Raw genomic sequence first — 72,089 nt, 5'->3', positions numbered from 1 at the left:
TAGTTAATAGGAAATCATATTTACTTCCATGAGTCACTTCATACTTAAATTACTTAATACATAATTAAAAAACTAATAGATACCTAAAAATATGTAATCAAATTAACAGAGACAAAGCAAGCAAAGCATTCATTTATATACAGGTTTTTTTGGAGGGGTATAGTAATTCATGAATTTAGATATAGTTTCTGATAACTGCAACTTAAATATTAAATTTTACAATTAAGAAATTTAATTTTCATTTTCCTTTCAAGGAAATAACCCTCAGCATGTAATGCATATCATGGAGTTTATGGCCTGTGAGCTTTACAAGAGAAGTGGGCTTCAGTAAATAATTATAAAATGCTTTTGAGTCATTTCCATTCCCTAAGAAATACTGCATAATCTAAATAAGAAATGCTGAATTTTAATGGACATAATATTTTAATTTGGTAGTTACACAAAACTGTATTCTGGCAGTTTATAAATTATATGAACATGTGCAAATTCAACTGACATGCATTATTCAAGAATGAATAATTGTCCAGAAAGATGAGCAGAGAAAACAGAATGAAATATAATCTCTCTCTCTCTCTCGCTCTCTTTCTCATTTCAAGATAGCATAGTAAATAAAGAAAAAGAGGTAAAAGATTACGTTGTTATTTCCACTAACGATCCAGTAAACAGTAAAAAATAAGCTATGATAGTATTGGGGGAAAATAGTTCAAATCTTTGTTTCTGTTCAAAGTAGTCTTACATGATTTAAGTAATTCAGTTGAAGAACTGCTAAATTAAGATAAATATCCGGATTAATTTTTAACTAAGTATTTTAAAACAAAATCAAATCACGTTGATTGCATATAGGTGTTTTCTGGGAGGGGGAGGAGGTTAAGACACTTGTACTGCAGTGTATTGGACACTCCCATGTGGTCTGATCTACAAAGGATCTTTTTACATAAAGAGCTTATTGATAATCAAAATTCTTGATCTCCTTTTGTGAATCCCAAGATAGCAGAGTAATGCTATAGTTCTGCATCTTTTGATTGCTAAGGACTGGAGACAGTCAGAGGGGATGCACTTTATGCTATCTTCTCTATCTTGATTCTGTAATGCTGTGTAGAATTTTGGTGGGAAGAGTCTTGTTCTGTTTGAAATCTGAATCGAAATGAGATTCCCTATTGGTGCAGCGTCATGACCCTTCCTGTCTAACCATTCAACATTCCCTAGGCATCTTTAATAAGGAGCATTGCCAACTATTTCATGCCTAATTGTGTGTGCATTTCAAAGACACTGTAGCCTTTTGTCCCCTCACTTTCACTTCTTTAATCACAAACCCTTTGAGAACCAAAGAAGTTGATAAGAAAGGTATTTAGAGTAATCAAAAATCTACTTTTATCCAAGTACTCAGCTATCCTCTCAGAAAAATTGATAGCAAAAAACAAGATCAATTTTTATATTCTTTTTCAGATTCTTTTCCACTATAGGTTATTATGAGATATTCAATATAGTTTCCTGTGCTATACAGTAGGTCCTTGTTTATCTATTTTATAGATAGTAGTGTGTTTATGTTAATCCCAAACTCCTAGTTTATCCCCCCACTCTGCTATCCTCTTTGGTAACCATAAGTTGTTTTCTATATCTGTGAGTTTATTTCTGTTTTGTAAAGAAGTTAATTTGTATCATTTTAAAATTCCACATATAAGTGATATCATATGATATTTATATTTCTCTGACTGACTTACTTCACTTAGTATGATAATCTCTAGGTCCATCCATGTTCTGCAAATGGCATTATTTCATTCATTTTTATGGTTGAGTAATATTCCATTGTATAGCTATATACCATATCTTCTTTACCCATTCATCTGTCGATAGACATTTAGTTGCTTCTGTGTCTTGCCTATTGTAAATAATGCTGCAGTGAACATTGGGGTGCATGTAAAAAAAATCATTTTTAAAAAATAGTGAGCAATGGTATATATTTAAGTGTCTCCAGTCCTGTTTGGCATATTTTGTATATATAGGTTTCATCCTGCCCCCAATTATAGACTCACATTTCTTCCCAATAATAAGTGATTTGTAATGCATCAGCATACAAATATCCTGGCAATTTGTGAGCAATCCACCTCATGGAGCAACCAAATAATTCCATTCGCTTCCATTCCTGGGAAGACAGGAATGATGTGTGCAGGTCATTGCTCTCAGTTACCCCAAGCCTAAGTCAGTAGCAGGCAAGGGAGATATTTCCATCATGTAGTGACTGGACAGTTGGCTGAAGTTGGGTTTCTTGTCCAGTGCAGCTCCTGGACATTAGAATTGTGCTTCTTCTAAGATCTTTGTTCCCACCTCCTTGGCCTTGGAGTTTCTAAAAGCAGATCCACAATAAGACCATGCTTAGAGGCATTTGGCCTTTGGTTTCTACAGGGCTCTAACTTTTCCCAACTTCCCAATTTCCCAAAGAATTTTCACCCACACCCTTTTGCTCTCTCATAAATAAATACACAAATTGTCTTTCTGCCTCTTCTTCTCTCATAATAGGACTATCAGACTCTTGGAGAGGAACATAGCCATCTGTTAGAACAGACCCTTAAATCCATTAGCAAGTAAAAAAAAAAATTATTTAGCCTTCCTTAAGAATAGAGGGAACTTTGTCTTAAGAAACCCAATGTTCATGCTTGGCTCAACTCCCAACAGGGAAAAGGGGATGCTTCACTTTGTCCTGGGAAGCAGGACCCCCGAAGAAGAGATTGAATGGCTTCGTCTAATGTAATGAAAAGGAAACTTTAATTTGCATATCAAAAACACAAATTTAAGCTTTATATGTTGTTACAAATTAAAGAAGAAAATCTTAATTCACTCAATTTCCTTTTAAATTGTTATTTCATTGTATTTTCCTTTTTTTTTCTTCTTTTCCCTTCCTGTTCCACGTTTACATAGAGTATGTGCCGTAAAGCAGTTCAGAAAAATTATTAAGATCCCAGGTCAAAGGAGAAAATAAAATTAAAGAAAAGCATCTACTGGTTTCCTCTTTCCTCCAAAAAGATGGAAGACTTTTAGAGTTTTTCAAAGGCTGCTATAAAATGTCGAAATACTCACCAAGGCGAGTAGGCAGTAAACTATAGCTGAAAGAATACCTGAATGGAAATATTATACTATTTTAATGACTTGGTCAAGTTTTTCATTTTTTTTAGTTCTCAGCTTCTTCATCTGAAAATGAAATAAGTCTACTAGATCTTACAATTATAGCAATCTATGAACCTACCCCATCCCCAGCTTTTTCTTACCCTTAGGCATTATAACAGTTTGATGATGTATAAAAATCACTCCTATTTATTGACTCCAGACAACTAAAATGTTGTACTAACAACATTCAAACCTGCTACCTTTACCCAGCCAACTACACACGTGCTTGCACTTAGACAGAATTCTTTAATGTCAGATAATCCCATACCAGGTATTTCACAGTAATGCTAAAACAAGGAATAACATATATATAGAGAGAGAAATGTACTTGCCTTCATTTATGCATAGGGTACAGTGGTCGCCCCTGGCCTCCTGCTTTCTTCTTTTTTCCCTATCAAGTCTGCTGTTTTCTTATTTGTTCTTATAAAGATATGGATGATTGTAGATGTGGATGATTGTAAATATGCAGGATATTAGTATAGCAGTGGTATGTACATTTTAAAAGAGAACAAAGATGGAACTCTAACCTCGACATTTCAACTATCAGTTATGGATGAAGGAGATTGTGGGGTCATCACTCTGGCACCTCTGAAATCATTCAGTGATGATTGATTCTGCTGACAGGAAATTCAATGTGTTGAATGAGACTCTTGGACAAAACAAGAACAGAATGGTGTCCAAAGGTGGCACAAGTCCACGGGAAATATAAGCTGAAAGAATATACTTGTATAAAACATGGAGGAAAAATCAATCTGTCGAGATATTCATTATGGGGTTATTTGCTAAACAGTCAAAACATGAAAACAACAAATATAGCAACCACAGAAAAGTAGTTTAAATCATTAGCTATTCAGGTAAGAGAATTCAGTCCTTAAAAGTGATGGTTATAAAAACCAAAGAGTAACATGAGAAAATGTTTTTATATTAAAAAAGTAGTTTTCAAAATCTGATATATACTACCTAAAAAGCCATCTCTAGAATGGTACAGCAGGAATATTTGTCTGTTTCATTTTGGGCACCCCTATATCCCAGGCATCTTAAACAGTATCTGGCACATAGTAGGTGCTCAATAAATATGTGTTGTGTGACTTTATTGATGAATCATTTAAAGTAAATATTGGAAGATAATACACAAATTAATGCAACAATGGATTTATATTGGGTTGTGGAATTATGAGTACATATTTTTCCTGATTTTCTGAACTTTTTCCTCTCTTCTCCCACCTTGCTCTCCATATATATTCTATTGATATGCAGTAATACATGTTTCTCAGTCTCCTTCTACCTCAGTACATATCAATTTATGTTTACAATCTGGGCAAAAGAGATAATTTTATGAAGAGGGAAATTAGAAATTTAACAAAAGACAGATTGCATTTTTTTTGAAAAACAAAAATCAAGACATAATGTGGTATGTACTTTGTATAGCTATAGTCCTGTCTACACCCAGGGACAGTACATAGCACAGAAATGACTTCTCTCTGTTTCAGTCATGAGCTAGTTTTTCCATTGTACATTTATTCCACAGTTAATAAAACAGCAATTCTACTTGCTTTTAATGTTCTGCCAATGAACATACTGCTAAGAACAATAAGTATAAAATAAATTCTCCTAGTTTTTCAGAGAGAATTCGTCTTTTACTATGAAGTTTGGCCAAGTCAGGCAAATTAAATCTAGACAATAAACCTTCAATTAGACATGTTATAGCACAGACTTATGTGTAGAATCTCTGAGCAGATTGCAGTTACAGAAATCAACAGATATGTAACAATATGCATTAGCCTCTGATTTTAGTTGAGTTTTAGTAGCATGTGAAGCCTGGGACAAACTGCACTGTATTCAAACTCAAAGTTGCAACCCGGTACATAGCTTGATGCATATCATTGCAGATGCTTCTTTTCTGTTTCAAAGTTATTTTTCCATTCATTCACTCAATTTACTTCCTTAAGAAATGCATTTGCTAGCCGTATGATCTTAGATGAGTTGCTAAACTCTTTTGGCTTCAGTTTCCTCATATGTAAAGTGCAGGTAATATTTGTCACTGTCTTATAGTTGCTGGAATTGTGTTAACACGTGCAATGTTTAAAAAGTCCTGGCATGTGATAAGACCTCAACAAGTGTTAGCTCCTTTTACTGTGCCCTAGGCACTCTGCTAGGTATTGAAGGTATGGTGATGAAAAAGGATGGGCTTAGTTCTGGTTCATGGCAGTTTGTAATCTAGTGGGTATGTTTATTGCAAGACAATTTTCTATGGACCTCTAGAGTTTCTGCATGGCTTGTGAGAAGAAGCACTGACATTCTTTTGTCCTGATTATCTTTTCAGGGATGTTTATATGGAGAACAAACTTGGAAGATACAGTGTCTCCCCCTAGAGCAGAGAGCTGTTCATTTGTTATCCATCATAAAAAGAAAAAAAAAAAAAAAAAAAGTAATGCCTCTCTTTGGGACAAAGTGTGGGCAGGCTTGCTTGCAGCCAGTTCTGAACGACTGACATTTCCTAAATCTGAGATTCCTTTTCTGCAACCCATTTCATGTGCATGTGTCACCTAGATCTTGTCATTCCTCCTTGTAGGAATTGGGGACTCAGGCAATCAGTGCAAATGCTGATATTTTAGATACAGCCATGCTGAGAATAATAAATATCTTTTGTTCCTGATGCAGGACTTGTTTGCCTTCTATTAGCATCCAAGTTAACTTGTTAACTTGCAAGTTGGATAAAATCTCAGGTTCTTCACAATTCCTAACAATTATTAGGTGAATTATGAGAAGTGTAAAACATATCTGTATAAACACAAAAATGCACATATACATATATTCTCGTGTATGTAGAAAAATTGAAGATGGCTAAATGTTATAGGAACATTGTACAGTAGGATGGAGTTGGTAGTTAATTTATTGAATTGACACTAAAAACCCTAGAATTAGAAGCAAACACGAGAATCATGTAATCAAAACTACTAGCTAATACTGAAAGGTTATGCTGATCTTGCCTACTACTTTTTCTCTAGTGCATAATAGAATAACCGGCACATAATATGTGCTCATTGGATATATCGTTTAATAAATGAATAGGTAACTTATGAATACATTTATTAATAAATGTGTTCTTTTTACTGCTTGCCAATTTCCATAATAGGGTAGGTACTTCTGCATGGGAAATCCAGTCCATTGCTGAACATCTTTCTTTGGAAGTTCTTCCTTACTGTATTAGTCAAGTTTCCTTACTATATTATGTTGTGAAAATATAAAAATCACAAAATATTAGTGAATGGTATTATGTAATACAAAGTTTATTTCTCTTCTCATACCATCATTCAATATAGATTAGGAAGCTCACCTTCCTAGTGGCTTTCTCTTTCGAGTAATGTGTCAGGAATTGGGGCTCTTCTGTAACATTGTTCCATCCAGGGATATAATGAAAATGGCAGTGTTGTCTCTGGCATACTTAATTTGAACTAAAATTTGATTTCTTAAACTAAATTCATTGATTCCAGTTCCTCCCTTGGAGCAAAACACAACAAAAACAACAACAGCAACAACAAAAGTTTGTTCTTTTCCACATGATATGATAGACATTCAAATACTTATTTCCCCTTGGTCTCTACTTTTTCTAGCCTAAATTATCATCATTTCTGTAATCATGTCTCACATGAAATCATTCTCAGCTACCTTACTATTTTGATTATTTTCCTATGGACATCCCTTAGGTTGTCGATAACATTTAAAGCATATCATTGAGTACTGAATCCATCTGAATATATTCAGATATCGTCAGACAAACAGATTAGAAAGAGCCTAATATCCCATGATTTAAACTCTAGAAAGGCCAGTGCCTCTAGTCTTTCACATTATTTCATGAAATTATGGGACACCAGGAAGGATAATATTTTTCAGTATTAGTGGATGCTGGCCTACCTCATTCCACTTTACCTGGTCACCTCTCCTCCCTTTAGGGCACTAGACTTCAGGCAGGCATTGCCTCAAGGAGGAGTAGCAGCTATGGAAACCGGCCAACAAAGCTATCAACTTCTTGACTTCTAAGCTTTGAAAAAAGTCACCCAGGAATACTAGAAGATCAAGTTTTTCCTGACTTCGATAAGAACTCTCTGGGCTAGAAGAAACAGGGAAATGTTGTAGAAGAAGCTAGAACATTAGACACTGGTGAAGGCGTAGGAGAGCAGGTTTCGGGTGCCCTGTCCACTCTCCTCCCACCCTCACCTTCAAAGTCAGCTCCAGAAAAGGGGGGAGGAGCACCAGAAGTCAGGCATAAGTGGAACTGGAAAAGGGAGAATACCCAGGCCCTTGCCCTCTCTCCGGCGTGCTGAGAGAGGCAGCAGCCTTCCAGGAGTGTCGCCATAGCAGGGGAAACGAGTAGCGATGGCTAAGTGGGTGTCAGGACTGAGAAGCCCAGGCAGCCGTGGGCTCCCCTGCCTGGCACAGTGCCGCAGATGCACTGCTCTCCTGCCCCTCATCCCACCCCACTCCCAATAGCCTAATATCATTTCGGGCAGGAGTAGAAGCGGAAAATCTAAAATGTCCAGTTTAATCTGAAATCATTGAATGTATCCAGGAAAAGTTGAAAAAATCCTGAAGTGAATGAATTTACTTGTATCTGACTACGATTACCTTTTCTGCCTTTAGGAGGACTAAAGGCAGAGTTATAGTAGGAAATATGTTATGTCTTAACAACATACAGGCAACACTTTTGCATTTCTAAGGCCCCAACTTAAAAATGTTTTGACAACTAGAGATGGTTTGTTGTGAATGGACAAGGTACTGGATTTGGATTTAGAAGATCTAGGTTTAGGTCACCTTCTCTATGTATTTGGCCCAGGAGAATTTCTCTCTTAGCAACAGTTTTATAGTGAAAAAACATGTACATATTCTAACTTTCTCATAGGCAGAATGAGGATATGAAATGACGTAAATGCCTGGAACATGATTTTGTAATATATAAACTGCCATAGAGAAACACTCCAGTTTGGTGCTTCTCATATTTAACACGCATAAAAATCACCTGGAAGATCTTATCACAGTGCGGTTTCAGATTCAGCAGGTTTGGGCTGACGCCTGAGGTTTTCTCCTTCTAACAAGCTCCCAGATGATAATGATCCTGCTGGACCATAGACTACACTTTGAGGAGCAACGCTGTAGTTAATGACTAGGTTTTGCACATTTCCTGAGCTGGAAGTAGCAATTAATATTCAATATTGCATCTCACATTGCCCAAGAATAGCTTTATCTCTCCCATCTGTTCATATCAAGTTCCTCATATTTGTAGCGTATCTGAAGTTGATTATGTCATGACCTGATTATCAAATGCTCTGAAATTACTTTTAGATTTTTTAAAATATTTGTTATTATCCATAAAGAACATGGTGTGCTTCCAGAGAAAGTATAAACAAACAGTTCAGTCCTTGAGAATTTATGAGATTTAATCCTACAAAGTTGGCAGAAGATATGCCAATATTTCAGTTATTCAGTTTTAAGAAAGAATAAAATTTATGTTTGGATACTGTAAGTAAGAGAACTGGACAAGTATTAAGGCAGCAGAGGTACTGTTTTATTTTCGTTGGTTTGTGTGCGTCCCTATCTCCTCAAGATTCCAGGTTGGTATATACAGGGACAGGTTATCACTCGTGCTTTTGTCCCTCTGGTGAAGCCCACTGCTATCTAGAGCACAGAATATCATTGTAGACATTAGAGATGAATGTTGTCTGTTCAGCTATAAGAAAAAGTTGTAGACAAGAGACTGTGGCTTCCTATGATAGAATGGATAAAATTATTCAGAACTGCCAAAATTACATGTCAACTTTCTTCAATACTCCTTTGAGACAGATTGCCTGGGTGATCGCTTAACCACTTGATGCTTTGATTTCCTAATCTATTGTGAGGATTAATGAATTATTATGTGTAAAGTGCTTAAGACATGCCAGACACATAGCAGGCACTACATAAAGGTTAACTATGATTATTACTGGTGTTATTATTAGTATTATTGCTAATATTACTGTTACTTAATTTCCTTATCTTGGTTTCTGCTATAATTAGATAATTTCAGGAAGTCTATCCCTAACTATACTGCCAGGATGGAGTTGATTTTGCAGTCTCTCTGGACACTAACATATGAAGGATATGCTACTATAATTTATAGTTACTGGAGTTGATATATATCTCCTGAAATCTCAGTGGATTTTGTATTTTTCAGTTGTACTACAGTTTTGCTGTACTAAAGAGACTGCTTATGTTAAAATCCTTAGAAAATGAAAAAAAGAAGTATTTTCAAAAGTATTACTCATCATACCCAACATTTTGACATTATTCTAAAGAAAATATGAAAATTAGGCTAAAAATAATGAAAGATATATTTTCTGTCTAATAGTCACATAAAAAGTCCTTAGCATTTGTGTTCTTCCTATATGGTGTTTAAAGAGACCAAAGCAAGGCCACTTATATATCGACAATCCACAACATTCTCTGATCACAGCAACAGTCATTCAATTCAAATAACCTAAGCAGGGTTACACTGTACCCACTTTTCGTGCTGTGCGAACCACCAAAGAAATATCTAACTCTGCCTCTTCCCTCATGGAATTTGTCTTTCGAATATTTTCATGAGGGAGGCAGTTATGATAATTGAAATGATCAGAGCAAACTAAAGAACAACAATAATAATTGCATATAATCAAGTCACCGAATATAAGGTGCAAGCAACACAAATTATAATAGTATAAAGGAATTTTCAAATGTTAAGATATGCTTCCTACAATAAGTGCTGCTTATAGTGTGCCTTGGAAGTAGGTGGGATTTTGAATATATTCCAGGCATCCATAGCCACAGGGACAATAATGTGAAGACAACCTCTCCAGTGACCTATCTATACAGTAAGAACGAAGTGGGCAGCTGGGATGCAACTAAATTACTTTTAGGACTTGAAGATGTGTGCATATCTTTGGACGCACGGAACAAACACAAGGCGTGACAATCTGGCAAAAAAACAAGCAACAAAACAGAGGAGTGATTTTTTTGTTTCATAAAAGCTATTGGCCTTCAAGGTGGTCCAAAAAGTTTTCCTTAAATACAAAGCCTCTTTTGTGCTTATTAAGCAAAAATTACCTATAAAAATTGTGATTTGCCCTCAATGTTCCAGGTTTACACCTCTTGTCCAAGGGAGAGTGCAGCCTACAGTGTCCCTTTGTGCCCAGTGTTTGTGGGAAGTGGTGGGACACAGCGTTTCCTCTCTGCCTTCTCTCTCCTGAATGATAGCAACATGGGACTTTGGCTTCATTTACCCTAAAATACTTAAATAAAATTAGAAAACAAATGTATTAAAAATGAGAAACAAATTCAAACCAGATTATGCTGGCTGCTGTGATTTATTAGTCCATTTGGTCTTTGTCTGTGGGTTATTAGCCCAGTGGGTTAGAACACAGTGCTAATGATGCCAAGATCAAGGCTTTAGTCCCTCCTGGCCTATTTAGCTTTGTTCCATTCCAAGGACAGAACTGCACCCATACCAGGCCAGACTTCATGTGAATATATTCCACTTGTCAGAGGCTGACAGAGAGAATGTAGTTAGATTAGCCCAGATCAGCCATTACTACCAGGAAAGCTAGCAAAGCAACAACCAACCAACTCAAAGTACACATTGAACTAATGGTTTGTCATTATCTTCCATGAGAACAAATGATCCTATTTCTTGGTGAAATACATACTCTGTGCTGATTTGTTGATGCAGGCTAAAAGTGTCTTGGTATCTCTTCATCTCATCTCACTGTTTCCCAACTTGGATTCCTTTATTATTAAATCTCTACAAAATATATAAATAAGGAGTACTATAAAATCTTACAATTCTGGCCAAAATTACTAGAGGAGAAAAAATTCAACAAACTCTACAGAGAGAGCATGCTGACTGTTTCGGGAATATATTCTAATAGTAAACAGAGGTACTAAGAGAGAGTTGCGATGAACCTCCAATGAGTGAGAAATTGGTGAAGCAGGTGATGCTATTTGCTGTATGTCTCTGCTGGGTCCACTGGAGATACTTAAAGTCTCACTTTTTATTAAACAAACCAAACTAGGAGGATTAAGAATAGCCTCCTTATTAAATTGTAAATAGATGAAACTTCATCCTCGGAGTCTTTACATGAGATCTTCAACTTGTAATGAGCACCATGTGCTCTGACCTAAACACATCATAAGAGAAGTAAATAAGACAGAGAAGTGGCACGTTACTAGATGTTGAAAATCATCAGGAAAAAAAATAGCGTCTTGAATCAGAGTACAAATAATATCTCTGTAAAAAACCCTGCCTAAGAAATTCTTGCATGAATGTTTTTAAAACATTCTGCAGGGAGAACATGCTGATTCTTATAAGCTTACCCATTAAATCTCACCAGGCTGAAGAGAATAGAATAATGCAAAACACAACAGGCATGTGCCATGCACAGCTCTCACGTGTCGTATGCCCTAGATTGTCCTTGAATTCACAGGACTGGATGTTTGGCTTGTGCGTTTTTAGAACAGAACTCTTAAAAAGACGCCCAAATTATGTTTTTTTTTTAAGTATTTAGTTATTCTATGATAGGTCTTGTTCCATATACAGTATGAAGTTTGTCTGTTTCACAACTTGCTGAGGGAGGTTTGTGATAGGGAAATAAACTAACATTTTGAAGTTCAGCATGGCTCAGGTTCTCCCCTATGAGCTTTACGTATATTATTTATTAATCCTCACAGAAGCCTTATAAATATAACTATCTCCACTTAGACATGAGAACACTGAAGTTCAGAGTTTTGTCTGGAGCTAAGGTTTGTGCTCTTTTCATTCTTCATGCGAGTATCTGAAGGACCCTTTTGACTCTGATTTTACTAGTCAGCCCACAGCACAGCCAGCCCCTGCCCTCTTGGTAAAGAGCTCGACCACCTGGTAACTTCCCTCATCACTGTCCTCTACATGGCTTGCTGTCCTGTCCACCTGCCTACTCTGGCCACTCTACCCTATTCCATTCAAAGTCTCTGTTGCCTGAAACTAAGGCCACATTTCTGGTAATATCAAAAGCTATTCAAATTTTTTTCTCCAGTTTTATTGAAATATAATTGACATAAAACTGTATAAGTTTTGAGAAAAAGGAACCCTCCTACACTGTTGGTGGGAATGTAAATTAGTGCAGCCACTGTGGAGAACATGATGGATGTTCCTTAAAAAAATAAAAATAGATTCTGCAATCCCACTCCTGGGCATATATCCAGAGAAAACGCTAATCTGAAAGGATACACGCACACCAGTGTTCATAGCCGCACTATTTGCAATAGCCAAGATGTGGTAGCAACCTAAGTGTCTATCGAAAGATGAATAGATAAAAAATGATGTGGTATATATACACAATGGAATATTATGCAGCCATAAAAAAGAAGGAAATAATGCCATTTGCAGCCACATGGATAGACCTAGAGATAGTCATATTAAGCGAAGTCAGACAGAGAAAGACAAATATCATATGATATCACTCATATGTGAAAAATAGACTCAAAGACATAAGAAACAAACTTATGTTTACCAAAGGGGAGCGGGGGAGGAATAAATTAGGAGTTTGGGATTAAAATATACACACTACTATATATAAAATTAGATAACCAACAAAAAGGACCTACTGTATAGCACAGGGAACCATACTCAATGTTTTGTAATGAATGTAAAAAAGGAATATATATATATATATATATATATATATATATAAAACTGAATCACTTTACTGTACACCTGAAACTAACACAGCATTGTAAATGAACTATACTTCAATTTAAAAAATGATTAAAAAACTGTATAAGTTTAAAGTGTACACTGTAATGATATGACTTACGTAGAGCATGAAATGATGACCACGGTAGGTTTAGTGAACATCCATGATCTCATATAGGTACAGCATTAAAGAAATTGAAAAAAAATGCTTTCTTTGTGATGAGGCCTCTTAGGATTTCCTATCTTAACAACTTTCATAGATAATGTACAGCAGTGTCAATCATCTTTATCATGCTGTACATTACATTGCTAGTACTTAATTATCTTATAACTGGAAGTTTGTACCTTTTGACCACCTTCATCTAATCCCACCTACCACAACCCCTGCCTCTGGTAACCACAAATCTGATGCTATTCAATTTTTAATAGATTATGAAAGGAACCAAATAGAAGAGAAAAAATGAAACATAAAAGTACTTTTGAGAAAAAAACTTCTCAATTCTACCCAAAGAGAAAATTTTGAAGCTACTTCTGTAATCCCTAGCAATCAGTTTTTCCACTGAACTTGAGAACTTTCAGGAGCTCCCTATCCACTTCTTTCCAAACTAGTTCTTAAAGCCAGAAACTCAGGCTCAGCAGGAAATTTTAATTAAATTGACCCACTAGACAAATAATTGATCTAAGAAATTTTTATGAGGCTTATCAATTCCTTGGTGAAACTATCTTTTTAACTCTTTCACACAAACACATGAAGTTAAATATATACATAGGCCATTTCGTTAGACTTAGTGCTCATTAATTATGATATAATATATGGTATAATAATAATTTTTTCAAAAATACAAGTGTTTTGGAATCAGACCTGGGGTCAAATCCTGGCTCAGCCACTCACCAGCTAAGTGATCTTTAAAATATTTAATTTCTCTGACCTTTAGCTTTTTCATATCTAAAATGGTAATACCAACTACTTCATGGGATTATTGTGAAAATTAAATGAGTGAGAGAAAAGGAATCAGTGTAGATGCCTGGTCCATTGCAGATGCTCATAAAATGTGAGTTTCCTTTATCATCATCTTGCCCATGAAAACAGAAAAATCGTAAACACCTGATCCATATAAACCTCCTTCATTATTCTTCATCCTCTCATAAGACACATGTTTTAAATCACCTAACAAGTCTATAACCTACATTTTGGGTGGTGAAACATCTACCTTTACACAAAGCCTATCCCTACAACTGTGACCATGTTGAACCCAAAAGGAAATTATCCTTTAATAAAGCATAAAATCATTACTTCATTGAATAAGTATGATATAGTAGTGAGTATGAATAAAACATATGTACTTTATCCCTTCATGGATCATAATGAGGAGACAGGAAAAAAAGGTTAAGAAAAAACCTATATTTCAAAATAGGATGAATACTAGGAAGGGGGTGTGAGCAAGATGTTATTGAGAGAGTAGTGGGGGCAGAATGGGGGTGTACTTTAAATTTGAAAGTGTCTTTGAGGAAGCATGTTTAAGCTGAGTCCTAAGATAGTAAGTAGGCCAAGTAGGGGGAAGAATTTTCCAAGTAAATAGTGCATGCAAAGACTGAGGAAGAGGGTTCATTGGACTGAAGCAAGTGGATGGATGACATGTGCTGGAACAAATTTGCAGAGTGGCCAGGAGAAAATGGATAGGAGGCTGTGGAGGTAAGCTGGCAGAGGCAGAGAGAGAAGAGAAACAGAGAGAAAGAGAGAAAGAGAAAGAGAGGGGAAGAGAGAATTTATGATAAAGAAGCATTATCCTCGCCAGTGAGTTAAAACTTAGTAGAACTAGCCCAGAGTTAAGAGTAAGGTGGGAGACGTGAATCTATTATTCCTTGAGTCTAAATCCCCACATGGCTCTCTTACATTATGCATATATCTTGCCAATTTGAGTATGATTTTAGCATTTGAAGATTAGTGTATTTTAAAAAAAAGATATGGCTCCTAAACATGGACCAATTTTTCACCTGGTTGTCAACCCAAGAAAAGGCAGTCTTTTCGATGCTAGAGGTTAAATTGTCTGTGTCGCACTTACTGAGACACAGTGTATGTGATCCAGTTCATTGTGGGGCTTTGACGAAATTGTCAATAATAATTTGGACCATGCATGGTTTCATTTGCTTTATTTATTAACTTTAGAACCTCATATAAGATATATCTCCAATCTGTGAGTCTTGGGCTCTGGGCTGGATGCTAATTTTTGTAAGTTACTTGCATATAGAAGTGATGTGAAGATGGATGAGATCTCTTAGGATGAGAGGATAGAGTAAGATGATAAAAAGTCCCAGGAAGAGACTAAGAAGCTCTATATTTAGAGTTTAAGTAGAGGGGGATTTGATAAAGGAAACTGAGAAAGAGTAGCCAAAGTGTAAGGAGACAGATTAGCAAAGAGGGACGTCATGATAGGATGTCAAGAGAAGAGGCAATTTGAAGGAGGGATTGATCCACAGTGTCAGAATTTACAAAGCATCAGTTAGGATGAAGTTAAAGACAAACTTTGAACTTGTTAACATGACCATTACTGGTGACCTTAATAAATTTTGGTGGGGTGATGAAGCAGAAATCTGATTGCATACGGGTGGAAGAGTGAATAGAAAAGTAGAAAGTGGAGAAAGTGGTTTTGCGGGATTTGAGAATGGTGGAGAAGACAGGAGACAGTAGTCACAAGAGGATGTGGGTAAGCATGCCAGAGGAACACAGTAAAGTTGCTGGGCATTGAGGAGGGCCCATTGAAGGCAGGTGATCCTAAATGACAACTGCAAAAAGTGGTTTTATTGCTTTGCATGTGAGTTTTGACCTTCTGTTTTTCCATCTATTCCATTAGTATTATTAGAACCACTCTTAGATCCCGGCAGCCAGAGTCCCTCCCTGGCCCCTGAGCTTTAGAGAACCTCTCAGTGGTTCTCCTCCTATTGTGCCTCTCCGCCGAGGAATCTGTAGGGCAAAGGGGGACATGCTCACCCAAGTCCTCCCTTCTAGCACCCGCTCCTCCACTAAATTGTTGATTAGTTTCCTATTGCTGCTATAACAAATCACCACACACTCAATGACTTAAAGCGATGCAAATTTATTATCTTACACTTTTGGAGGTCTGAAGTCCAAAATGGTGGTGTTGGCCGGGCTGCATTCCTTCTGGAGGCTCTAGGCGAGCCCACTGCATGCGTTTTCTAGCTTGTAGAGGCTGCCTGTACTTCTTGGCTTGTGGTTCCTTTCCATCTTCCAAGTCAGCGATGGCTGGAGAGTCGTTTTCACTTCACATCAATATGACACTGACTCTTCTGCTTCCTGTCTCCCCTCTTAAAAGGACCCTTGCGATTACATACACTGGGCTCACCCAGATAATCTGGGATAATTTTTCTATCTTAAAATCTACTCATTTGGGGCTTCCCTGGTGGCGCAGTGGTTGAGAATCTGCCTGCTAATGCAGGGGACACGGGTTCGAGCCCTGGTCTGGGAAGATCCCACATGCCGCGGAGCAACTGGGCCCGTGAGCCACAACTGCTGAGCCTGCGCGTCTGGAGCCTGTGCCCCGCAACGGGAGGGGCCGCGATAGTGAGAGGCCCGTGCACCGCGACGAAGAGTGGCCCCCGCACCACGATGAAGAGTGGCCCCCACTTGCCGCAACTAGAGAAAGCCCTCACACGAAACGAAGACCCAACACAGCTATAAATAAATAAATAAATAAATAAATAGAGTAGCTATTAAAAAAAAAAAAAAGAAGCAATGTGGTATGGACTAAAAAAAAAAAAAAAAAAAATCTACTCATTAGTAGCCTTAATTCCGTCTGCAATTTTAACTCTCTTTTGCTATATGATAAACATATTCATAGGCGTTATTCTGCCTAGAACAACCACGTTTATGTAGTCAAGACCTGGGAATTTTCTGATCAGATGAACCAAGGCCACTTGCTCAGAGCGGTAATTCCTAGAGCAGGCTGCGTTATCAGTGGGCCAGAGTGCTGGCCAAGAATCAGCTGTCTGGTGGCCTGGGAAGAGAGTTTGGATACACATGCTGAGATGTCCAACACAGGCACCGCAGGTCCCATGCGTTCTCTTACACTGAGACCCTAAGTTAAAGACAAGCCTGGTTGTCATCTCTCAACAACAAAAAGCTGCCCCCCTCTTTGCCCTATCTTACCCCAAGAAATATTGGGAAAATCTACTTCAAGTTACCCCTTCAAATAAAACTAGTCTGGGGAGTTCACCCCACTAAATTCCAGCTGGAAAATTTGGAAATATTCTGGGAAAGTTGGTGGGTGGGACCAAAAATATAATGACTGTAAACTCCTGACTCAGAAGAGTTGGGAACATTTAAGGTCATCTAAGTATTCTATTAAAACTACGGTGGCTGGGATAGAAAAGAGTAGGAGGGTAAACACTGGATGGGTAGGCTTGAGTTCCACATCACTCAACCAGAAGATCAGTGGTGGACACTGAGAGAAGAAAAAGAAGGTAAATGAGTAATTTTTGAAGAACTTGGGCTCAGAAGTGCAAATTATCAAGTTCCATCCCATCGCTGAGTTATTCCAAGTAATTGTGACACCCACCTCTGCGTGACAGATATGAAAATGAGTACACCAGTGGTTAGATCAAATTCTCTGGTGTGGGTGACTCACTATTGTCAAATGTAATTGGCCTACATTTCCCCTCACTCCTTTTCCACAACTCAAGGTTCACCAAAGGATAATCTCATCTAAAACCTCTTCTTATATGCGTAAATGGATATGCACGAATAGGTACATGTATGCACACGCACATATAACGTATGCATGCATGTAGATTTACATATGTGTTTGTTTATAAATATTACTGTGGGTGATAAAGAACTGAACTAAGAGTCCAGAGACCTGGACACTTTGGTTTTAGTTCTGCCTCCATTTCCCTAGGAGATTTTTGCTTATCTTTGAAAGAAGATGTTTTAGACTAGGTGATCTTTTTGATTCTTTTCTATTCTAAAACCCTAAACATCTACCTGGGGGAAGTAAGGCGCATCTGTTTTCCTATCAGAACTCCAAATTAGCTCTCCTTAACAGGAATGATCCTACTTTTTATTAATGAGCAAACAAAGACTCCACCCTTTGACGGGTTATTTTCTCCTTCTGTTCTGTCTATGCTTCTTCTAGATTCTAATTCTGTCTGGGCAGAATTTATCTTCATTTTCTCATTTTCTTCCATCGCTGCAATATGGAAATGAAGGGAGGTATCAAAACAAAGATATTGCATTATAGAAAGATTTTGCCAAATACCTCCAGACTTTTGAGTCCATGACTTACTAGGATCTGAGAACTACATCTTTGTCATACAGTAAATATTTGCAGCATACTAGATAGAGGCTCTATGGGGCACAGGGAAGATACAGAAATTGGGGTATGAACATGTTGGATCTAGTTCTGCCTTTATTTTCTAAGTCAACAAATAATAGCCTGAACACCTTTTAAATGTTAGATGTACAAGATATAAATGGTCTCAGCAACTGTCTAGTGGAGGAGACATATTGAGCACATAATTGTACAAAAAAATAATCAGTTACAGATATATTAAATTATCTGAAGATAAAGTTAGTGGTGTTAAGCGACCACGCTTCTTCCTAGAAAGGGAGGTCTCAATTCAAATGGCTGAATGGACAGTTGCAGGAGATGGTGACATAGGTAGGGGCCAAAATTTGAATGTTAAAGAGTTGGGACTGTGGACTTTGGGGAGCTGCTGGGAAATTTTTTTTAAAAGAGGGTCAAGCATCATTACTTTGTTGGATTTGCAGTGGCTGGGATGGAAAAGGATAGGAGGACAAATCATGAAAAATGGATGAGAAGAGGGTTGAACTTGGGGCCTGGAAATCAGGTAGGTGCCTCTTGCGGGATTCTGGGTGAGGGGTGCTGAGTGAACTAAGGATCATAGCAGCAGAGATAAAGAGATGAGTGGAGAGAGCCAGTAGAAAGGTAAAAGTGTGTATGAAATGGACTCCAAGACCAGATGTGGGGACTGTGATGTTGGATGATTCCCAGATTTCCAGCTCAGCAACTAGCGTGGGAGTTTCAATACCTGAAATGGGGATTAAAAGAGGAGGGTCGGGTTGCGGCTATGGGGAAAATATTAGTGCTATTACGACTGAGGTTCCTACGGAACATCTATGTGGAGCCATCCAGACAGAAACTGAGTAGATGAACCTGGAACACAGAAGATGGGTATGACCAGTGGTTGTCAACTTGTGAAAAGGCAGTAATAAACATTTTAAATAAATTTGTATGTCTGTTACTGATTGGAATACTCCTCCATTACAAAGAGTACAAAGTCTAAACTAAGCTCTTAATAAATATATTTTTAATTTTCAGTGGATGAAAGAATGAGTGAGTGAATAGGAGCTGCTGTGAGTAGCCAAGAGTTCCTATCCAATTACTATAGTTTGTATATTTGAGTGTATGAGTGAGGGCATGTGTGAGTGTATATGCATTTATATATTTGTGTTTGTGTAGTTATACATAGCCACATACACATTCATATAAAGGTTAACAATACAAACAATATATTAGTACTGTACATCTGCATTAGTCTGCTAGGGCCGCCATAACAAAATACCACAGGCTGGGTGGCTTAAACACAGAAATTATTTTGTCACAGTTTTGGAGGCTAAAAATCCAAGATCAAAGTACCCTCAGAGTTAATTTCTGGTGAGGCCTCTCTTCCTGGCTTGTAGACTGAGGCTTCTCACTGGGTGTCACAAGGCTTTTCCTCTGTGCCAAAGCAGGCAGATCTGTGGCATCTCTTCCTCTTCTTATAAAGACACCAGTCCTAGATTAGGGCCCCATCTTTATGACCTCATTTAACCTTAATTACCTCCTGATAGGTTTTGTCTCCAAATACAGTCTCATTGGGGGTTTGGCTTCAACACGTGAATTTTAGGGGGACACAAGTCTGTCCATAACAACATCAGGACATTTAACATCTAGATTAACTTCTCCTCAAAGGATAGTCTCTGTGAAAACAAAAGAGATTGTTCTGTGTCATATATAGGGGGAGAGATACACTTGGTCAGAGAGTTTGCTTATTTATAAAATAAGTATAAATCTTTTCTACTTTACCTGATTATACTGAAATACAATTACATTCCTAGGAACAAACTTTTCATTTCCGAGAGGATTGTAAACCACGTGCAAATCAACCTTTAAATAATAGCTGGATGGGTTTAATCGACTGTCACTGTCTGTTGCTCTATGGAAACCAGGCTGAAAAAGCCAGAAGAGGTTGACGTCCCGCAAGGAGGTCATACCATGAAGGTGTTAACTTAAAGCGGAGATTGCTTACGGAAAACCGCGTCGCATTCTTGGCACGTGCGCGCTTGCAATGAAGTTAACTTTCACTTACGGTTATATCAAATGTAGGAGCCAATTCCAGCTCATTTTGCGCCTGCTCTGTTTTACCTCCTAGTGCACTTGGCCTTCCTTTAGCCTTGGCCTCTAGTTTGGTGTTCCTTGTAAAAGCTCCTTGGGGCTGGGAAGCCCTCGCCCCGGCGCCCAGGTGACAGGAGGTGGTGTGGGAACCCGCGGAGCTTTCAGGGCGTGGAACCTCTCGCATACCATTCCTTCCCTCCCACCACCACCCCGCTGCCGGGAGGCGGAGAGAGCTTGCAACTTCGCTCCAATCCGCGGCCGGCCCTCTCCGGGGTCCCCCTGCTGGGCGACCGGCCCGCCACCGACCGAGTTGGAGGAACTTCGCGGAGCTCCGCGTCAGAGCCGGGAGAGACGAGGTGCTCCCCCTCCTCCCTTGTCGGCCCCCTCCCTCTGCCCCCGCCTCCCGGTCCTCGCCCAGCCGGGAGCGCCGGTGATAGGACGAGCCCCGGGCGTGCATTGTGTATATGCAAACCAGAGCCCGGTTCCCCAGGTCTGCCCGACCCCGGCCGGGGCTGCGGCTGCGGCTGGCGCTGCCGTGGGCGCCGCTGCCCTCGCCCGAGCCCCGCACTGCCATGCTCCCGCCGCGCGGCGGGCCAATGCGTCCCCGAGTCGCTATATAAGCGCAGGCCAGGGGACACCCGGAGGGGCTGAAGATGAGGGTGCCCGCGCATGGGACCCCGCCGATTGCCAACCCCTTCCGAGCCCGCGCCCCGCGCGGAGCCCACGGCCGCCGAGGACCCGCCTTCGCCACAGTAGCAGCTGGGGCTGCGACAGAGGCGGTAGCTGCGGCGGCGCCCGTCGCGCGAGCGCGTAGAGCAGCGGCCGCAGCTCCGGGGCCGCCGCTGCCCCGGCTGCCATGAGTTGTGCGGAGGTGATGTATCACCCCCAGCCGTATGGAGCGCCCCAGTATCTGCCCAACCCCGTGGCAGCTGCAACCTGCCCCACAGCCTATTACCACCCGGCGCCCCAACCTGGCCAGCAGGTGAGTCACCGACCGGGCAGCCTGCCGGGGGCGGGGGCGAGGGGCAGCGAGAGTATCGGTCTGGGGCTCCCAAGACGTCCCTCTGGGACGGGTGGCGCGGAGGATGCTCTGAGACTTGCGGGAGCGCCCTTGAACAGAAAGCCATCAGAAGAGAAGAGACGAGGCTTCGGGAAGGACGAGCTGCCAGGTGGACGGGTGGGGATTCCAAGTGAGGCATTACCTGGCTGGGGGCTTCAGTGAGCTCTTGTCACCGGCTCAGAAGCTATTCCTCGTAGCCACCCTAGCTCTTAGGGCTCAGTTCTCTGAAGCTCACCAAGGGCATCTGTCTTAGGAGTATGTGAGTAAACTTCCTTTAAACCAAATATTTTGTTTCCTTTGAAACGGTGGAGTGTTTCAGGGTTTTCTTGATTAAGAGGATGAAATGTGTCACTGACATAGGGGAGGCCACCTGGACAGTGGGCCCATGGAATGACTTTTCTGGAACTTTTATGGTGGAACATGAGTCTAGTGTAATATCTGTCAAATGTTACTAGAAGTTCTCTGCAAAGTCTGTCATCTTCCATACTTAGGTGACAGGGATTGTTCCCCAAATTCCTCATTCATTTTTAATTCCATCAAAGCACAGAGATGTTATGGTTCAGTCTGTTGGGCAGAAGAACCCTTTCCTTTCCCAGCTAAGAGGTAACCTTGGATCACTGGATGCTGGGTCTCCACCATGCCAAGAGTGACTGAATGCTGTTGCATAAAAAGGATTCAGGAACTAGGGAGATGATAAAGTTCCTTTAGAAGGGAGAGTAGGGTTCTGGGGAATTAAGCACTAGGTACCCCTGGACGCTCCTCCCTGTTCGCCCGCAGTGTGTCAAGGCTTAGTTAGCGCTACATAAAACACATATGTGAGCATGTGGCCAGGGGCTGTACCAAAATAGGGTCCTGAGACTCTGGGAATTAGGGTGGGCTGATTTGGTGAGACTTAAACAAATATACATACTCTGAGGTAGAGACACCTATCAGGGATCTAGATATGGTTCCGAAACTAACATCCACAGAATTTATTGATTGACATTTTTTTTTTTTTAGTTTCTTAAAAAACATATATTTTATTGTGGTCTTCAGGGGTTGGCCCTTTAATTAATCTGGCCATTTAATTTATTTCCTCTACCCCTGTCTCTTTACTAGATTTATTGTGCTACTCTTTGGAAAGAAATGATAACTTCTGTTTAGAATTTAGGGACTGAAATTCAGCTGATTCTGGAAGAGTACATACTCTAGATTTATCTGCTGAACGGTATGAGCTTAACCAGGACAACTAGGGCAAAAGAGGAAGGAGCCCCACTTTCTAGCTATCTTTTTTTTTTTTTTTTTTTTCTTCGTCATCTTAAGCATTTCAAAGCAAGATTACTTTTAGGGAGGGAAATGGGAAAACTTTTTGTAATTTGTGATCAAGGGTGACAGGTTAAAACATTTTGTTTGTGCTCTTTTTCTTTGGCTTTAATATAAAAGATATAAGTAATGGAGGAAACCATTTAAGCCCAAGTCAGGCAAGTGATGCAAAGAGACGCTGTATATCCATTTTCTGTGTTTTATGAACACTGTGTCCCAGATGAACCACCCTTTTCTTCTTTACTTTCTTCCATCTGAGAGACTGTAGAGGCCTTCAATTATCAATTGGAATGTGGACAAGCAACAGCCTCAAACTTTACTAAACATTCAGAAAGGTATTTTTCCCCTTCAAAAATAACTTTAGCAGAATAGTTGTGAATAAGGTTTTATTTTCCAGAGTTGTGAAAATAGTTCCATTAAAATACGACTCTCTAGTGGGGGTTAGAATTGGAATACTTTTTTGAGCTAGAAAATAAAATTTGGTATCAGAAAAATTATAAATAACTAATCATGAAATTTAGCTTTCAATAAAAAAATAACTCCAATACCTTACCTAACTTTTGCAGTTGCCCCAAAACTCAGTTCCCAAATCGCATTCTTTTGCTAAGACCGTCAACAAACCAAAAAATGAGCTTTCTTTTTCACCTGAATTGTCCACTTCGATGAGTGGCACATATTAGTAAATAGTGAACAATTTCTGCTATCCTTTGAGCTTCTGTAGATATTGTTTAAGTAGATGTTAGGCTGAGTTGAACTTAAGAACTTAGCTGAGAAGTGTGCTTGAAATTTTCATGTTGCTTTTACTACACTGGCTTGTTCGAGATTACTTTTTTTGTCAGGTAAAGCAACCATTTGACTATATAACTGGCTAGCAAAATAAAAAGACAGTAGTGTAACTACTGTTCTTTTACTGTCAGGGGTTTATTTTGATGACCTATATTTTCTGCTGGAAAACAGAGTAAATCAGGAAATTCTTATCAGGCTGACAGCATTTTTAGACTATGTGGTGCGTGGGTGAAGTGGGACTAATATTGACTTGGCCCCAACGTAGTCATCTGAGAATACATATTTTGGTTGTTTTTGCATTCCATAAGGTTTTATCATTATTATCCATGAAGATTGTTTTCTCCGTACGTGGGAAGTGACCCCTAATAGCATCTTGCCTGGGAGACAAAAACAAGGGCTACGAGTCCTACTGTATTTGAAAAATTCACTTGTTGAGGACAGGAAAAGTGACAGAGTTACAAAGTTTAATGGTCATTTAGAAAATGTTAGAAAAGAGAGCATTAAAGTTTTGTATCACTTCTGTATTTTCAATTATTGTAGTGTATCTTTGAACTGATTTTTTCCTCAAGTCCATATAGCTCTATAGTCCTTGTAAATTATTATCTCATAGTGGTTTATTATGATAGATTTTAAACATAGGTGTATTTTCCTCTTAATGCATGATTATATAGCAGAAGTTCTTTTTTAAATAGTAGAACTTAATGCTCCAGGCACATGTATTCGCAGCTTTCCACGTAAAAGTACAATGTAATTTTGTGTAATTACAAGTGTAAAAGGCACTTGGAATTTTGTTTCATTTTTTAATTGAACATATTATAAATCATAGGTGGGTAATAGGTTAGTACCTTAAAAACAGTGAACTGCGTATACATCAGGCTGCATTGCAGTGTGTTACTTAAGCATACAGTAGGCTAAGTGAATCAAAGTAAAATGTAAATATACCTAAAGAGTCAGTTTTATAGTCCCTGACGTTAATTCCTAGAAATTGTGTGGCTGTGCATAAATCTAACGGTGTGCTTTATAGAGCCAGGATTTGCTAAGGAATGCTAAGGTCTCTGGTCCCTGTGCCCACCATCTCTTCATTGCTTGAATGCATCAGTCCCTACCAACTCCTCAGGAGAACTCTCGACTTAGTCTCTCAGCACGTGCTCCAAAGGCATGATGACACTGCAGAACGTGTACAGAAAGGAATGCGTTTGTATCCCAACAGTGACAGTAGGAAAAAAGAGAAAACAATTTCAAAATATGTGTCAGGAAAAATTGAGGGAAACAATCATAAATTCCCTTCATACCCCATAGATTCCTCATCTTAAATGCAGACGATCTGTCGTCTAAAATCTCCCTCCCCCCATATTTTCATAATGTTAACATTAGGGAGATACTTAAAGCAAAGCTTTCAGAACTGGGTGAGTTCATAGGTGAGGTGGTGAAAGCAGAGGAGAACAATCGCCCATTCTCTAATTGTGCATAGGGGTTTTTAACAATCGCACTTTGGGCTTCATGTAAATTAGAGCATATTGACGCTGCTCTCTTCAAGGGTGACAGCTGGGTGAATATGCATGCATGCTTTCACTTACGAGAATTAAAAGTCTTGGGAGGCAGAACTCCAGTTCTAAGTTTGTAAGGAGTTTTTCAAACTCTTTCTCTGGACTCTGCCACCTTGGTTAGGTCATAAAATCTGAGATTCTGTTTGTTAGGAAAAAAACCCTGGGAAAACATACTTCAACCCCTCCTTTTACAGATGGGGAAATGCATGTTTATAGGGCTGAAATGCCTGGCTAAAGATTTCAAAGCTAATTGGTGACAAAATCAGGACCACCGGATCCCCTGCTCCCCAGCAGAGCATCTTTCCACCATACCATGCTGTCTCCCAAGATTTTTTTTTTTTGCTATTGCACAATAGGCTTATTTTTGTCTTTAATGCTCCAAATCAACTTTTTGATAAAGAAGATTAATATGCAGTAGATTCTTTGGCCTTGGAGCTTGAAATTCTTTCCAAGTCCTTGGTAGTGTACGTTTTTAGTTTAGGCATTCCAAAGTTGTTTTGCAAGCATTTGTATTATGCTAATGACTTTTGCTATCCGTGTTGCATCCTTTGCTGATGAAGCAGAATATCCACTTAGCAAATGAACATGTATTTATTTGAAAATAATATGCAGGAAGTGGTATTAACAGTCAGCTTTAAGTGCCTCATATATCATTGCTGTTCCAACGTAAGTTTAGATTTATTAAGAGGAAAGCATACAATTACATTCTAAATAGTTTCAATACACAGTCCACTTATTTAAGTTGGAGGATATGATTTTCTTGCAACTGTAAGCAAGGACTTAAGTAGATTTATAAGAATTCATACAGGACTTCTTTGAGAGAGAACAGCCCCTCTGATTCCAAACTACACAAAGTAACTTGACTGTAGAGACTTAGAAGCTTCAAGTGCCCCAGAGCTTTATGCTCCCAATAACTTTCCAGCCAGAAAATTCAAAGCTAGAAGGAAAATTAAACTTTGAAATAACTAAACTGAACTGTTGTCTCTGGCAGTCAACCAGAATGGAGATTACAATACGGATAGTAAGGGCAGGCTTGAAATCCATAAAATCATGTGCAGTGAGGCTACATTCACCAGAAAAAACAAATGCCGGGACAAGGAAGCACTCTGTGGAAATTTAAGTGAAGGATATTTTCATTCAACGCAAGGAAGTCCTACTTCACTTAGCACTTGGTAAAGTCTCACATCTCACAGAGTTGGAGATGACGGGGACATGACTCATAACAGCGGAAATGAGGGGGATCAGTGGGTAGAACGATCCTGCACGGTGCTTCCTTGGACAACTACAGAAGAGATGCTGTGTTGACCCCGTTGGGCAGTATGTACATTTCTGCCTTGTGTTTTTCTGTGCAAAGGGGATTGTCAATAAGACTAAAAATATTATGCGCAAGATGCCTAAGGCAGATTCTAAAGCGAACTCGAGAGTTAAGTGACTGCCATTCTAAAACCCAGCCACTTAACTTGAATCCCATTCCCATCGGCCCTATTTCCAACTGGCTTTAAAAAGAAATCTCAAAACTGATACATCTAGTAATACATAACAATTTAAGGTATTGTCTCTAGAAAAACATTTTCATTCAACAAACAAAAACTCTCCAATACTTGAATTTCAGACTCTGGCAGAGATAGTGGAGGAAATAATTTTGGTCAAAACTTTGCACTGACTCTTTTAAAAAGCACCTCTTTCAGCAGCTGGTTTTCTGCTTTAACTATTCATTTAGGAAGACCCTAATAGTGACTTGAACCATTAGACCCAAACGTCTGTTGCTAGAAACAAGTCATGAATGCCATATTTATAGATATTTCAGTGGATACCAGATTTATTTCAGTAATTTACAAGTACGGTCTGAACTGGGATAACTGAACTATTTTTCACTTGTCTCATGCTTCAGTAGAGAAAAAAAAAAAAAAAGGAAAGAAAAGAAAGGAAGAAGGGCCTAAACCGAACAGGTGTCCTTTCCTCTTAAAACTATGTTGTTTTAGTGTGCGAAAACACTTGTCCTTGGGGGATGGGGTGGGGATATTTGAAGGATGCCTCCTTTCTGGTTACTGTGAAGATAGCTAAAGGAAGTACCCAAACTAATTCCTAGGAATTGGGCTAGATGACCTATGTCTGCAAATGAATTAGTCTTCAATGATCTGTAGGGTTTTTTTGACCAGTGTCCTGCAAAATCAGAAAAGGCAGCCAACGTAAGAAACAAAATTAAGTGTGAGTTTGTCTAGAGCTCCAGCATGTTGCTTATTAGCCTATAGAGTTGGACGAGACCTCTGAGATAATGAAGTCAAAATTCCTCATCTTCAGAAGAGGAAGCTGAGGGCCAAAGGTTTCGGTGCCTTACCCAGATTCATGGACTAGTTTTGGTCAAATCCCCTTAACCATTCCAGTTCTCTTTCTACTGTGTTCCCTTTCCATCTGGGCTTCTTTAGAAGCAACAAAAGCAATTAGTAATTCACCTAGTGTTACCCTCTTACTTTTCTCATTTTTAAATTTTTGAATATTAGCTACTTGGAGAAATTAGACAATTAGCCATGTGGATAAACCTGGAGGTTCTCTTTCTTTACCATTTTCCTTACAACCCTCTCTCAACTGCTATGACTTTCATTTTTGTGGCACCGAGCCTTTGCACAATGACTGACACAAAATAAGAATTAACTGGCAATTCGATGACTAACAGATAAATTTTAAAAAGTGAAATCATACCCTAAATCTAGTAATAGGATTCCGTAAACATACCAGAAATTTATACATCAGAAACTGTTGTTTCATTCAAAGCAGTCAGTTTGAGAGAGAACACATACCCTCATGATGCGATCATTGCTTAAAACATTTTGGGAATGCAAATTTTGAAATTCTCAGCCTGTGGCACATTTTTTTTAACATCCTCAAAACTGGAAAAATTTCATCCTTTGAGGGGATGGGTTTGATTTTTTTTGATAATGACCAGAATCATTGAGTGGCAGGTGTGCTCAAAAATAGCTAATATTATTTTTGGTTTGCTCCTCCTACTGTTAAGAAAAATAAAAAACAAAAAAAAAGCAAACAAACACAGAATCTCGAGGTCTGCATGTGTCTAGTAAATTGGCTCCACTCACATTTCCAAAATAGGATTTCCAGAAAAATGGTATTTTGTATCTGACTTGCCAAGGGGACAACACATTTCTAGATATAGAAGGGCAGGTTCATCTAGATATACATATATTTTGAAGAGCACTGCATTATTTAATAGCCATATCTTTGATATGTTTACATCCCTAGTTTTTAAGTGTTATAAATAACTTTAGACTTTCTTTAGTTAGCATATGATGCCACGCTGACTGTGGGCTTCTATTTGTTTATACAGTTAAACTAAATATTATATAGAGACTCATTTTCTTTAGTCTGTTTTCTTGGCAGATGCTTTGTTGTCAGACAGAAATAGGTTCTAATCCCATCCTTGCCATTTACTAGTTAGATGATCTGGCCAAGTAAATCAGTTTTTGCATATACACATTGAGAATAATTATTTGGACAAAATATTTGTGTATGTGTAACAGTTAGTGAAATAAAATATCAAAGGTCTGTGAACTATCTTCCTTATCCTGACCCACCTTCCCTCAACCTGATTCCTCCTCCTCCAAATAGGCCAAGGACCAAAACTTCAAGTCTCTCTGGGATAGATTTAAAAATCTGTTATTCAAGTAAATTCAGAAAAATAGGATCAAAGAGCAACACACTGCTTTATGGGCTTTATAGTTTTGAAACATTGACTATGGGCTAGTGGTCCTTTCTTACAGGCTCTAACCATGTCTCTCAGGATGAAAGAACCATTGCATTTAGAGAAGATAGCCAGTAGAAATTAAAAAAAAAAAATAGTTGTTTCCAAATATCCAATGATTCATGAAAATACTTTTGTTTCCTTAGAAAAAAAGTTTCCACATATGCACAGTAATCATTTGGCATTTTGTAGGCTTAAGCCTTGGGAAGTTAGTGGTATTTGGCTCCTGACATGGAAGTCTTTCTCTTGTCAGACAAATCCTTTCCCCGGCACATTCCTGTGCGAGTTTGTTTCTGTTGTGCCTGATGGCAGGCTGTGAGGTGTTTGGGCATGGTCCGCACTGCCTAGGCGGACTCCTTCACACTGCTACTTTCAAGTCTTTCTGAGTTAATTTTAACTCTGTGCCTGTTAACTCGGTCACTGTTTCATCTAACTCAAGGGTTCTTTTACCTGAAGGAAATTTGTCATTACTCTGCAATGGAAAATGAACCAGTTAAGGTGCATTCAATAAACCAAATTGTAGTCTTTGAAATTCCTTCTGATGACTTATTTTTGTTAATAATTCGTAAGCGTTTAGTAAGAAAAACATGAAGACTTCTGACAGATTGGGCTATTTTTAGGCTGTGATAGTGCATTTTGAGAAAAGTATGAACCACATTGCCTTTCAGCATTGATTCAGGAAATCTAGGTTCTGATGATTTGAGATTTATTTTCAAGTTTTAAATTTTATATATTACTTTCAAGAATGAAGATAGCACTAGGGAAGTTTCATTCCAAGGAGCAAACACCAAGTAAATACAGAATATGGCAACAGTGTACATAAATAACATACTGAGTTTTTTTTAAAAAAAGCGAAGGATTGATTTACAGTCACAAAAGCACAGATAACAGAAGGCAGTTGAGGCTTAAGAGTCATTGGGGAAGAAGATTAGGATAGTGTGAATGTTAGCATATGGATCAATTGCTGTTTAAATTGTGTGTTCCCGTTTTCTTCATGCTCACACCTGATGTTTAAAAAATGTATGTAAATTCAGTGTTGCCATTTTAGAAAGCTATCAGGCTGTTTGGATGCTTTAGAATTCTTATTTTAACCAGTGATGTTGATGGTGTGATCATAAATGCTCCTGTGTGTTGTAAACGTAAATATTTAAATGGGTACACTAAAATTTGTGAAAATTGATGCAAAATGCAAGAGGGGGTTGATAAATATGCTTTATATCCTGCCCATTGGTAGCTATATCATAGGCTCCTTTTTTATTTTTTATTTTTTGATGGTCTCCAGCAAGTTTATTTAACTAGTAGAAGACCTGCCTCAAAGAGCTGGGAGAGAGGAAAAAAAAGTATATTTTATAATCATCCTCCCAAAATGTATTTAAATAGAGGAGTCAATATAGATATTTTTATAGTACCACGGCTATTTGAAAGGAATATTTCAACATATACTTATATAAATGCATATGTGTATATATAGATATATATTACATATATAGGAAATATAAAGATTATAGGGAATCAATGCATCCGTTGACAGAATTGACATTTAGAAAATAGACTCATAAAAGGTATTTTGATACAATGGAAGATTTTGCTTAATTTTTCCCCATTTCATAGTGAAAAATGTATAACTTATTTGTATCCAACCACTCAGCAATTGGTTAAAAAAGAGTAACATAAAATTATATAGCATTTAGAAAATTGTGTAATCTTAAATAGACTGAAAATCTATAGTTTAAATTCAACTGCCATCAATGTAAAAATTAAGAAATTTTATTGATACCATTATTGATCATAATGCTATGCTACATTTGCATACTAATGGAGGCTATATTTGCATTTGATTTGCAGTTCTCAAATCTTTCACATATATATAACTTTAATTTTATTTTATCTAAGAATCAATTGCTAATTGGGATAAAATAAAAAATTGTCTTTCTTTGGATAATTAACATAGCCAAGGCTCTTTCATTTAAGGAATAAGCGTTAAAATTAAACAAATTAAACAAGTAGATGCAAAGCCTGACTCTCACAAACTGATGCTGCATTGGACGTTAATGAGAAAAAAGAAATCGGTTTAATAGATAATACTGAACACTTAAGGCAGTGAAGCCACTCTGTAGATCAGTTTTAATTTTTTTCCCAAATAAAAACAGTGCTTCTTTCTAATATGCCTGAATATTCGGCAGAGTGTGTGTATTTGCTTAAAATGGTATAACTTCGGTAAATGCACATGTGCCCGGCGAAGCAGTACTGTGATTTGACTAATAAATAGTAATATTCATGTAACTTTATAATGGAATTTAAAGCCAGGAGTAACTGTAGAGGTCAGTTAGTTCAATCTCTTCATTTTATACATAACCTATATTACTACGGTGTTTTTTACTATTGAAGTTAAACATAACCATGTTCAAATCTGTGCAGAACAGATTGAAAGAATTTTATAACCACTCAGTCATTACAATCACCTATTCATCAGCAAGGCATATTCACTCACAGGGAATGAATCATCTATTCATCAAGAAACGATAACCATACTGACACAGATTTCAAATAAAAAGGGAGATACATATAGTGTGTGTGTATATATAACAGCCCTCAATAATAAGCAGCAGCTTGTAATGTGCCTGAACATTTCAGACCCTACCTCACGCAAGAACAACATATTCATTGCTGGGGTTCAGTTTTTCGAATGAGGCATTTATAATTTGGGGCTACAGATTTTGGGGCTAGTAATTACCACTAGAAACATTGAGTCTTGGTTATGTGTTTTGATAACACTTGCCAAACTATGTGCTTACTGAATATTCTAGAATGATTTATTTTTTTCTACTGACATTCACTTTCCAACATGCAGTTTTTTCTGAAATACGAAAAATGGTATGACAAAGGGTTAGGTTTTGTAGGTATACAGATGATAGGATGCTCATTTTGTCATTAAGATAATGAGTTTTATAATTTTTTAGCATTATTTTCTTATATATAATTTGCACTAAAGTTGTTGATTATAAAAATGATATGTGCTCTACGAAAAATATTTGGAAATATTGAAAAGTAGGAATAAGAAAATAACAACCAACTACAAGCTTACCACCCAGAAAAAGAACACAAAACATAACATTCTGGTGATTTTTTTTTCCGCACTAGATATCCCTCGCCTGCCCTCCTCTGACACATACATGTACACACATATGTACATCTGTGTATTTTTATTATGCATTCTGGGTCCATCACTTATAAGCTCTGTGACCTTTGGCAAGTTACTTCACTTCTCTGTGCCTCACTTCTTCATATTTAAAATATGGAGAGTAATAATAACCACATTATAGAATTGTAAAGATTAAATGGGGCAATAAATATAAGAGTATCAGTCATAATATAAACTATTACTAGAGCTACGATTTTATGTTTTGAAAATATTTTAAAATTACCAAACCTTTTTCATTTTGATTTGAAAGCCATCCTAGCCATTGCTAGTATCTTGTATTATTTTCAGCAAGTCATCATAATACCTTTTTTCCCCCTTTTATGATAATGGTGGTAAGTGGAACATCTGAAAAATATGTTCCATGCAAAATGGATCTTCACACAGACTTATTTTGTCATTTTAGTTTGATTTTTGAGAAATGAGTTCAGCACATCTGCCAAATCCTTTTATAAGATGCTACATTCCTGTTTTTATTTTAGTGTATTTCATTTATGAAAACTCTTTTCTTCTCCACCCCTCCCCCAGACAGTTAGGCCTACCATCTCCATTCCTCCCCGTCCTGAACTATAACGTTGCTGTACATTAAATTTTTAAAATAGAAAAGGGAACAAAAATGGAAGGGATCTGTCACTTTCTTTTTTTTTTTTTTTAAGACATTCTCCTTTTGGTATATCTAAATTAAGAAAAAAACAAGCCTGCCTTTCACAGTCTGAGAATATACCATTGGATAATGGACATTTTTGTTTTCGCCAAATTTGAAATAACAAAGTCTTTTTTTTTCAGGGTGGGAAGCAGAAGGCTGGTTTGGGGAGGGGGAAGATGGAGTAAAGCAAATGAAGAAGAATCAGTTTGTGAACATATGTTAATATTTAGATTTTTGTTTTTTTTTTTTTTTAGTGAAAAGTTAACGTTAATGCTTTTTTACAAACTGTCTTTGATACTGTGTTTTGTTTATTCCATCCCAGAAGAAGTTAGCGGTATACAGCAAGATGCAGGACTCTCTGGAAGTCACCCTTCCCAGCAAACAAGAGGAGGAGGAGGAGGAGGATGAGGAGGAGGAGGAGGAGGAGAGAGACCAGCCTGCCGAGATGGAGTACCTTAACTCTCGCTGTGTCCTTTTCACTTATTTCCAGGGAGACATTGGGTCAGTAGTGGATGAACACTTCTCAAGAGCTTTGGGCCAAGCCAGCACCCTTCATCCAGAATCTGCCATTTCAAAAAGCAAGATGGGGCTAACCCCCTTATGGCGAGGTAAGAATTCCAAAGCAGATGCTCTCCAGGGCACTGGCTCTGTTTCGCAACCGTCTGTACCAGGTTCCAGCTGGAGACTTGCCCCTGGAGGACGGATATCCACTCGCTTTTTAATTTTTAAGGACAGCAAGGAATTTCTTTCAGACAAACAGCTGGATCAGTTTTGTCACATGTGGAATGCAGGGTTGGAAAGGATGCAGTCACACCCCTTAAATTCCTCATGGAAAGTAGTGATGCAACTGGCCTGAGTTTATAGTGGCAGGATTGAGCTGCGAAGCACCATTCCTTAAGCCCCGATGGCCCAATTTGGATCTCTAAATAATAGGCGTGCCTGGATCAGTGTTTAAAAATTAGCTCTTGCTCATTCCACTAGGTGCTACGTGATGACATAGCAGAGGTCTGAGTCTGACCCAGGAATACATACTTTGAAAGCCTTTTGTGTTCTCTTGATGGCTTTCTCTGTCCTGCTTTGTTGTGATGTTAACTCTTTGTAGTGTACAACCCAGACATTACTGACTGTATCTCCCTGGTTTAGGCTATTTTTTTTGAACTCAGTAAAGCAAAGCAGTAGATTGGGCTTCCTCTCCTTTATTTCCCTCTTTATAGAGGTCACAGAGAGGTGTGTTTGAATCTGATTTCTGACTCACAGAAAATGGTCGGATGACAACTTAATTGAGATAATTACAACATTAGAAAAAAACAATCCATCATTCCAATGGTAGTTTTAGAAAAATATGTGATGAATGTTTCTTCTGAACTCACCTGGTTCTAAGAAGAATCTAGTAAAATGGTTCTCAAAGTGTGGTTTCCAGGACCAGGAACATGTGCATCACATGGGAGTTGTTAGAAATGCAAATTTGTGGGCCGAGCCCCAGACCTACTGAATCAGAAACTCAGGGGTAGAGTACCTTGTGTTTTAACCAGCCCTCCCAGGGATTCAGGTGCAGGCTCAAGTTTGATCATTGTTGATCTAGTGCTGCTAAAAATCACAGATTGCAGCCCCCTTATTGGGACCTTCGAATCAGACAGAGGCTCCAGAGGGAGGCTCTGGGAATCACTGTAGTAAGTGCCCCATGTGATCCTATGGTGAGGAGAGGCTGGCCACCAGTGATAGGTCACCTGTGGTAGGTCACCTGTGGTAGGGGGCAGGTGAGAGGTGATGAGTGGTCGGTCCCCTCTCAGCATCAGAAGAATGGTTCTTTCTTGTCTGCCTGCCTTTCCTTCCCTTTTCTCTCCTCCCCTCCCCTTCTCTCTTTTCACCATCCCTCCCTTCTTTTCTCCTTTCTGATAATAAATATGAACAACATTGACATACACAGTGACTTTAAAGAGGAAGGTGGAATCCATATTCAAGTGACCTAGACCTTGGTAGAGGTGAATTGGGAAGCATACTGCTTATTTGATTAGTAATTATGGACTTCCCACAAGAACTGAGAACTTAGTCCTTGAAATCCTAAGATGGTGATAGAACCAACAATGTCCTATTTGATAGCACATTGTGAATACTTTTAATAGCTAGTGGAGGGTGAAAATAGGAAAACTTCAGTGAATTAGCTGACTTTAATAAATAGTTTGATATATCAATAATAAATCCTATCACGACAATCAGTCCCAGGAGAGTAATAAATGCAATGCCTAATTCTTTTAGTATACTAGCATATGCAACCCAGTGATCATTTAACTTGGAATATAGGAGCGAAATCCCCAAATTATAGCTAGATGTAAGAGTGATTGTCTAAAGTAGCATAACCATAATAGTTTTAAGTGAGGTGTTGTGTAAATGCAAAAACTCTACATAACAGTGTTTTTCCCATAATCTGCATGACTGAATGGAGAGGATCTTTGGAAGACTGTCAAATTTCAGTATAGAAAGTGTGGATAATGGTAATGTTTTAATAAGTATTATTAGAATTTTCTTGGCATTATCTTAAATCTGGCCTTCAAATCTATCTCCTGTTTCATTCATTGACTTATGCAGCGAATATTTTTTTTTTTAACTATGCAGCGAATATTTATTAAGGTCCTACTATGTTCTAGGTAGTGGGAATATAGCAGTGGACAGGAGAGTCTAAGCTTCTACACTCAATGGAGCTTTCTATGAAAGAGACAGGCAATATATATATAATGAGATGCAAGGTATTATTTTACTTAAGGTGATAACAGATGGTCTCTCTAAGACTTACATTTGAGCACCAACCCGAAGGAAATAAGAGCGCTTCTTATCACACAAATATCTAGGGAGAAATTATTTAAGGCAGAGGGAACAGCCAGTGCAAAGGCCCTGAGGAAGAATTGAACTTGAGTGTTCAACGAGAAGCCGAAATACTAGTGTGAATGGAATGAAAAGAAGAGGTGTAAGTAGAGACCAGAATTTTTAGAGCTTTGTATGTTACTTTATCAGAGTAGCCCAGGCAAACACAGCATGCTCTTCAATTTCCATCTCTTCCTCTTCCACTGAGACTATATATATCCTATCTAGTTAACTCACATCGTTTTCCCCAATACTCAGGATAATGCATTTCTATGTGAAAAATATGGAATATGAATTGAATGATCAAGTGATTAAATTAGATGAACCAAGTTCATACCATGTACCCAGGATTAGAAAACAAAAAAATCCTTAATAGAGAATTTATTAGTAATAAGTTGTATGCAATCTTTGGGTACAGTTTTCTTATTTATAAAATAAGGGGGTTGAATTACGTGGTTGTTGAAATCTTTTTTTCTGTGAAGTTCTATGATTTGAAATGTATTATTTACTTTCTACTCATGAATAAAACTTTTCCATAGTTGTTTCTAGTTGTGAATTAGTGTTTTTAGTTAAGTATACATAGGTTGGATAAGATTCATATGAAATCCACAAGATGTAATTAAGGATTTAGCAACTATTGAATATGTTAAAGAGAAGTATAATAAATTGAGATTCCCATGTCTAGTTAAGAGAGTTGCTGGAAATATTGTATTAATTGCCAAAGCAACACAGGTTTGCATAATGCGGTCTTTGGTTGGATTATGTTTGTTTTGGATTCAAGTTTGGACCTTATTACTGCCTGGTTGCAATGTTATCTTCGATTAATTCTCAAAGTCTCTCGAGATTAACTTCAACTATACTATGTGTTGATTAATACCCATCTCCTAGGGTTGTTGTAAAGATATTTTGGTAGTATATATGAATTATTTGGCATAGGGTTTGATGCAAGGCACTGACTGATGCCTTTTCTCTCTTCCTTAAGTAAGTTTCCACTCATTTGGCACATAGAAAACCAACCTTGGATCTTTATTCAGAAACACAATTTTCTGGACGTTTGTATTCCTGGCAAAAACACAGTGTTTTGGACACACTAAGTACTCAAGGCTATTGACAATGTTGATGGCCGTAGCAATAATACTTTAGGAGGAGCTGCTGACCAGCTGTATTAAATTAAAGGGTCTAATTTATGGCATGAGGTTTTCACAGTGCTACACAAGTGCTACAGTACTTCAAAGGAATTTAAAACTGAATTATGTTTGGTTGCAGAATGTATTTCCACAGTAAATCTTTAGGCAAATGATAGAGTGTCAGCTAATGATGGAACAGCGGTCATACGTTGCGTCTGTATCTTGATGGAGTTAGGAAAGTCCTCTTTAGACGTTTTGCAGCTTTGAGGCAAACAGTTGACAGGAAATATTTGTACTTTATTTGACATGACATCACAATGACTACCTCTTCTCCCATTATATCTCCTCATGGATTGAGTAGGGCTTCTCAGTTAAGAAAACCTAATGAATCTGACTGTCTCCTTATCCCATACAATAGAAGCATCGGCTTCAAATATGTCTATTCACTGACCTCAGTGCTTAAGTGTTATTACAGAAAGTGTGTGTGTGTGTAGGGAAAGCGAGTAGTTAAGTCGAGACATAGACAAATATGTCACTGGCTTAAAAACTATGCTGAGTGGTAAACTTGATATACTTTTTCTTGTTGTAGTTACAAAGTAAATGTTTTCTGCATGACTGATCTGTATCTGTCTTCTTGGAGCAACATTCTCATAAGAAAGCCCTCTCAAAATGAGCATTAAACTTAGCAAAGAGGAGGAAGGGGAGAGAGGGCCTATCTCCTGGGCCGACTGAGACAGGGACGGAGAGAGTTGGGTGGCATCTCTAAGAGGCACTGGAAGTAATCGCTGCTGGGAAGCTTAGAACAAACACGTGGGAGGAAATTGAGGCCTGGTTTATCTCATTGTCCTGCCTCCAAGTAGTAGGGCATCTGACAGCACCCCTTGAAAATCTCACTTTAGAGTCACAAGGCCAATTTTTGAGCAACTCGAGAACAAAATACCTGGAGGGCAGTCTTTTGATATAATGGTAATGCTTAATGCCTGAGTGACAGAAAACACTGGAACATGTATCATTTCACCTCTGACCCAATGATTTATTTTTATGGGAAGCAGAACAAGAGGAAGGGAATTAAAATTAGAGCGAGGGCCCTCTATGTGGAGAATGGAGTAGCATTTTTTTTCACTGAGTTTAATAAAAAGGTAAATATTATCTTTTAACATGGATGTTTCCAATCAGTATTTATTCTAACAATATGTTTTCTGGAGATTTTTAAGATGACTTAAGTTAGAGGTTCTACAACATTTTATGGTCCCATTTTTCCTTTGAATGTAGTTCTCATTTTTTTTTTTCAAAATTAGGTAACAAAATATTTATTTTTTAAAATTATATGTTGAATTTTCTCTTGCATAAAATGTTTGCCCTTAGGTTGTTTTTCAGAGACATTGAAGTTTAATGTAAAAAGTATCCCAGCTACTGTGAAATTGAAAGAACCACTTGATGTTCCATGTTAAAGTCTTTTATGTCTCTAAGACATATTTCTGCTAAAAACCATACCAGTGAGATTACTGGGTATGCTTTGGGTGGGTTGTATGGGACAATTTCTTTTTTTCTTTTTCTTTTTTTGTTGTTGTTTAGAAATAAGGGTGTGTATGCATGTGTAATATTCTTTAATCCCAAATGCAAACTGAACCAAAGTATATTTAGACTTTTTGTACATGTTAGACTCAGTGTTAATGTCATCCAAATATCCAGTATCATTGAGCCCAAAGTCACCACAGAGTGTGAATATCGCATAGTTCTGAATTGCTAAAAAGTAATATTGCATGGAAATAGCGTGTGCAGTTTTTCATAAGCTTTTTCATCCAAAAAATGTGGCTGTGATTAAATACTTGTAAGCAAAGAGTCATGTAATGAAAAAATTTACACACATATGAAATAAGCACACTGATTCCCAGGCATGAAACAAAGAATATCATCTGTTTCTTTGTATCAAGAATTTCTTTTTTAACAATCAAGATACCAGATAGTGGTTTTGAAATGTAGACTTGTCCATAAACATATTCTGTTCAATATAGTTTCATTTACTTGTAGACTGCAACATTATTTTTGAAAAGGGCTGCATAGATCTCTGCAAACTTTATGTTAATCTCAGGAGACATACCGACTGGGAAAATATTAAGTTGCTTCTAATTTGATTTTTCCCTGGGGCATTTTAAAGCTTTGTTCAGCCTCTATGGGGTGCATTTTTTAGAATAGATTTCTACTTTCAATGCTAATGTGTTCACTAATCACAATACAATATGTCATAAGTAGGATAATATTTTTGGTAAGGAATTTTTTCATTATTCATATTTCTGCACGCATATCCAAAATGCGTAAGCATCTGTAAAATAAAATTAGGTCCGTGGACATACAAATGGAAAGAAACAAAAGGAAAGCATCCAGGGAAATGACATATACTCTCTGTACTTTTGACATTTTAATGGGGGATATTAATAAAGAGAACTCTCTGTCTCTGGCACACACCTGTGGGTTGAGTTCAGCTGTTTTTATAATGGGATTCTGGCCCCGCAAGAGATACAAATTATGAGCAGAATGAAGGGTTTGCCACCAAAGATTGGATCTGTGAGAACAAAGGAACAGATTGGTGGTGGCAAAGCTGCACTGTATAATATAAGGAGCCTCTATAAACTCTTTGTATGAGTTTTAAACTTTAAACGTTAACAGCTTTCTACTGTGGGTATGATAGAAATATTCTACAAACGGCCATCATTTAAGGCAAATTGAATTTTCTTCCTACAGCTTACACAATTTTCCTTCTTGTCATTAGCAGCCACGTTTCATATGTCAAAGGGAGACCATTCTTAAATAGAACATATTTGCCTCAATGCCAGTAAGTGACTTTAAGTGCTATTTTCTGATAGATTGTGATTGTGACAAAACTAAGCCATTCAAGTAAAAGTTTGCCAGGACTATTGGAAGGTTTGAAGAATAGTTTGTCCTTTCATCCTTTGCCTCTTGAAGACATCATCGCTTAGATTTCCTCAAGGGTTTTGAGATCCATGGAGATCCTGAGCAGGGGGTGGGAGGAAACTTGAATTGAGACACTGAATAGCTATCTGTCTACGGATGGGGTGGCTGATAGCTCTGCTGTAGGGCTGATGGGGAGAGAGAGGAAAAGCTCTCAGTGCTAGTGCCACAGCCTTTAGGGAAGCTAGAGAAAGGAAATGTTTGAACAACCCGGTGATAATCGTAATTACGTTCATCAAATTACATATGTAGGGGTTGAGTCAAGTTATATAAGCTTTCCCTGAGGCAAGAAAACTATGTCCTGGAAGTTTATGACGTGAGAACGTGAACATGTCAGACTTCTGAATACTTTTATTTCACAGTACTTCTTAGGATATCTTTCATTCCATGGAAAGATCTAGCAAGGTTCTTTTGTGTGGAACCCAGTATAAAAATACTATTTTACTGTACTCGCATGACTAATGTACTAAGCAACCTTATCGTTATCTATAGATACAAATACTCTATAGGACACGTCACAGAATGGTTAGAAGTATGGGGCCAGAAGATATTTGGAATTAAATGAGCTCAAATGCCTCGTATTTGATTGGAAGACACTGAGCCACAGAGAGGCCAACAGATCATTTGGGGTCCTACAATGAGACAGGGTAATTGCTGGGTGTCAGCTTTCTGGCTGAGCTCCCCAGACTCCCAGGCCAGTGCTTGCTTAGTTACCCTGCACTGGAGGCACCCGGCTCTCACTGGAGGTATCGAGCTTTCTAAACACAGTTCTGACTATAACGCTCCCTAGATTAAAACCCTTTTAAGCTCACTGGATCTCCTCAGGACAGCACCCACACTTAGTGCATGGCTCATAAAACCATACCCATGTGGGTCTTTCTTAGACCATAGTCTGTTTGCCACCATCTGCCCACTGAACTCTTTTTTGTCCCTCAAATGCTATTTGTGTGTGTATGTGTAATTTTTGGCCTTTTTTTCACATACTTTTTCATTAGCCTAAAACAGCAGTCCCCAACCTTTCTGGCACCTGGGACCTGTTTCGTGGAAGACAATTTTTCTACAGAGGAGGTGGGTAGGGGGAAGGGTTTCGGGATGATTCAAGTGCATTACATTTATTGTGCACTTTATTTCTATTATTATTACATTGTAATATATAATGAAATAATTATACAACTCACCATAATGCTGACAGGGGGCGGAGCTCAGGCGGTAATGCGAATGATAGGCAGCAGCTGTAAATACAGAGGAAGCTTCGGTGGCTCTGCGGCTGCTCACCTCCTGCTGTGTGGCCTGGTTCCGAACAGGCCACGGACCACTACTGGTCCATGGCCCGGGGTGACCCCTGGCCTAAAACACTCTTCCCTACCTTTTCACAAGGCTAGCCCTCCTGACCCTTTCTATTTAGCTATTACTTTCTTAGGCAGCTTTAGTGCCCTCTCCCTGTATTTCCCCTTATGAGAGCACAAACCAAGTTACATTGCTCATGTCTATTTACTTATCTGTCCCCTGCCAGATTGTGATTAAAGGTGATATCTGTCCGGTCATCCCTAGTCGCCCCATGTTTCACGCATAGTAGGTCGTCTATATAAATATGTCAAGACCATTGAGTGGAGAAATTGAATTGAAGCAAAGTCAAGGACGGTTCTCCCTCTTGCTTATTTATCTCCAAATGCTATTCTCTGATATCATTTCCCCTTCCCTAAACATCTCCTCAAATCCGTTACCCCAGTTGAATCTCCTCCACTCATGATTTCCACAGAATATTCACCAAATTCTAGATGTTCAGCTTATAGTTACAAGTGTGCTGTCCTGTGGCACAGGTATGATGAGAGCCAGCCATCCAGGCAGGCTACCTGTCTTCAAAGCCCAGTCTCCCACTTGCCAGCTGTGACTCTTGAGCTTCTTCCCTGCCTCGGTTTCCACATCTCTAAAATGGGGTTAATAACAGTAACTACCTCATAGAGTTGGAGTGAGGATCAAATGAGATCAAATCCATGCAAAGCTCCTGCCCTAGTATTGGGCATTTGGTCACTGACACTAAATGTGAACTATTATTATTTCCAGTTTAGAAACTCCCAGACCTGTGCAGAAAAAATAAGCTTGGAACATACTCTTCTTGATGGAAAATGGGGGTTGGCAAGCATCATTGTGATCTTACTTCCATCTGTTACTTTCAGCATTAAAATGGTTAGTTTGGGTGAAAATTGTATTTTCCTTTAAAAGAAATTGGTAAACATCATCGTTTCCAACCTACCTGAATCACGTCTATGGCATAAGCTTTTCTTACCTGAGACTTGTATACCTGTGACCTCTGCTCAGACTTGATGGCAGCAAGACACGCAGGAGGAAACGAAGCTTTCCAGTTCCAGACTTGCCGACCTCAGCCTAGACTGTGACAGCCTAAGCTAAGCAAACAAAGCAGGGGACTCGTTCAGCACCTGGACCCCTGAGCACTGACTTGGCATGGCAACTCAGAGGCTTACCTGGTATCTATTCACCTCTGTGTGGGGAGATAAAGAGTGTATACTAATTAGCCTGCTTGTAAAATATTGGACAAGTAGAGGCAAGTCTATCCCAGAACTGAATCTTATGTAAATAATGTATTTTTCTGTCTTCTCAGACAGCTCAGCTCTCTCAAGCCAGCGGAGTAGTTTCCCGACTTCCTTTTGGACCAGCTCTTACCAGCCCCCATCTGCACCCTGTTTGGGGGGAGTTCATCCTGACTTCCAGGTCACTGCACCCCCTGGCACCTTTACTGCCGCTGACCCCAGCCCCTGGTCAGGACATGGGCTGCATCAGACTGGCCCCGCCCCTCCCCCTCCCGTGTCCGAGTCCTGGCACTACCCTTTGGCATCTCAGGTGAGCCCGTCCTACAGCCACATGCATGACATGTACATGCGGCATCACCACCCCCACATGCACCACCGCCACCACCACCACCACCACCACCATCACCACCACCCTTCTGCTGGCTCTGCCCTGGATCCATCCTATGGGCCCCTGCTGATGCCGTCTGTGCGTGCGGCCAGGATTCCCGCTCCCCCGTGTGACATCACAAAAACAGATCCGACTACAGTCACCACTGCTACCTCAGCGTGGGCCGGAGCCTTTCACGGAACCGTGGACTTAGTGCCAAGTGTGGGGTTTGATACAGGTGAGCCCGGCAATTTCCTCCTTTCCATAAAAGAAGAAAAATTAATGGAATAAATACAGAAAAATGGAGGATGTTTTAAATACCTGGAAAACTTTTTTTCTCTTCCATGGAAAGTTCCGCTGTGCCCATATGTTTATAGAACTAACCATTTTTCAAGAATTCCTGCATTCCTGCAGAAACTGGTATGACTGCGTGAGAGAGGTCTCAGAACTTTTTTCCCATTTCTTAAGCTAGTAATCTGTTTCTTTGAACTGGAATCTCTGGCACCTTATATTTACAAAGATTTAAACACATTCTTTAAATCTCCTGTGTCTCTGTGCTCTCTACCAGTGATGTGTAATGCCTAACAGAATTCAGAAATAGAATGTTTCAGTAATTTTTCCTTCTCCCTTTTTTGTCAGGTCTTATTTATTATTTATAAACCAAACTGCTTTCTGGAATATAATCCATGTAATATAATCATGGTCTTTAAAAAGAATTATGGAACGTATTTTAAAGGAATGGATTTCTCTTCCCTTTCTTCCCCTTCCCTTCCTTTCCCTTCATTTGCCTTTTGTTATTTTCCTCCTCCCTCCCTTCTTTCCTTCTTTCCTTCCTTCCGTCCTTCCTCTTCTCCTCTTCCTCCTTATTCTCCTTCCTTTCTGTTCCTCTCCCTGTCTCTTGTTTTAAAGCATCAGACTTGAGGCTACTCTAACGTCTATGTTCAACAGATTTAGAAAAAAATTGGTAAGGGAAATATTTCTTCACAGAGCATTCAGTTCCTCTCTGAAATTCACTAGTTCCGAAGGTCATGGTGTTAAATGTTTGAGCTTGATTTTTGGACCAAATTACTCATATTAATAGTGTTAATAGTTCTGAGTTCACAAAATCACAAGCATCACAGGCTAAGAAGACAAATCAGGTCAGTGATTATATCCCCAGAATCTACGTTCCAAAGGCAGCCACCTCCACCTCCAATCCCAGGTTCTTTTCCTGGAACACGTTGTGACAAATTAGAATTTTCTTTCCAGAAGTTTAAGGAAACTCACTCTTTTCTTTTTTATAAATTTTAATTCTTTATTTTTTCCTTGTGATGAGAAAACTCACTCTTTTCATAGTTTTTCTTAGTTTTATTCTTAGTGTGCTAGATCTTTAATCTGAATGCTGGGTCACAGCAGAGAAATCCCCAGAGTAATAAATGCTGAGCATCAAGTTGCGTTCACCCGGACATAAGTGAAACATTCTTATCTTGGTTAACTGGTTCTCTGCTGAGTTTTCCAGTGTTAGTCATTGCCTAACCTTACCCATTTCAGCTTCCTACTCAGCCTCTGGGTTCAAGCTGCTTTTCTAAACTCTCCGGGGACTTGGTTCTCCCTCTCTACGAGAAGAGAATATGATGGGGCTAACCACCACAGGCTTCCCTTCTTCCTTTGCCACATACTAAGAGTATGAAGGTGACTCTTGAGTTGTTTGATGCCTGGGGCCAAATCTAATGAGAGCCCCAGTTTGGTAGCTGCCATTATTGGCAGCCAGTCTCTGCAGGCTCTCACTTTCCGGGTACCTGCGTGGCCAGAGTTAACAATGCTCTTAGCAGGCAAATGGAACATTCTCTTCTTTCTTAGTTTGGGCTGCTTCAACAGGATACCATACACTGGGTGGGCTAAACAACAAACATTTAGTTCTCACAGTTCTTGAGCCTGGGAAATCCAAGACCAAGGTGCCAACACATTCAATGTCTGGTGCGGGCCCGCTTCCTGTTTCATAGATACTGTCTTTTCAGTGTGTCCTCACTTGGTGGAAGGGACAAGAGAGTTCTCTGGGATCTCATTTATGAGGGCACTAATCCCATTCATGAGGGCTCCACCCCATGACTTAATTGCCTCCCAAAGGCCTCACCTCTTAATACCATCACATTGGGGGTTAGGATCTAACATGAACTTGGCGGGGACACAAACATTCAGTCTGTAGCATCTAACCTTTGCATTTTATAACATAAAGGGGAAGGTGGATGTGATTGCCTTTGCTCCCTGTTTCTCTCTGTCACTTATTACCTTCTTTTGTACTTGTTAATTTTGGTGTGACCCCGATTCACTGACTCATTGTTCAGAATTTTGGCTTGAAATAATCTCTTCGGAATGAAAAGTCATCCTCCTACCTTTTGGAAGTAGAAGAGAGGGGATTTTTGTTCTCTCTGAAGAATCTAGAGAGCACCCATATGGGTATATTATATAATAGTTCTTAATACTTACTGAGCTATGAATTAATATGTATTGAATACCCACTATATAAGGTATTGCCAGAGATACTTTATATATATTTTTGCTTTTAATCCTTAAACCAAATCTGAGATGGATCTTCTCTGATTCAGTTACTGATAAGGACACAGCTCAGTTTTCCTATTTGAAAACTGCTTCCTAAATCACAAATGCTCACGGTGGATTTGAACTAAGACCTGCCCCAATCTAAAGAGTTGCTGGGGTAGCATCTCCCTGTTTATATAGGTAAAAGAGACTATTAATTAAAACTGTTAAGTTAGACTGTAAATGGTTAATATTGAGGAATGAAGGTTTACCTTTTGGATGTATGTAGTGCTCCTCTTTGTCAGTGTGGGTTTAGGATGATGATCATGATTCTTTCCTGTCCCATAGTTTTAACCCAACTAAACAAACAAAGACAAAGGAATCAAGCAGATAAAGATCAAATCATTAGCATAATTATTGATCAGGCCAAATTGGAGATCTTAGATTAGGCTTACTACCATAATTGAACTTCCTGGAATCCTCAGCTAAATTTAGATTTTGGGAGATCCAATCCTAGGGAAAATCTAGTCTTCAGAGAAGATTCCCATAGACATCTTCCTTGTCACAACAGTTTAGAGCCTCGTTACTGTGAAAAGAGATGATGGTTGGTCAGATTTGCCTCAGAAAAGCATAGTCTGAGGCATGACTTACCTTACAAAGGTAGCAGGAGGAGCATGCACCTCCCTGCATGGGGGTGGCCCCAAAAAGAGAGAGTTGAAGGGGCTAAGCCACAGGGACTCATTTTCCTCTCCTATTCTCAGGCATCATATCAAATATCACATCTCTCTTCCTTTAGGAAGAGTTAGGAGTGTTTTAGGTCAGTTGCCCCAAGAAACAGACTCTCTGATGCAGTTTTGGTTGTAGGAAATTTATGCAGTAATGTTCTCAGGGCAACATCTTTGTGCAATGAGAGAAGAATTGAACAGGAGAAGTCTCACAATGAATAAGTTCAACTGAACCTCAGTGGATTCTACAGGGAGCTCTAGATCTGGGATGGCCTTTTATAATTGTCTTGCCTTAAGTCAGGGTGGATGGGCTTTTATATTCCCACACTGATCAGTTACTGGATGGATTTGCCCCTGGAAAAAAGGTCATGACATTAGGCAAGGTAGCCTTGTTCAGCTGAAAACAATTCCCAAAGCGAAACAACTGAAGGTCATGAGCTGCCAACAGCAGGAGAATGAATATCTCAACACAGAATAGTGAGGGACCTGACAGCCCGCCACAGTATCCACTACAGAGGGACAACAAAAGAGTGGCAGCTACTCTCCCACTTTTCTAACTACTTGTAAAAGAAGTTTCTGTGTAATAGGCCCAAGCAGGGAAGGTAAGATTGTTGAGAAGAATGAGAGATGAGTCCCTCTATGTAATCTGTGCAAAGCTGACCTGACCGTGCAGCCCAAAACAGCTCAGAACTCAACATCTTTGTTAGGTGACTATTGAGCAACGGTGAAAAGAGCCTGCATTCAGGTGAGACAGGCACGAAACTTCCCAAAGACCAGGTACTTAGGCCACCAAAATATAAGTCATTTTCACATTAGGAGGTAAATAAATTAATCCAACCATTTGGAGAGAAATTTGATAAAGAATATGCCCTTTTCATCAATAGGGGGAAGATTTAATACTTTCAGGTGCATTTTAATTTTGCAGCCATTTAATGAAATTAAGAAGTCTGGGAGGTTGAACATGATATAATGTTTAGTGACCTAAGAAAGTTTTAGAGTATCTTGTATGGTATAATCCAAGGGTCAGCAAAATTTTTCTGTAAATGGCCTGATAGGAATATTTAATGCTTTGCGGGGGTCACACTGTCTGTTGCCACCTCTCAACTCTGCTTTTGTAGTGTAGAAGCCCATCACAGACAAAAAAATAAATGAGCTGGCGGTGTCCCAATAAAATTTCTATTGATACTAAAATTTGAATTTTATATGCTTTTTGTGTGTCATGAAATGATACTCTTCTTTTTTCATTCCTTCTTTCTCAACCATTTAAAACTATAAAATCCATTCTTCCATTCTTAGCTCATGGATTATGTATAAACAGATGGTGGGCCTGATTTGGTCTATGGGCTATAGTTTGCTGACCTCTAGTATGTATAGTCCCATGTGAATACTTGTTATCTGTCAACACACATACATATGCATGTGTGTGCCTAGAAGTGTATACCCCAATTTTTAATGGTCATTGCTCCTAGTAATTGGTGTGCAATGTGAGCTTTGAAGCTAGATTGCCTGGTTTTGTAAGCCCAGCTCTGTCCCTTCCTAGCTACAGGGCTTTGGGCAAATTTTTTAACCTGCTTGGTGCCTCAACTTCCTTATCTTTAAAAGATGTTTCATTGGGTGGTTTCAAGGATTAAATGAGTTAATGAAGTAAAACATTTACAGATGTGCCCTGCACATAGTAGGTACACTATAAATTCTGGCTACATAAGGGAAAGTGATCAGACCTTCACTCATTTTAGCTTTAAAAAATTTATTATTGAACAATATTTCACATATCATACACTTCAGCATTTGAAAGCATACAATTCACTGGGTTTTAGTATGTTGACAATGTTCTACAACCATCTCCACTGTCTAGTATAGAGCATTCCCATCACCTCCACAAGAAATTCCATACTTCCTCCTTCCACTATTACCTGGCAACCACTAATCTACTTTCTGCCTCTATGGATTTTCCTACTGTGGACATTTCATATAAATAGAGTCATACAGTATGTGACCTTTTGTGTCTGCCTTCTTTCTCTTGGCCTATGTTTTCAAGATTCATCCATACAGGATGTATCAGAACTTCATTCCTTTTTAGGGTGGATACTATTCCATTGTATGAATGTACCACATTTTGTTTATTCATTCATTCAGTATTTGGTTTGTTTCTACTTTTTGGCTAATAAGCATAATGTAATGAACACTCATATACAAGTTTGTGGGTGAACATATGTTTTCAGTTCTCTTGGCTATGTACCTAGTAGAACTATGGGGTTGAGAGAACCTCACTTTTTATTTTATATACCTCTCTATTTCTTGAAAATATTTCAAAGAGCATTTACTATAGCCATAATTTTTTTTTAATTTAATTACAGAGTATCGTAATACAGTAATAGAAAAGAGTTCTGGGGTTTGGTAGACAAAATTCTTCTACAAGCATGAGGAGAGATGGTCCATCTTTTGTGAAGGGCCCAAGCTAGGGTGAGGAGAGTGAGGTGCCGGAACTCAAAATTTAAAGAGATACTCACTTTCCAAGACGTGCAAGTACATACCTCCTTAAATTTTGCCTCACCCTGCCCTGGCCCTACTTTCCTGCCTTGCCTGATTTGCTGTCACTTATTGCTCCCTCTGTTGAATGGATACTTCATATACATCGCTCAGAATGATCAGTGTGTTGATATGATTGTAGGGCATCTGTATCTGCCCTCCTTGTGCAAAATACCCATCTTTACCAAAAGGCTGTTATCAAAAATCCCACATAACACTTTCCCCTTTCCTTTAGCAGTCTAAAAACTGGGTTTTATTGCTTCCATGGGAACAATAGTTCCTGAATGTGATAAGAGGGGCTTAATTGAAAAACAGAAAGGTCTATGGTGAAATGAATCTGTTAACATTGCCTCCTACGTACATCTCTTTGAGATCAGAATTCACTTTAGCGTATAAAAGGCTATTATGCATTCTTTAGTAAAGAAACATCTTAAATTTTGCTTAATAAGAGATTTTCCAATCTGATTTTCTTTGGAGCACATTTTGTTTTTAGCATACTTATTAACTTCTCATGGAATGCTCTTTGGGAAATGCTGTTTCCTTTTTTTCATCATAAAAGCCATGTAGCTTTCAACTTCCATCAGAAACTTTCACCGAACATTTAGCTGCTGTGAAGAGGTATAGTTTAGGAAGGACAGGTGGGGCTGAAGATAATACCTAGGAGGGTAAGCTGAAAAAGGGAAGACCCAGGATATGGCAGATTAATTTCAGTAACCTCAGAGTACTGTATGGGGCCCCTTTGTGTGTTAGGGAGAGGAGAGTTAAATGTGGAAATATTTGTGATTGTGATACAATATATTATTAGATATGCATATATGAATGCAAGAATATGTCTCTTCTTATCATGCTCAGATTTTTTCATGATGACATTAAGTAAATTCTGACCTACAATTTCATCTGTCAGTGGCCATAACCAAAAAAAAATGCATCTTATGGAAATGCTGTCATTCTTATTTCCTGTTATTACCAATAATTTACCTAATGTAGGACATACAATGTTGTATATTCCAGCCAGTTTGAATTAATTTTTCAAGTAAAGATTTGTTAATGAGGTCTTGTTATTGAAATACAAAGTTGACTTTATTTATAAGTTCTACTTCATCCACTGTATTTAAATTTACAGAAAGGAAAAAGAGTCATGATTTGTGGTATGACTTTTTTTCTATAAACACAAGCTGCTCATAGCTTGAGCTTGTTTTCATCTCTAGATTCACAGATATATTTTTCTTAGGCTCCCTCAAGTTATTTTAACTCCAATTTTGTTATAAATCTATCTTTTTTTTCACTTTGAGAAATGTTACAATAACTCAATATAAAATATACATAAACAACTTAGAGTTGAGGTATACATATTCTTTTTGACAAGATACACTTAGGTTAGCCTAAAATTAAAAAATGAAACGATATTCAACAATATTCTGTGCTATATCACAGGTTCAAGAAATCTGGAGCTAAAAGAACATTTACATATATTGATGTACCTTCTGGTTTCTCAAACATTTTATCATATAAGCATTAACCATACATTTGTATAAGTAGTAGATTCAATGAGTGAATCATTATATGATTCTGCCCCAAAGTGTGATTATAGCCAGATATCAAACATTCACCTCTCATTGATGAACATACCTTCAGATATTGAGTGAAATCAAGATTATATATCAAAGAATGTGACATCAGTTCCTATGAGACAGAGAAAAACTGTAACTATAATAGTCAATAGATCTAAAAATGCAGGTTTGTGAAATTTTCCATAAGTACAGGAAGCTATGTTTCTAGTATTCTCTCAAATGTTGAGGCATATACCAAATTATTTCTGAAGAGACTTTTATACCAATGGGCTTGATTAACCTGCAAATAGAAATACTCTGTTAAGAAACCTGGAAAAAATATTTTTGAGCTCTTAAATTTTGATAGTGAACACGGAGCACTGGGCAACAATAGGGAAGTTAGGAGTTCACAAACGTCCTTCTTTTATTTTTTTCTTCATAGACACTATGTGTCTGATAATATCATAAAAGTAAAATCACCTTAGATGGTTTTCTGAATTTTTTTATGATATAAGGCCTATAAACTATATATATATTTATATATGTATAAATGTTTATACATATATGCACTTATATATGTATAAATATATGTATTCATAGTTCTACATATATATTTATAGTTTTATATATATGTATATATATAAATCTGGTTTAATCTGAATCTTCTAATCTGAATATTTTGTGAAAGAGACGTCTTTCATAAATGACCAAAAATGCATTTTAATGCAATCTAAGTTGTAATTATTATTGCTCAAAATTATTATACAGTGTTCCCTTTGAAATAGGCTAATTAAACTACTTCATTGGTTAAGATCAGTCTTGCTTAATACTATATGGAGGCTTTACATTGAAATCCATTAGAAGTATAAATATCTTTGTTTTATCAAATATAGGAAGTAAAAGAGCAGGGTAAAAATAGCTCACATACTAGAGCAGCAAATGGAGAAGCAGTTTCTCTCCATGAAAGAGAAATGGATTTAAAGTTACCACTTGCTTTTCCATCCAGCCTGTAAGTTACCATCTCTCTAGATCACCTCTCAAGACCCATGCTTTCTTGTAGGTGGTCTGGTGCTGACAAGCTTTTATTTGGAATATTAAGGGTATCAAAATCATGGAGCTTTGCATCCAGTAACTTCTTGGAAATCATTTCTCTCTCTAAACACATACATTTACAATAAAAGACCAAAGGAAACCAAGAGTTACCAACCTAAGACATTTGAATATTTACCTGATAGCCTAGTGCTCCAATTCCAGGCTTTATAATGAAAGAGAAATATGCTAAATTTGGAGAGAGATCATTGAGAGCCACAGTAATAATTAATAGGACAGTATGAGCTCTAAAAAATATTAAAACACCAAGATATTTTTCAGCATAGAGAAGAGAAGGCATCAAAGCAACACATATGATAGGAACTCAACTACAAGCAGTTCCTCTCTTTTCCATTTCACCGCTTCTTTGGAACATATATACTAGTCATTTAATATATATATATGAAGGTTATGGGGTTGGTGATTCATTGAAATCTTTCCTGATGTTATTAATGATTTTTATAAATGAAGAAGTTAAGGAATTTTATTTAATAGTGTCATAAAATAAAATAGACACAGAAGCTTGCTTCTAATCATTTGATTTCAGCAGGGAGACACATTAAATGGCATTTTAATACAGAAGCCATCCCTAGGACTATGTGATTTTTCAATGACAGTCACGCTGGTCGATAGAGATTTATAGATTTCTGGGTACTTACCTTGAGGGCATTATCTCAATTAGAATAGTTAAAATGTCACAAAGAAATAGTTGTGGGTTAAAAAAATACTAGGAAGAATGTTTATAAAGTGATACTTCCTGTGGACTTTTTTTTTTTTTTTAAAGTTTATTATGATTTGGTGACAGTAAAGACTTTAGTAATTAACAACTGATTGCTTCACACTTTCTGTAATCCTTTTTCTTTTTCTTTGGCCTATGGCATAAGTCTATTTTCCACTGAGAGGGAAAAAAAAGAAAAAACACCAAAGGTATGTTACAGTATTTACACACTCTTGAATGGTGTTAGTTGTATAAGGCACATGTCCAGAATGACAGTTTCGTGACCAGAAGGGTAATGGAAACCATCTTCGAGATGCATGCAAAAGGCCAGGAGATCCCAGCCAGAGAGTGAGATCTGCATGAAGAGTAGCAGGATGGTAAATCAGAGGGAGAAATGCATTCCAGAGCACTGCTGTCAGTTTTGAGTATCCAGGACTGGATTCTGCAGGACCTTAATGAGACTCCCCGACTCTCCCAGGGCCATGTAGATCTTGCCCATGCTCTCTCCCGGCCCTTCATCCTTAGAATGGTGCCATAATGTCACAATACCCGAAACCTGGGGATTTCTTCCCACAGATCCTCCTCCGACCTTATAGGACAAATGCAGAAGCCTTCTGAGAGGATTCTGCATGTTTTAGGATGCATTTGAATAATAATACAAATAATTGCCTGTGTGATATGTGTGTGTGAATCCTTGTGAAAGACATCTTGGTTAAGGGAAAATGCTATTTTTCATACATTGCTGGTAGAAAATTAAAGAATTGTAGGCTTTTTAAAAAAGTGAACTAGAAAATGTATTACAGTTAAAAATTCTCATAACCTTTGGCACGGTATTCTTCCTCTTGTGAGTCTATGCCACACAAATAACAAGCAGCAGCATATGAGGATAGAGGTACAAAAATGTGTATTGTGACAATATTCATAGTAGCAAAAAAGTGGAATCAAGTGACTGCCATCAAGAGGGTAATCTATGAGTGAAGTATGTTTTGTGTGGTATTGCTGACTGAAACAAAAAAAAAAGATGAAGAAGTGCCTATAGATGCCCTTTTTGTAAAAAATGGATGGCAAGAAATCCTGCATATGTGTACATGTACTTACAATTCAATGAAAGAAGAGAAGACTAGTTTGCCAATTTGTGTTTCCTTTTGGGGCTGAAGGTATTGGGGTCACTAATATGAGTTTAAGGAGGAGAGAATAAGAGAAAAAATATGTATGTATGTATGTATGTGCATATGTGTGTGTAAGAGAAAGAGACAAGGAAAAAGAGAGGAGAAAGATTGATTTTATCAATAATTTACTCTTTCCCCCAAACTTAGGGGCTCATAAAATCATGGTAAATACAGGAACGTTAATCTTTGCAGAGATGTTTATGGAAAAAGCAGAGGGCCAAAAAATAGAGTCCAGGACCCGTATCTTCACGTAGCTATATTATGCTGAGCAAATCTCACAACCTCTCCACTCCTCTTCCTTAGATGCAAAATGGAGATGATACTCCCTACTCTGACACAACTAGGAGATTCCAATGAACTAATGAACGTGGCTGTGTTTTCTAGATGGTGACACATGGTGCAGAGCTAAAGCTCTCATTATTTTTAATAAATGTGGTGCATTTCAAACAGAAAAAGTCACACTGGAGATGTGAAGCATCATGCATAATTGAGATGCAAACTTTAAATACCTCTATCACTTCCTGACTATTTCTAATTAATTTGTTTCTGTTCTTGAAGAATAGCTGTGATATTTATTGGAGTCAAATTTTGCAGTAGTGGTGTTTGCTGGTATTGGCCATACCTTGAAAACTGGGTGCTTTTGTATTGGTTGGGCAGATTATGAGAGAAGGGAGGATAAAGAATCAAGAAGATAAGGATTTGAAGGGTCATCAGAATATACATCTTTGACATTTTTAAACATAGTTTTCTCCATCTAAACGCTCTACCATGTGGTAGGGGTTACTAAATAAGTACATCCTATCCCATTGTGCTTATGGATGGTTAAGATATTTGTTCTTGACACTCACATAGATCGAAAGGAAATTTTATGTGCAGAATAAGGAAGTTAGACTATGCGTATAATTAGATTCACCAAAGCTCTATTAATACATGCTAATCTTCAAAAGTTGTGAACTAAAAACGGATTCATTTTCCATTCTAGTATTAATTTTGTGAACAAGTTGCTATCAGTAGCTATATAAATTGGGTGGCATCTCTTGCTTTCTGAAATGTTTTCTTAAAAATTGCAAGCAAAATTGGGCAACACCATTATCTTTTGATTATTTTCTTGAAGGAGTTGTCATCAACTACCTGTCGTTGATTGGGGATGTTGTCAAAGTACACAGTGTCTTCCCAAGAGAAGCTTATATGCTTGCCTGAGAGGAGAGCTATACAAGTTCAATAAACTCATACTTAATTCTAACATGACTCTAATGGAGAACCACTCAAAGCATTAAAAGGCTTGTTTCAGGGGTCAGTGTATTTTGTATCAGCAAATTGTCTTTTCAGTAATGCTTTCCTATTTCCTGTATCACATATAGGCATGCATCTAAAAGAAACAGCTCGAATGAAGAAATCCATTTTAGAACTTGTCCCCAGGCAATTTCACATTGACTTTCAAATAAGCTACAAAGATTCTATACAAAATTTCTATATGGCCTGTGGAATTTACAGATACTTTTTATTCTCTTTCTGGCTGTCTAACTCTTCTCTTATTGTTCTATTTATCAACAATACAAGGTTTCACAAACAGTTGTCTGTGGCCAACATGTTCTGAATTCCTTGGCAAAAAGATGACCAAAAAAAGTCTTGCAAGAGACCGATGAGAAGCAAAATATGCCATTTTTTGTTTGGTTACAGCCTGATATACTGGGCATTTAATTTTTGTCGACCACAAGCATGTGTTATAATGCTTATTTTCATAGCTGCCTTGTTTGAGCAGTATCAGGTGACATCTAGCATCTTCACAATCATTGAAGCCCTATTTATGTTTGCTTGGATTGGACAGACGTTTCTGGATAATGTCAGAGAGTGAGCTTGTGTTCGTGTCACATAGAAGTGAGATGAAAAATTACTGATGTCAGTGTAGAATTGATCTATACACACGTCTCATTCTTACTGAATATTTTCCAATATGTTTTGATTTAATGGGAAGATTGATTACTTAAACTAAATGGGCATAAAAATTACATTGTATTTCTGCACTTCTGAAGTAAGTTTTAAAATTTTAGAGTTCTTAACTAACTCATAGTTTCAGGTAGAATGTTTGCTGTATTGGTGTTGTGTCCCTAATTAAGGTTTTATGGGTAAGCAGTGGATCCAGATTAGCTCTTCCTTTGGTTGGATTATCTATTTTCTAGATCGTAAAGCTGTCACTGCATAACCTAGAAACCTCTTTAAAGATGCATGTTTGGCTGTATTTGTTATCCAGCAGATGTCTGGATGGTTAGAATCTCTTGAGAGTATTATAACTTGTGGTTTCAGTTACAATAAGTGATCCAGGCGTTTTTCTGGTCTTGCTCTTCTCCAGTTCTGGGAGAAAGTCTGTAGAAGAAATCACAGAGGGTATTTCATTTCACTCTTCCCCATTCCTTTTTTGCTTTATTCTTTGTCTCTGTCTTCAAAGTTACTTTTTATCTGCTTTGAAATTGAGGTCACTAACTTGGTGAGAGGTGTCTTCATGCCATATTGCACCTCCTGGTCCCCAGCTTCTCTCAGCCAAGAGGTTATCACACTGACACTGACATTTTGAACGTGGTAAATTGCTGCTGTGATCAAAAACTACCTAACTCTGTGATTTATATTATATATTTGTCCAAAAGGTCGGTTTTAGAATGGCTGGTCCAGATTTGTAATTCCATATTCTTATGCTTAAAGTACTTGCCAATTTCCCTTCCAGCTGGGCATTTAAAGTGCACAAGTCTGAGGTAGTGGATATCGCTAAAGGCAAAGGCTGGAGAGTCTGTGCATGAGTTTGTGGTTTCGGAGGGAGGAGAGGTCTGAGAGGGCAGACAGACTAAGGGGGCTTGCCACCTGGGCCAGGAGCAGTGGGAAACACCTGGCCACTGAACTGCTAGTCACCTGCAATGTTGGCCGCAGGTGTGTGGGTGCCATGCTTCTTACAATAATGCAGTAAATTATGGTCTACCGGTAACGTCAGGTTCAGAGAGCTTTAAAGCTCTACTCCTCTTTTGAATCTGAATTAAAGATATTTCGGCAGGTTCAGACAGTTTTCACCTCATTGTTTCTGACAGTGTGGAGATTTTAAGCCAATTCTAAATGTACCCCGAGAAAATGTCTCTATACACTGAAAACCCTCCCTCTGCTAATCAGTTATTACTCGGTCATAGTTAGGTATCTTTTATTATTGTTTTAGTATGTAAGAGTTGTAATGATAAGTTAATAATTGTAATTTAAGTGTCATAATAAATTTAATCCTTGGTCTGGTTCAAGAATGCATCTTGTTTGTGATGACTTTTAAAAGAAATTTAAGTACTAAGTATGGAGGTACTTAGTGCTCATCAAATTGGCCAAAAATACAAGTAATACATGAGAAAAAATGCTAATATACCTAATATACAGAAAGCATTTAGAAATCAATGAGGAAATTACTTTCTTAAAAGCGTAGAAAAGAGGCCAAAGATAAAACACAGAGGAAGAAATGCCATAATCTCAATAATGTTCAGCTTCATTAATATTGAAAGAAATGTAAATTGAAATGATTAGATACTTTTAATCTATAATAATGATAATAATAGTAAAAATATGAATATTGGTACAAACTTTCTGAAACATACCCCTCATGATGAAATATGTAAGCATAAATGTGGGTATATGCTTGGGTTCAGCAATTATACAAACATATTTTCAGGAATTTTTCTTATCTACCAAAATATTCACATAAGTAACAAATATATTTTTACACGTGTGTGTGTGTATCCAAATGATGCATATCTATAGAGTACTGGGTAATTTATGGTATAGGGCAGAATGAATATTGTGTAGCCCTTCAAAAGGGTTGATCTACATATACTGACATGAAATGGTTTTCCAAGATAATATTGCTGGTGAAATAAGCATGTTGTAGCACAGGATAAACAGAGGTGTATGCATGTACATCTGAAGTATACTCAACAAGTTGTGTGATGACAGGGGACATTACGTACAACTTTTACTTTCAAAATACTTTGTAACTTGATTTTTAAACAAGAAATCTATGATGTTTTAAAGTTTAAAAAAACAAAGATGTTTTAAAAACAAATAAAGGGAGGTCTCTATGGTGAGTAAACATGATCTATCTTGATATTCACCTGAAATGAAATCATAGTTCCCAAATTGGATAGCCCTCACTCTTATTTTTTTTCCCTTCATTAGTGTTAAGGTGTTACCCCCATGTAGATCTTATTTAGAAATTCTTAACTAGCATTTAAGCTGATTGCTCCAGGCCTCAGACAAACAAATGCAGTTGTATGATCATTAGCAGTGATAATTTTATAAAGTAGGAGAAGATAATATGACTGTCTCTCACATCACATAGTTTGTGATCATTTGACAGTATGTCAGTGTTAGATGTCAGGTTGTTGGTGAAGGTTGGATATTTTGATATAGCATCCAATACAGTGTTGTATATATTTATATTTGTAATAATTATAGCTTTTCTTTATTAAAGCAAGGATGAAGCAGGGATTCTTTTTTTTTTTTTAATGTAGAAATAAGCTACCAGCTTCTTTTAGTCTAATAGCAAGCATTCTGATCTACAAGGGTTTTCTAGACTCAATATCTATGAAATGAAAAGTTCATTTAAGTATTTTCTTTACTTTTCAGTCATAAAGTATTCTACCTGCACATCCAGGTTTTATGTTCCTATTTTTCTTCTTCTCTTTTTATCAACAGCATGTTCACCAGTGCATGGTTACCACATTACCTCTTTTATCTCCAGCAATAAAATTAATTGGAAGCATATTCAACTTACTTATGAGCGATAGTCGATGATGTTGTTAAGTGATTATGCCTCCTTAGAAGTAGGATATGCTTTTCTAGTGGCTATGACTCTGATAATCACATAGTCCCTAAAACTCAGGTGTGCTGGAGTGTAACATTTTCTGGAAGCCAATTTATTATTTATTTCTGCCCCATAACAGAAAATTTAACTTCATCAATTCTTTTTTTTAATTTACTTCATTCAAGTATAGCTGATTTACAGTGTTGTGTTAATTTCTGCTGGACAGCAAAATGATTCAGTTATACACACATATATATATATATATACATTGTTTCTCATATTCTTTTCCATTATGGTTTATCATAGGATATTGAATATAGTTCCCTGTGCTCTACAGTAATTTCATCAATTCTGAGTATTCATAGTCCAGCCCAATGATATCTTCATTGCTCAGTGTTTTAAAACACTGTCCCACTTAGAGTTGAAACCTCTTCTCAGACGCTTCCCTCACGCTCTCCCTAGGGATTGCTTCACATTGCATCACGTTGTTTGTCACATTGTGAACATTGTTGATTGAGAGGTTGCTCTCTGCTCTTGGCCTTGTCATTTCATTCCTATCTTGGCCTTTGTTTGCAAGCTTCTCCCCTCCCCCCACTGTTTCTCTGTGCATTCTCCATACTGTGCTCCCCCGACAGTGACTAATTACTTCGAGTTCAGCTTCCTAATATTTGTGATCATCCCTCCAAGGTGCTCAGCTGGGGTGGCTCGTGCCATTTCTTCTGCCATGGGGTACCCACATCTTCTGCCATGGGATACCCACATTTTCTTCCATGGGGTACCCACTACTATGGAATGTAGTAGCAGGCCTGCCAGAAATCTCTCTGAACTAACTTCTGTATCATTGTTGCAGGGGCCCATGGGAACTTTAAGATCTTTTCATCAGGCACGTTGGAGTTGAAGGAAACTAGGGAGGGGGAAGTTTCTAGGCTTTCTATGCTTAGACACACCCTGTTGCCATCTCTACTTCCTTATTCCCAGAGCCTTTTGCAAGAGATGAATCTGTGAAGCAACAGCCTCCCAAAAATCTCAGCTAGAAAATGAGAAAATGAGTTATGATGCCTTGATATATAGTCAGATTCTTCAAATTTTAAAGGGAAGTCCTATTATGATCTTCTGTGACCAAGACTTCTCTCCTGCTACTAATTATTCTATATTTCTTTCTTATGTTCGTACTTCCTTTGTTCTATTCCTGGGTCTGGGTTTTTTTTCCCTTTTCTTTTGGTGGTCAGGTGGTGGTGGTGTTGGAACTGAAGGGAGGAACTGGGTCTGTGGGCTTGCATTTCCTTTCAGGCTTTTCTCCTAAAACTCCATCCCAGACTCAAACTCTGAAGCCAACAATGTGATGTCTTTGTTCTTTGGTCCCATTTCTGACAACCACCTCATGAGTCAAATGGCCACCCTATGTCTTCAGTGTTCACACTGGGGAGGTCTGTGGGGGGCAGGGAGGAGTGGTTATAGTAAAGATACATATCAAAAAAACACATCAGTTAATAAAACATGTCCATTACACGATTGGAGTAGTCTTCATCTGAAGTATAACAAACTAACTACTGTGTAATCATTTGCTGTGTCTTGGGGAAAGCTTTTCAAATGTATAGTTTAAAAAAAACAATAGGAGAGCTATTTTGTTAACACTGGTATCCATTCGGTTAAATCAAGGTGTTTCTAAACAGTGCAAAAAGGAATAAAGCAGAAACTAACACACCATTGTAAAGCAATTATACTCCAATAAAGGTGTTAAAAAAAATGTATTGACTTTTCTTCGAATTAATTTAATGAAAGGATTTTGACTCAGGGAGTTGCAGGAGTATAGGCTAGTGTCACAGCCTACGGACAATGTAGTCCACATAGGGGGAGCCATATACATTATGGTTAAGACCGTTGACTCTGATATCAGACCACCTATTTTCAGTCCTGGCTCTACCACTTAATAGTTAACATAACCTCTCTTACTCTCAGTTTTCTCATTTGTAAAATGGATATATATATATATATATATTTAGCATGGTTGGAAGCATTAAATGAGATATTTCACATAAAGCAGCACAATGTCTGGCATATTCAGCCCTAAGAAAGTGTTTGCTAACATTATTGTTATGATGTTTATTTTCCTTTCATGGAAAGTCTCACAGACTAAACAATAAAACTAAAACTGAGTTACTAACATCAAGAGAAAAACATGGGTGATTTCAGCTAGCCAGTGGGCAGATTTCAGAATGTTTTATAAACTAATTTCATATAGGTTTGAGTTAAGGAATTGAGAAGGCAAAAAAAGACTAAATAGGAACAAAATAATAGCAGAGATGATTTTGTGTTCTGGTAAGAAAATATGGGGAAACCCCAAGTAACTGTAGATCATGTAAGGATCATGGGTTAAAGATATATATAGACCACATAAGGATCATGGGTTAATGACTTTGTCCCCTTTCACCCTTACTTGGAAAACTAAGTGTACTGGCTGATTCTTAAATATTCTGATCTTCCTTCAATAAGTGTTTAACAAGAAAGATCGTAGTCCTGCTTTCCTGTTACAACTTACTAGTAGTAGGGTCTTTTGCCTGTGGTTGTTCATTTTCTTGTGCTTTACTCATACCTATTTTGAAATTTACAGGTATAGATACCTAGTAATCAAAGTAAAAATTTTATTTATGTCCCATCACTAAGAAGAAGCTAAGCCAAAAGGACAACATTAGCTATTTAATATGTTTCAGGGCGTAGATGAATTGATTTTTTTAAGGTTTGCTTTGGAGTAATGCAAAGTTTTAGAAACAAAACAATTGAAGAGACGAAGTTATAATGAAAGTTATTCCAACCAGTTATTCTGGTTAGAATATTTAGGGCTCTGTTAAGTAATGTAATCCTTGTCCACAGAAAAAGGCTAACATGCTTTTGAGGGAGTCATCTGTCTTTGCAAGGCAAACTAAGGATTGCTTTTATTTAAGAAGAAAAAAAGACACTCAAACCACTTGATGATTCCAACACTATTCATGACTTACAGTGCTGACATTCTATAGATTGATGTAGTCTTCAAGTGTGGAAAATACTGAGTCATACAGAAGATGAGATGTTTTAATAATGAAAAAAATATTTATGCAGTCAGCAGATTGTCAGTTAAGGTGGTTTAGATTATAAAAGTCAACCAACGGAGACTTTGTCAGGTTGCAAATTATTCTGACCACAAAATTATTCGAAAATGAATAAAGCAAACTTAGAGTGAATTGGTACATCCCAGATCCTTTTACTTCTTCCTGCTTCTCTTTATCCTTCTCTTCTTCTTTTGAAATGAGGAAGGAAAACTATTGACTCTGTATCTAAACATAATGCTAGTATACATGAGAAAAAACTTAAGATGGAGCTAATCTTTTGGCATTCTAGAAGTGCTGCTTTTTCCCAGGATACAAATGCTATGAACCAGAGATTGTGCCTTGTGGTTCTATGAGCTGCTTCTCTGACTCCTTTTATTTGTTCTTCCTCCCTTTATATAATCTGTTTTGTAGATTGTCTTAATGTCTCCTATCAATGACTGACTAATTGTATCTGTTTTATAATGACACGCATTGTTTTATAAAATTCTTTAACAAGTTGAAGGACAAGCAATGAAATCACTACAGCTGTTTTAGTGACAGTTACATTGAAAACCATACTGGCTCATTTAACCATTCAATTTCTGACATCCAGCCCAGACTTACAACAGGTTTAGGTTAAAAAATCAAGAAGACAGCCTGGGATCCTAGCACCCACATAACAGCAGTCACACTGCATTTCTACTCACTTATTTAATAGCCTTCTCTTCATGTTTAGGTATTTGGTTTTAAACAACTTAAGAGCAACCATTATTTGGAGTCTTCACTCTTCCAAACAATTATGCCTCAGGACAAAAATAAAGTGATTCAAGTGAGTGCAAGCTGAAGATTGTGTGCTAATTGCCCACATCAGAAATTAGTCAATTGACTACATTAGAACCAAATCAGTCATATTTTCTGTTTCCTCTTTGATATACTTCGTCCTAATCATTCTAGCTTTGAGTTGGAATTCATACATGTTCACATATTTTCCTTTTGTACTCCTATTTTTAAACTTATCTGTAAATTTCATTTTCTGGCTTTGAGATATGGATTTTTATAAGCCATCTTAAATAGTTTCTGAAAGAAAAGGCAATAAAAATAAGTAAATTTAGTCACTACCTTAGTCCAAAACTGTCATTTGATGGTTGCTGAAAAGTATGAACTGAAGCGCTGCCTAAATGCCCAAAGACCGGTTGTATCATTTTCCCCCGTATCAGTTCCTTTTGGGATTAGAAGGAAGAAATCTTCATTTATATTATTTTATTTATTATTCACACCTACTCTAGTAAGATAAAACCATAGTAAAGAATGTGTACCATGCAAATAACACTGCTCTAGTCTAGAGTTTTTTTGTCACCTACTGTGTTGGTTGGCTTTTTGAAAATTGTGAGCTCAATTGTCTTTTTGGTTTCTATACATAGTGCATTGTAGATTATGCCCATTTTTGAGTGCTACATATATTGATTCTTTTCTATTTCTCATTGTCGCTTTTTCTAGGTCTACAGCATCAAGACAAGAGTAAGGACTCACCATGGTACTGAAACACACAGTATTAGCAAGTTAGATTGAAGCGTGAATCCATGGGCCCACTGGGAAAAGATGCTGCCAGGGTTTGTCATTCTGCAGTGGGACACAGTAGACATGGAAGGAAAAGAGGAAGTGTTATCCAGCTGACTTTGGTTTGGAGCCTTTTCTTGAGAAAGCAGAGTGGGTCATAGACATTGAAGAAAAGCATTTTTGTTCATTTTTTCCCTCATCTGAGCCTTTGCCAACTGTGCAACTCTCTTATTTTTTGTCTTGCTTTTAACAATACATGGTTTAATTTTTGTTTCAGTTCAACACTTTTTTTGAGTTTTTTTTTTTTTTTTCTTTTTGAACCAACCACCTTGTCAGGAAAAGATGGACCACAAAGAAAATGATCATTCTTTCAGGAATACAGTTTTGTAGCTCTATGTGCATCTATTTTTGTAAAAATACAGAAAGTTTGATTTAGCATCGATGGGCTATTTTTGAGGGATGCGTTTTTTTTTTAATATTGTAAAAATTGTTAAGTTCTGTTTAAAGAACTTGCTCTCAGAGAAGCACTGGCAAAAATGTTTAAAATGCTTGGCTTTAAGATGTCTGTGATACGCTCTGTGCTTTCTAGGTTACCTCAAATGTTTGATAGTTTCTCCTTTTTACAAAAGTAGCACCATAGCCAAGCCAATATGGTATTGTTTTACATTAAATCTCAATGAAGATTTAATTCCATGCTAGCTCACTTAGCTCTGAGTTATATGTAAAGCTTGAAAAGGAAGTTTTTTAATGATCACACTAAAGAAAGGCTATTTCATTACTTTGATTTCTCCCAAAGACTGCTTGGAGGTTGACTAAGAAGAAAGTTGGCATAAACTTTCAATCAGATGGAGAGTTTGCCTAGAGTATATAATTATCTTTCTCGTCCATCTGACTTTGAAAAATGGAACCAGAATTTATATCCAACTACTGGAAAAAGAACACATTTAATCATGCTACCTTTGAGTGCCAGTGACTTATTTTTCTTGTTTATAATTATTCATTCATGGCAATTTTTGCCATATTTTAAGTGAATTTTTTTTTCCTGAAGATAGTTTGAAGGGATAATATTTGGGAAGGTACTAGACGCATCACAAAGCCTTTAATTCAATGGCTATTTCTGAGAGTGTTACCCATCATTTTAAATTGAAAAATAATGTATTGCATATGTAATATTTTAAATCAGTTTTTGCGTCTTTTTTGTCTGTTTAACTCTGGCTTTAGTTGATTTAGTTCTTTTTAAGAAAAAATGGGGGGAAGATAAATTTAAATTGGGATTTATACTACAATTACTGAAATTAGGTTAATAAATTGACAACTTTTTTTTTTTTTTTTTGACAACTTATTATTTGAAATTTATTACTGAGGACTCAGGATTCAACTTGACATGGCCCTCAGGATCTAAATAAGAAAAAGTTGGGATTATCATTAAAATGCTATTAGGAAAAGATTAGGTTTATAAAGGTAGCCGTTATTGGTATTTTAAGGACTTTCAATGTAAAGTCCATTCTTTCTTTCATTTGCTTCCAGAGATGGCTCATATTAAAAAGGTAGTATTATATAGAAGTTTTAGATTGTTAAAAATGTTTCTCAAATTTTTCCCATCCCTGTCCTCACCCATGTGAAATTAAATGTTTAGTGAAATACATTTTCCATCTTAAATAGTGTATCTCATATGTGTGAACATTTTAGATATAAGAACAACATAGTCTCTGCTTAGCTAGGCAGAGTTCTCACAGATAATTTTCAAATATTTCCCTTAACTCTATTTTTATGCCATAGTCTTCTTTCCTGGTGCATCTTATGAGTTATAAATCTATACACTCTCTTGTATTTTCATCACTATATTGCTTCTTAACCAGACTCCTCTTAACACGGTATGCACATTTAACCTAATGTGAGGTCCAAACGTAAGGAATCTTCCACTTACTAATGATATGAACTTAGATTTCTAGGGAGTGGCTTGGTTAAATTATCTACATTTTGATCTACAATTTGATTTGATACAATTATTTGTAATTTGCCTAAATCTGTGTAGCACAAGGTTGAATGAATCTATAGAATTTGTTTTACTTTGTGTCCTCCTGAATTCTCAAAGACCAGTGTTCAGTAGCTCCCATGGGATGACTCACTGGGGATATTTATTTTCCTCCTCTTCCCTTGGAACCTGTTAACTTCCTTTGCAGTTTCTCTTAGAACAGGGTTGTACTCCAACTCATTCAGATCGTTCAATTGGATTTTCCCAGTTATGAGAAGAAACGTATTGACTTTCTGCCCGTTTCCTTACTCTCCACTGAATTGAATTTAAGGTGAGAGAGCTGACAATTAGATAGCTTCACCCTGAAATTAGGGTGACACTCTGCCCTGTGTCACTCCTGGTAACTATCTGATAAAACATTCCTTGGCTCTGAGGACCCAAGAAAAGTTGGGGATCTGAATTCTGCTGTACACAGGAGAGATTTGTGAGTGAGATCCCCCATTGAGAACAGGCCCAGGTGTCGCTGGCACATCGCAGGGACTGGATCCTTGCATATACAAGGAGTGGATCAAAATGTGAGTCAGAAAAGATGAGTGCCTGTCTCTGTAATTGTCTCACATCCCATTGCTATAATCATATTACTATTACCACCAAAGTCATAAAAGAGGATGAGTTGTAATTTAGTATGATTCTGAGTTTAAGTTTAAAATGCTGTCACTCTCTGGGTTGGTTTTCTCGCACCAAAATGATACTGTTAATTTTGGAGGCTTCCAGACTGCTTTATTGAAGGCTACCATCTCCCTCCCCAATTTCATTTGGAACCACTCCACCTTTGGTTATTTTATAAATTAGGCTTTATTCAAGCTTTCTAAAGATCTGTGAGCTAGACCCTAGAAAATCATCTCATTGATTTGCCATCGAATCTATGCTTCGACCGCTAAACTATCATGAACTAAGAAACAACAAAATAGTGATTAGGTAGATCTTTACAGGTTATTTGGTTCCTCACTGTTTATTTGAAAAGCACCTCTGAAGGTAAAAATCAATGCTTCGTCTTAAGGTTAACCGTCCCCTCCTAACTTTCCCCTTTAGCTTTTTTCCTCTCTCTTTCCTCTTAAAGTTATTTACATTACTATTTTAAGCAAAAATGGCCAGGATTGCTCTACATTTTGCAAATGATAACAAGTGGTTTGCAAATAATTGAGAAATTAATTTCTTCAATGTTGTAAAAAACCTTTTTTTAAAAAAAAATTCTAGGCACGGGCATAAACTGTGCCCTTGAGGAGCTCGTTATTCATTATACAAATGGCAATCAGAAACTATATTTTTAGAAACTGCATTCTATCCCTTACTGAGTGTCCCTTGGTTATGTAATGTTTGCCAAATTAAGTCAATGGGACAATGGTACTAAGAGGTAGAAAAGGCTAGTATTTATGTTACAGTTCGACTAGAGGATAAATAGAGAAGCAGAATGAATTAATGAAAAAAAAAACCAACAACATTGGCTTGGACATTAGGTCATTTTCTGTTCTGGTTTAGCCATAATTAGATGTGTGTTTCGGTGCTTCATTTATTTATCTCATGAGTAAAGTGGGATAATAATACCTAACTGGCAGGCTGGAAATCATATATATATATACTCAATCATCTGGCTCATAGTAGACATTCAATAAATGACAGATACCACAAATACCTATCAGCTGAGTGAGTAAATCATAAAATTGAGCTCCCAAACATCACTTCTGTTTACTTTCCACACCCATTTCTGTAGCAATCAAAGAGATATGACTGTGCTTTTCTGTAAGAAATTGTTGCAAGAGAATCTTTGCCTTCTCCTAGATGTTGAAGATAAAACGTAAATTTCTAAATTATCTCTATTTTAGTGTGCTGTTTATGAAGGAAAATAAATTAACCTTTCAGTGGTATGTAGACCCAACTCTGAGTTTTCTTACATGTTCCAAACTTTTATTCATCCAGGACCCCGTGTATTATTGTCCCCAAAATTAAAGTGACATTTTCATGAAATCACCAAAGTTTTAATTTTTTCATTATATTTTGGGCTTCCTTAGCACCTAGAATAAAAACATCTCTTTTGAAGTTATCCCATTTTTTTTTTACTTGACTTGGAGAAAAAATTGCAAAATATGGTGGAAAAAACGTTCTGCATGAAAAGAGGAGGAAAAAAACCCCAACCCTTTATGATCTCAGTCAGCAGATTTATTCTACTTGAGAAAAAAAGAAACAACTTCATTGGAAGCAGATGTTGACACTGTTTCAGTTATTGAAGATGGAAAGGGTTCACTTGAGCCATTGTGCTTACAAAGGGGTATCGATGGCTGTTAAAATTCCTGTGACTGAGCATCTTCACAGCAGACAGGACAGCGGAAAAGCTGAAACTATGAGACCAAGACCGAAATCAGCCTGCCAATTTTAATGTACAGGACCCTAAGGACTCAGTTGTTTTTTTTCCTCCTTCAGGATTAAAGACATATCTTTCAAAAAATTTAAGGTGGTTTGAGAGAGAAATTAAAATGTATTCTCTAAAAACATGGCCCTAGAATCCTTTAAATCTATTATTAAACATTAAAACTATTATTTAAGTCATTTTAGAAAAATCAGGGTAAAAATTTAGTTTAATAATATATGTTGAAGAAACAGACTCACAGACATAGAGAACAGAGTTGTGGTTGCCAAGGGAGAGGTAGGGTGGGAGGAGGAAGGACTGGGAGTTTGGGATTAGCAGATGCAAACTAGTATATATAGAGTGGATAAACAACAAGGTCCTACTGTATAGCACAGGGAACTATATTCAATATCCTCTGATAAACCATAATGGAAAAGAACATGAAAAAGAATATATATATGTACAACTGAGTCACTTTGCTGTACCACTGTACCACAGAAATTAACACAACATTGTAAATCAACTATACTTCAATAAAATTAAAAAAAAATAAAGGTATGTTGAAGAAGGATATGTAAACTACACACAAATGGAAAGTGGGGAACGGGTGAGGCCTGCAAGGGAACCTCAGTTCTAATAGCTTCAAAATGTTTATTAATTGGTAACTTGGTCATGGAGATTGGGCACAGAACAGACTTTCAGAATCTTCAGTAGGTTTTTTTCTTTTAGTGCTCGCTGGGAATTTCCCTCTATACACTTTCCAAAGTATAGAAATAGTCATTATAATTAAAATATCATAATTTTCTTATTCCTTTTATTGTCCATTGTGTTTTTTTGTCTGTTTGAAAAATATTTTTATAGTTTCAGATAATTGATCAAACTAATGTTCTCTTGAAAATGCCAATTCATTTGATCCAATACAATTATCTAAATCTTCTTTTAAAGTTTCAAGAAATGATAATTGAGTTAAGTGTAATTTACCAATTCTTTTGTGTAAATAAACAATGACACCTAGAAAATGCCGCGTTATCATCAATTAGCTTCCTTGTTAACAATTTCTGGACTACTAAATTTTGCCCTAAGAATAACTCTTTTAGAATACAAGATTCTTTCATTAGTTTTTTTGGTATATGCATAAGATGTGAAGTTTTCTAATGATATCTCTTACTGATAAGAGATACTGATAGAGGTGTACATTTTTTTCTATGCTGTGGCTAGGGCAAAAATTAATGATTATTTACACACTTGATTTAATTTCTTAGACTATTTACAATCTTGGATATTGTATCTGATTTAAAATTACTATTCCATACATTTTTCTGGATATGCAAGATGGGGAAGGGTCTTCATGTGAATTCTTTGTATTTTAAAGTGCATATATTGAAAGGGAAAACATAGATTCAATTTGTTTTCATCACATAAATCTAGATAAGGTGAAAGCTTTTATAAAAAAAATTACATAGTATGGTGAACTTTATATTTGTCACTTGATTAAGTGAACTGAAAACTTGTAATATAAATGTTATCTTACAACCCTGAAATACAAAAAAATTCCAGATTTATTAGTTTTGTGGGCAATTTTATGCTATCTTCATTTTACATGTCCAGAAAGAGAAATTAACTAATCTTAGCTCTGTTGTCATTCTTACTTTACAAAATATATGTAATTCATAAAACTTTTCGCTTCACAAGCTAATTATAAAATCATATTTTTTGTTGTTGTTTTTCATGGGGTTGGAGGAAGAGACATTTTTGTATTTCTATTCACTCTTCAAATGCAGGTCTCATAACTATATGTTGATGATATGAGATGATGGAGGACTTTGTAATAAAAACAAATGTCATCTTCAATTTTTTCAATAAATAACTTAATGTGAACTTAATGTTTATATTTTAATGTAGCAATTTGGTTTTGTCTGCATTTCTTGACAATTAACTAAAGCTCTCTCTTTTCTTCTTATTCAATTAAGCAAATTACAAATATCTTTAGAAATTAAACCACCTTAGTTTTTTTTAATGAGGTTAATTTCTACAGCTAAGGGATTTATATGTCATAGTGAGGATTGTATGGTTACAAAACAAATGCTTATAATAGAAGAGCAAGTGAAATGGGCTATGAGGCTTGTGAATTTTTTAACACAACGCTTCTGAAGTTATCAATTAACTCTTTGGGAGAGGTGTACTTTGTTGTTTTGCTTTTACATTTGTTGATATGGAGCTTCTGTAAGTAGTGTGGAAGAACAAACAAAACTTTCCTGACAATTCATTGACATTGAAGAAGTGCACTTGGAAAGGAGAAGTCCAAGACCTTATTTTTAAAGGAAGCTGGAGTTTCTCTACAGGGGCCTTCTATTTTCTTATTAAATGAATTTGTAATGTGAAAATGCAAAGCCTGGAAATCAGCATTTCGATTAGTAGACCTTCATCATCACAGGTGAAATAATGTGGCACAGCCTTCTCAACTGTCTGCCATATTTAGACTAGACAAGTGTAATGAGTTTTCTATGTTGCTGTAAAAAGTTACCACAATCTTAATGGCTAAAAACAACACAAATTTACGATCTTATGGCTCTATAAATCAAATATCCAGCACCAGTCTCGGTGGGCTATAATCAAACTGTCAGCTGCATTCTTTCTGGATATAAGGGAGAATCTGTTCCTTTGGTGTTTCCAGCTTCTAGAGTCCGTGGCTAATGGCCTCCTTCCTTCCTCCATCTTCAAAGCCAACAACGGCTGGTCAAATCCTTCTCACATGGGATCACTCTGACCCTCTCTTTTACAAGTTTTAAGGACCTTTGTAATTGCATTGGATAATCTCTCCATCTCGAGGTTCTTAATTTTTAAAAAGTCCTTAAATGTAAGGTAACATATTCACAGGTTCTGGGGGTTAGGAAGTGAACATTTTGAGTGGGCATTATTCAACCTACCACAATTACTGTTAGATTTCAGTTAATTTTTATCAGCCTTTTAATCTAAGAGGGTTTAATATATCACTGGAACTAGAAAGGCGTGTTCCATGTTTGCAATGGTCGTCTGTGTAGGATTCATCTACATTCACTTAAATAATTGCATATAAAGCAAATTCTTGTTGCTATTTCAAACATTTATGTGGTTATTATAGTGTCTTCGAATCCAAAGGGTTATGTTGTCTTTATGTCAGACAGGCACTCAGGGGGGTGGTGAGCAGGACATCTGGTACAGATTCTTCCTAGCTGAAGTGTGTTTTCTCTGGGGACAATCAACTACCATTTAATTGTTTTGCTTCCTTTTTTGGGAATATATGCCCATCCTGTGATGTCCTAAGTCTCCAAGCATCTCATTTGACCTGCTTATACACATTAGACTAAATATCCATATATGACTACATTGACTACATTGGTAAAGCTTTTACATTTCTGTCCAGATTGAATCCTTACATCTGTTATCAGTTAAGCAGGGGAAAAACTATTATGGAAAGCAAACATGTTTTGATACATTTAATGTGTAAAGTAGGTACCTAGACTCTAGAATGCTGTTGATCAATAAATGAACTAGAATCTCTTGAAACAACACTTAAGCCCAACTGTTTTACTTTTCATACCAAGTTTGGCTGTGGCTGAATGAAGAACACCAGCATTGATCTTTGCTTTGCACTTGTACAAAAGACTATTTGCAGGAAGCCAAATATAGCAACAGAGGATTTAATATCTTGCCAAAAAATACAAAATCTGTTCCCCTTTAAGCACAACACTCTACCCTTTTCTTGTGGATCTTGCTAAAAGGAAAATATAGCTTTAAACTACCCCATTCCTTCTGCTGGAAGTTCCCTAATCTTTTTCAAATGGGCTATGTGTGGTTTTGTGGAGCTTTATGTTTCCAAAAGAAAATGGCTATATGAGAAATCCATCCAGTGTTAGCATTTTTCATAAAAAAATCTCAACTCCTAAATCAAAGATGAGAGTCAGCAGTAACTAAGAAAATCACACTTTGGTGGGTTCAGGACTAACCAAGGATCACTGGGTGATGTTTTGTCTTTTGTTTTGTATTGAACCAAAAGTAATAATAAAAAATTGGCTTCAACCAACCAGGTGTTTTTTTTTTGCCTTAGAATGTGGGTGTTTCACTCTGACTGTTGTCTGATGGGTAAATGGACTAGTCCAGATTTCTCTATAACGTGGGTAATGACAGTGACTCTTCTGTCTCTTATGTTGTATATACAGAATTTTGACAGCAGTTTTGCAAACATCACCAAGAAAATAACCCTTTCACAGTGACAGCTTTACCAGACATCTCTGTGTGGGATTTTAAAACGAACACAAGGCTGTTTGGAAATACTTGGTATATGTAAATATGCAAAACATGCTGACCAGTGCTAACAGCTGTAAGGTGTACTCCCTCATTCCTTGAGCAGAATATTTTGGTGGCAGTAGTGGTTATTTTTTCCATCTTTACTTGTCATTTCCCCCTTTTGTCTCCACCCACTCACCCATCCACTATCTCCTCTGAAAACACCTACTTAACACCCTTCCCCCATTCCTCCACACTGCTTCCAAGAGAATCATTTCAGTAGATTCCCACTGGAAAAGGTGGGCGGTGCCTTAAAGGAATGTTTGAGTTGTACCACGTTGTAAAGGCTGAGCTTCGGGGAACTAGCTTGCACTTGCTCTGACACCAGCCCTGCACACAGCCCAGACACTCCTCAGGCCAGATTCCATTAAGGCTTGTCATTGCGAGGGGAGGGAAAGTCCTCTTCAGAGTGGCCATCCTGCTGTGAAGATTCCAAAGATCAGAGTAATCACTTTAAGTGTGTATTATCAGGTTCTTATCAAGGCACTCATCCATTTATGAAAATAAGCATATGCCTTTCTACCCAAAGCCTAAAAAGGAAGAGAGGACTCAAGAGAAGTTAAAAATAAAAGTCACTTCTTACAGGATTTTGACAGGTTTCGAGAGGAGAAAAGATGGCAAACGTAAAAGGAGAAACCCTGGGTCCTAGGACCAGTTCCATGGGAAATTTGTTGATATCATTTAGTCCCAAATTTCCAAAGTTTCTCTATTGGTCAGATGAAGATCAAGTGAAATAAAAAGATGCAAACTGCTTTGAGAAAACAAAAAGTAGATACAAAGAGACAGGAAGGGATATGTACTAAAAGTCCTCTATATACCATGAACAATACATGAATTTATCTCAAGGAATTTTCACAAATAACATGTGGATAGCATTATTTGGGAGGCTGTTAGCAATATTTTAAAAATGGGGATTTGAGTTTTAATGATGCTACTTAGAAGTTGTATGTCCTTGGACAATTTCCATAACCTTTTTAAATTTCATTGTGTTCATCCATAAGATGAAGATATTTAAAATAACTACTTCATAGAGTTATGAAGACTAGTAAAATATGCAAATAGTTTAACACTAGGTAAATACTATGATTTTTTATCAATCTTATTTTTCAGTAATTTGAGTAATTGAGTAAATGATCAGGGAAGCTCTTGCCCAAGGGCACTTGG

At 37.4% G+C, this 72,089-nt stretch overlaps 1 protein-coding gene and 1 pseudogene across 2 annotated transcripts; both read left to right on the top strand.

The window, feature by feature from the left end:
* Positions 1 to 20,722: 20,722 nt before the first annotated feature.
* Positions 20,723 to 62,609, top strand: VGLL3 (vestigial like family member 3). 2 transcript variants are annotated; one of them, XM_061192979.1, is made up of 4 exons: positions 20,723 to 21,295; positions 32,930 to 33,215; positions 42,184 to 42,717; positions 62,161 to 62,609. In XM_061192979.1, exons 1-4 carry the CDS (start codon positions 21,170 to 21,172, stop codon positions 62,202 to 62,204), a joined length of 990 nt encoding a protein of 329 aa, XP_061048962.1. In that variant the 5' UTR covers positions 20,723 to 21,169; the 3' UTR covers positions 62,205 to 62,609. The 2 variants fall into 2 exon arrangements, with proteins under 2 accessions (XP_061048962.1, XP_061048961.1); XM_061192978.1 differs by lacking the exon at positions 62,161 to 62,609 and having other exon boundaries at positions 42,184 to 42,770.
* Positions 62,610 to 69,624: 7,015 nt separating this feature from the next.
* LOC133092951 (uncharacterized) lies at positions 69,625 to 70,553 on the top strand (annotated as a pseudogene).
* Positions 70,554 to 72,089: the final 1,536 nt, after the last annotated feature.

This window comes from Eubalaena glacialis, chromosome 6, assembly GCF_028564815.1.
Source record: "Eubalaena glacialis isolate mEubGla1 chromosome 6, mEubGla1.1.hap2.+ XY, whole genome shotgun sequence".
NCBI lineage: Eukaryota > Metazoa > Chordata > Mammalia > Artiodactyla > Balaenidae > Eubalaena > Eubalaena glacialis.
Note: the sequence above shows the minus strand (reverse complement) of the source record. Positions and strands in the feature narration are given on the sequence as shown.

What these genes read in the sequence shown, in the direction of transcription:
- VGLL3 (XM_061192978.1), top strand. Translation starts at nt 21,170, where the DNA reads ATGAGTTGTGCGGAGGTGATGTATCACCCCCAGCCGTATGGAGCGCCC. An exon ending in CGCCCCAACCTGGCCAGCAG is followed by an intron (nt 21,296 to 32,929) that starts GTGAGTCACCGA and finishes ATTCCATCCCAG; the next exon opens with AAGAAGTTAGCGGTATACAG. An exon ending in GCTAACCCCCTTATGGCGAG is followed by an intron (nt 33,216 to 42,183) that starts GTAAGAATTCCA and finishes CTGTCTTCTCAG; the next exon opens with ACAGCTCAGCTCTCTCAAGC.